The sequence below is a fragment of the Homalodisca vitripennis genome, chromosome 1 (assembly GCF_021130785.1).
Source record: "Homalodisca vitripennis isolate AUS2020 chromosome 1, UT_GWSS_2.1, whole genome shotgun sequence".
Taxonomy (NCBI): Eukaryota; Metazoa; Arthropoda; class Insecta; order Hemiptera; family Cicadellidae; genus Homalodisca; species Homalodisca vitripennis.
This window is the reverse complement of record NC_060207.1, coordinates 22,217,286-22,289,374: the sequence shown is the minus strand read 5'-3', so window position 1 is coordinate 22,289,374 and position 72,089 is coordinate 22,217,286. Positions and strand designations below refer to the sequence as shown.

Below are 72,089 nucleotides of genomic sequence, written 5' to 3'. Positions count from 1 at the left end.
CTCGTTAGAAATTAAAGAGTTGAATTTATTACGTTTTCATTAGTGGACGGTGAACTGCTTGATAATGCAATAAATAAACATATAGAGAATGATTAACCTATACAAAACGGTTATAACATTGTTGAGTATTAATACTTACACACGGCTGTATGAGTATAATACAGGTCTGTTGGTACTATATTTATTAGCTGCACACGATTAATTATTCATATGACATAAGAATATTATATTTTTATATTGTTTGGGAAAAATACATTTGCGTATCATCAGGACAATATTAGTTTGGACTATTTATGTTGAATTCAGATGTCGATGACGGCTAAATAAGCTCCTAGAAGCCGTCAACAGTGCTGATAAACTTTCAAGACTGAACTCTATTCTTATGGCTTCCCTAGGAGTCAACAAGTTTATTGTTCAGTTTAGTGCTCTCCATTTCTAGCAGTTTTCACACCAGAGCACGCTTCTGTGCCTTAGTTATTTATATTTCAATTACGTCACATGTTATTTATTAGGTAGTTTATATTATACATTATTTATATATAAGTTACTTAAGACACGTGAAAGGATAAAACTCTTGTATAACCCTTGGATATACCCCTTATATATAACCTTGATTATAATCGCTTGTAATCCTAAGCGATATGAGAAGGCGCAAAAAATACTAATGTAACCAAAAGTGCTTTTAATATAGTTCAATAAGACACGCATTTCCAATCATAAATCTTATATACAGGCATTGAAATGGGAGCCTGGGTGGTGACTTTGCTTTTCAAACTGACCCTTTTTAAATATCTCTAATTTGTAACTTTAGGGTAAATCACTTTGGGAGTCACATTACAGATATTGCAATGGAAGTTCAAACTCACAAGAACACTATGTAATAGACTCGGTGGTCTTCGAAAAATTTAAACAAGATGTTTAAATTAAATCCTAACACAGAAAATACCAATACGTTTATACGAGTTTACGAATGTCTATTTGAAAGATAAGCCAAAAGTTAGACAAACGATAGCTAAATTAAATTTTAAAGTATGAAATAAGTTAAATTGACTGAATTTTCCTAATGTATTATTTTATTGAAAACTTGAACGGTATTTTGATGTGTGTTGTACAGTTTTGACAAGCTAACTCTTTAAAATGGTTTACCTATTTAGAAACAAACCTGACAGAAGTGCACAATATTCCATTGCTCTAGGCTCTATCTCCATAAGTCAACTGGCTCCCCACAGTCTCCCGGGAAGTTGTCAACAATATCGACCTCTCAGCACAGTATTTGTCGCTCGTCCGCTAATATATTTAGTTGTTAAAATAAAACTGTTTAGAGATTAATAAATAGGTTATAAATCTACCTATAGTTTAAAACTGTAAATACCCAATATATACAGATGTTAATATTGGGGAAAGTATTCTATCAAATAACCCCTTTTGTTTAATCTTTTTATATTATAATTATATTAAAGAATATTTTTATGGACTTTGTAATAAATATAATTTACAAGAAATATTTATTGTGAGATGTCCCGGAATACATTACCTAGTAAAAACAAGTATTATATAGGTTTTTAATTTAATTGGGCTAAACTAAACTAAAGATAATTGTACTTATGATCAAAAGTAAGTACAATGCTGTTATCATTACTATCAGTATTTAAAATAATCTCTGATCGTAATATTATTGGGTGAATGTTTAGCAAAGTTCATCTCTGGAGTTTTATTTATAACAAAACTGTCCGTATGTACGATCAATCTCCAACATGCTTAGCTACCGAGTTGAAATTTGGGATGAAGCTCTGCACCTTCTATCCCTACATTGAGATTTAAATTCTTATATATCCGTTTATTAGGGAGTCTGGATTTTTTGCTGTTAAAAGTGACTCGCTACATTGGTCTTATGCCTAACTTGTAGGTAACGAAAAATTGTTTGAATACACCTAAGATAGTGGTTTGTGTCTACTTGTGTGCAGACTATGTATAAGATGTATGTATGTGCAGAAGATGTATAAGAAAAACTTTATTCGATCATTCATTGTGACCTAGATAAATGTATTCATATATTTAAAACTTGCCACTAGGAAGTTTAATTGGCTAAGCATTGAACCTTCCTATCAGTTGATGACGAAAGCAGATTCATGTATTGGTGTTTTTCGATCTGTATACATAATACTTTCGAATGAGTAAATCTAGTGGGTTGAAATTTATTTTAAAACTCCACCTCTACTACTACCTCTATATTACAATATAAAATGTAAACCACAGCCCATAGAGAGTTAATCGCATGCCAGGGCATTTTTCGCTGTGTTTGATACAAAGTATAACTTTTTAGCTGCAAACAATTTTTTGAATGTAATATATTAAATATTGCAATACGATTTTGTGAAGTATTAATTTTTATTCCACTATTGTATCCCATCACATCTCGAACACTTTATTTTATTTACACTGATAATCTGATACACTAATGTGATGCTTAATTATAAAATTATAATCTAAGCACAATAACTACTATCCAAAATTTACAACGCACTTAACTCAATAAACAAAAAAATATTGATTTAAGATACCATGCCATACAATTGCAATGACAGGCGTGAAGCTAGTTTAAAAAAGTCTGCTTATTACTTACGTAACATTTCGGAAACTTTCACTTGTTCATATCCTAAAATAAACTTTAATATTTCATGTTTCCCCATGATTATTCTGGCTCCACTGTTTAGATGTAAGTGTAGGAACTTGTACCTCACTTCAGCTAAACATACTGCTTGGCCTAATAGCTGGTGAAGTTCTGAATTGTGCTCTCTTCCTTCTTTTCAGAAATAAACATTTCAAACAGAATATCTTTGAATATTTGGTGCCTTAGACATGATATGCAGGTTTGTTCAAAACAAACTCCTTTTCGCCGCGTAAATCGACAATAGTCGACTCACCGTTTTTTTCCGTTCGCCGCGTAAATCGACTTTAGTCCACGGCAAGCAGAAAAACTTCTCCGTTGGCTGTGTAAGTCGACTATAGTCCCAAGTGAGTAAACGCCATATTCACTGCCTTCTGTAAAGTGCTACAGCCGCGCGGCAAATATTTGAACTAGACTAGTCACATGACGATGTTGGCAGTTGTTCGGGATCGCGTCTGCTGCTTTTGCCGTGTTTACTAACATTAAACATTGGTTATGTTTGGTTATTTGTTTTTGATTTATTGTAATTCTTATTGTTTAGTTTTTATTGCTTAATATTTTAATGCAAGTAAGTGTTTTAACATTAAAAAGTGTTGTGTTTACTGTAGTGAATATCTTACAACAAAAAGGCTGTGATGGTTAGGTATGTAGGCTAGTCCAGGGACAATAGTTTTTTACAAATTTCTAGCCCTGTTTGAGGTTATCCTGTTTAATAATGGAACAAATAACCGATGATGAGATTAATGAATATTTGAATCATGGTAATGAAGACTCAGATTTTGAAATAGGTGATAACAATGTAGACTATTCTTCTGAAAGTGATATAGATGATCCATTAGATGAAAATAGCCCTAGAGCATCTAGGCCTAAATCTCAACAAAACAATGCTACCTTGTGGGATGAAATTCAAATAGGTTTCTAACATAGTATTAGACAAAATACCTAAATTTACACTTTGTGATACACCTAAGGTCAAATTTGAAAACCTAACTCCAACTGAATCATTTCATAAATTCTTTCCTGAAGCAATCAATAAATATGTAGCTGAACAGACAAATATTTATTCTTTACAATGTTGTGATGTAACAACTGACATTCCCAAACGTTCTAGACTACAACCAACTAAAAGAAATCGATGAAGGGACATGAAAGCTTTTGTAGCAACGCAAATTTCAATGGGACTCATTCATAAGCCAAACGAAGAAATCATATTTTCAAGACGGCTTTTGGCTGACAAAAACTCCGGCATTTTCCAAAATATTTTCTAGAGACCAATATCAACTAATCAAGTCTTTTTTTGCATTTCAATGATAATAGCAAATCAGGTGTCAAAGGGTAATCCTGGATATGATCCACTGTTCAAAATAAGGCCCTTGATAGATTTTGTTTCTAAAACATATCTAGACAACTATGAGCCTGGGAGAGGCACTTTCTATAGATGAAAGTATGGTTAAATTTAAAGGTAGGCTATCCTTCAAACAATATCTCCCAAGCAAGCCATCAACAAAATGGGGAATCAAGGTATGGTCGCTCTGTGACTCTTCAAATGGATTTCTGTTTGAGATTCAAGGTGTATACTGGGAAAGAAACCGACAGTAAAGATGAGGGCCTGGGTAGTAGAGTTGTAAAAGATTTGTTACTAGGTTTTGAAATCTACTAACAGAATCATATACATGGACAATTTCTACTCTAGTGTTTGATTTATTCAACGACCTGAGGTTGAGTGGGTTGGGAGCATGTGGTACGGTGAGAGCAAACCGAAAAAATTTGCCTGCACAAATGAAAAATTTGAAGAAAAAGAAAGGTGACTTCCCCAACAACATGGATTAGAGAATCTAAGGATATGATAGCATGTTCCTGGCAAGATACAGGAAAAAGTAAACATGCTCTCCTACTGTAGTGACACTGGAGTAAAATTAATTGAAGTCAGATCAAAGACAGGCAGACGAGAAGTCACAAAGCCCAATATTCAAGTACTGTACAACAAAAATATGGGTGGAGTAGACTTATTTGACAAGTTTTGTTCTACGTATCCTTATGGCCATAAATCAATGAAATGGTACCACCCCCCTATGGCATTTTGTCATTGAAATTGCATTGATAAATGGCTGCATAGCTTATAATATGCAAAATGGTGTAAGATCTCTAACCCACAAAAAGTTTCGAGAACAGGTTATTGACGGGTTACTAAGTGCAATGGCAACCTAGAACTGCAATCCGACGTGGTCGAAAATTGAGCAACCCTCTTGATGACAGACTATCAGGGAAAATCCATTTTATCAGCCAATATGGAGATAAAAACCACAAACCCAACTGTGCTGTTTTGTAGTATCCTACCATCAAGCTGCACCAAAAAAGGGAAAGGCACGTGTAAAAGAAAGCAAACATCGTATTTTTGTAAAACTTGCCAGGATGAGCCACCCCTGTGCATAGTTCCTTGTTTTGAAATTTATCACTCTATAAAGATTTTATAAGAAAACTTGCAATTGCTAAAAACCAAGACAATCTTGTAAGGCTATAAGAGAATGTTTGCATTTTGGACAACATTTTTGCATTTTTTTATTTTTTATGTTTAGGCCTACTAACTTGTATTTATTGTGACTTATTACTTGAAACTATTAAAAAAGTAAATTGAAGAATGAATAGTTTTAACTTTGTGTAAATAATTCTAAATGTATAAAAGTGAGTGTTGTGAGACATGGACTCCCTGCTACTTCTGCGCCTCGTGCGAATCACCACATTTTCAGCTTTACTGGTAAATTTATATTATTATGTACAAATTACTTGTTACACAATATCATATATGGGTGTATGTACAATTAAATTATGATATAAAGTTCATTCAGACTGCACATCAACCGACGTATACAATTTAATATTTTTTTTACAAATTTTTTGATAAAAATAACTAAAAAAACATGTATTATTCACCATAAAAAAATTTTAATGTTGCGTTTTTCTTACTAAAACATATGTAATAACATCTCAAGGAACAAAAATAATAATGTTTAATAATTGTAGGAAAAAAAATTTTTTTTTGTCAAAAAATGTAAATCTTGGAACAGTGTTGGTTTATTAATTCGCGGCGAAAAGGTTAAAGTATTAGATAGAGACAAAACATTAACAACAATACCGTCTGTCAGGACATACGACAGAACAGTTTACCAGTAAGACTGAAGTATCATTTTGAAAGTGTGACTTCTGGGAAATATTTCTTTAGGCTAGCCTTTTCCGTAGGAAAGATTTCTTTTCGACCACATTTGTACTGTGGGAAATTTTTTAATTGATATTTTATTTTACTTTACTTTAATTTTACTTTATAATAATATGATAAACTTAAAACAGTGTAACCTTACTTCTAATCTCCTTTTATGTTGTTCTGTTCGATCTATTTTATAAGTATCGAAGTCAATGGTTTCTTTCAGTTTCATATAAACTGGCTTAAAAAATTTATTCATTTCTATTATTTTTATTTTTACTTTAATTAAAAATGCAATAAAATTATCATTGCTACTCGAAAAAACAGTTATATGAGTTTTATGTAAAGTGTCGTCGCAAAATTTCTATCCTTTTAACTTTGATTTCTTTTGTTGTGTTCTAAATCAATAGGTTCTCCACAGCCAAATCTGACAAAATATTTTATAAACTGTCTTCCAATAAATCTATGACTCTTTCCCAATGGATTGATACTGCGCTTCTAAATCAGAATATTTGTATTCATCAATTCTAAACATTATTATTCATAAAGTTTATTTATTTGTCAACCCATTATCTCGATGGTTATTTCTGGAATATTTAGGCTACACAAGTACTAAAAAATAAGTTATTTCTTATTGTTATTACCGTTGAAAAACAATATAATAACATATTGTTTTTCAACGATAATAACAGCATTATCCTGTTTTATTTATGCAATCTAGAACTCACATGTACGAGTCCGCTGATGATATACGGCTATTTTTTATAGTCAAAACCCCATTCTATCAGTACCCAGAAAAATAGCATAGTGTCAAAAGTTTTATGGCTACGCTTTTCAATTTATCGCCTTTATTTATCCAAATGTTCTCTTTTAAGATTTTGGTTAGGGGCGACACAATTGAATATGTTGGTATTGATTCATTGTTTCAATGTTTCAATTTGAATTAAATAAGCGTATGTAATTTATTCAAATTTAGATTTTTCCACACCTCTAGTGTAGTGTACCATTCATTCAGATTCACTCCCTTCTCCCAAAGCTTAGTCCTAGATCCGCTAATGTTACGCCAGAGATAAAGTTTCAATTCAATTTCAAAAAAAAAATTGAATTATCTTACACTTAAAATGTTCATATACAATAGCCCAAGATTCCAGGAAGCTAACTGATTGTTGTGAAAAGTTTCCCTTTTATTAATGAAACACTACGTATAATATTTACACTCCACTCACACTTTGTTACATTTCAAATTAAAATGTTTAATTTACTTTTAATAATGGTAGACGGAATATTACAGATCATGGATAACTTATTTAGAACGCCTATGCAAAATGTTTGAATTAAAATATCTCTTGTAACTTATAAGAACCTTTTCAATTAAGACTTATGTTTCAAAACCATAAAAAAACGTAATTTAACTGCAGAGAAATTCATTTGGATCGCTATTTGAGGGTGATAGAACTATACTTCATTAATATTAAACTACCGGAATTTAGTTCTAGCCTATTTCACCCGTACTTTTTAGCCGGGTTGAAGTAGATTAAAAATCATTTACGTTAAAATTAATACTTGTGAAAAAAATTAAAATTCAATGTTTGAATATAAAAATATAGAATGCGAATTATTGTGGCAAAATATTACAATCCATATACAATTCTCAAACTTTGTTTTATAACTTCGTACTTATTGTTCGATAATATTGATAACCTGTTTAGATAGGCAATACACATTTTTAGAATTAAGATATCTCTTGTAACTCATATGAACCCATTTTTATCTTTCACAATCATAAAAAACGTAGTTTAACTGCAGAAAATTTAATTTGGATTGCTATTCGAGCGTGACAACTATACTTCATATAGTAAGTACCGGAATTTAGTTCAAACCTCTATCACCCGTACTTCTGAGAAGGGTTTTACAGTGGGTGAAATATGATTAAAATAAAACTAATACTTCTGAAAAAATTGGAATCCACTGTTTTAATATAAAAAAAATTCAGAATGAGCATTACTGTGGTAAAACATTACTATCCATGGTATACAATTGTCAAACATTGACTTCTAACTGCGAACAATAAAATGCTCACACTGGAGTTTAACGAATTTAGACTTAATTTATATTGAATGTTCTGTACAGTCACGGTCCCTTACTAATAGTTCAGCTTGTGAAATACTACACTCCATCTAATTTGATTGAGGCATTGCATTAAAGCCCCCCCGCCCACTACACCGTTTAGGTAATTATAGTGCTCTGTGTTCATCAGTCTCTCTTGAATTACTTGTGAATGTGATGAAAAGGTAATTGAATACCGCAAATATACCAATCAGAAAAGTCTACTGTTTATATCGGTCTTGGTTTCAGTTTTATTATAAATTAAGTATCATAGCAATGAAAGTATGCACCACTAAGTTATTTTTAATTTATTTAACATTTTGTGTGCTTATTTTTGGCTGTATGCTTTTTTATTTACATATATGTTATAACGAAGAATAAATAACGAAAATTTACTAATGAGTATAGAATTGTATAAAAATTTTATTGTGTTTAGATTAGATTGTTTACTATTTTTATGTATACATACAAATAAGAATAAGTATAGCCAAATAGTAATGAAAATAGAAATAAATTTTATACAAAGGTTATCATACCTTTCTTAATAGTATACACTTTTACAATGACGTGAAGTTCAAGGACCAAACCGTTTTGATAATGTGGTAAGTACACTTATAGCGAAATATGTAATAGTGTATTAATACAAAATATTGATGATATTTACTTTAACAAAGAAGCTGGATGGTATAATGGAAGTAAATGAAAAATACAGAAGACATAGTGTTATGACCGGAATAGGACGACATTGCAATTACACAGTTTTAACTATGACGTCACGACGCAGCGGCTCGGCAGTTTAATGATATGGAACGATTGATTGCATAAATTTCCGGACAGAGCTGAAACTGCACACTGGACATGGAAATGGCGTTTAGCCCAGAAACATTAATAATAATCCAAATTGCACAGTCTGTGAGTCTGTGGTTTAGAAAACATATAGTATGTCCTGTAACTCTGATTTATTACCCGTTTTTTGGGTCTCACAGCTTTCCTATAGTCATGTATAAACTACAGCTACTATAATTCATTTCTGAAAGTATAGCTTTATTTTTCTTCTTATCTGTGTTTAAAAAAAAATCTGATGGTTCATAAAATAACCACGAATACAATACACATTATTGCGAATATGCGAATATACTAGAGTATTGATTATTAATATGAATAATTTTTATGTTTGAGTAATTTTGTAATTTTAATGTTATTTAAGTATAATTAAAAACCTCTATTACGGAGAGTTTATCAGGTACAACGAAAAAAACTTAACTGTGTTGTGTAAGTTTCTAAAAGGTTAGTTTCAAACTTTAAAATTTTCAAACTGGTGAGGTATCAGTTTGGACATCTATTAACACACATAAACCACACTTAATTTTCATTGTGAATACGAGTAACACTGCTGGATGACGTTTGCAAGGCTATAAGATCTCAATAATATAAAAAAACTATATCGTAACGAATAGGCTAGTCAATTCAAAACTCGTTTGGATATTTTTACCAGTCGTGTGCTTGAAAAAGTTATATTTGTCTGTGTATCTGTCAGCACTATATCTGGAAATGAACTAACCAAGAAAGACGAAATTTTGTTGGAAGCTTTATTTATAATAATGTCAGTACTCAGTATATTTATGATTCAAGTCAACTCCATAAGATTGACTGAGAGTAAATAGAATTTTATATCTGGCTTACGGATAACCACAATGGTAATGAGAAATATAGAACATAAATCAATTTGTTAACAAATTGAGTATAAGCATATGCAATTTTAACACTTGAAACATTAAGACATAAAGCCTATTTACCCCAACGCATACAAAATATTCTTTTGGTGACTTCGTGTGTAACATAAGGTGAAAAGAAAAGTAAAATTATGTATACTTTATTAATTAAAAACTGCTGTGAAACACTACTTAAAGAAAAAGTGGGTAGTTTTCATGTAGAAAGATATTTCTAGCCAATTGTTTTTGTAAACGTAAAGTTTTTCATCAAACTTAATTTCTAAGTAGAAAAGTATAACTTCTATTATAGTGCATGTACAACGAAGGGTTCATCGTAGCTCATTGAATCCTATCACTTAGTAGGCAGAAAAAATTTCGTTTTTTTTTATTTAGGGGGTGGGATGTACACATTTTTGTGTGTATAATTAGCTGAGTGTATACTTCTCCGCAGCAATTCTTAATAATCCAATCAGTTACAAATTTGACATTTGTATACAACCTCACTACATGACACTTAGTGTGGCATACTCTTACAGTAATTATAATTAGCTGAGTGTATATTTCTCCGCAGCACATCTTGATAATCCAATCAGTTACAAATTTGACATTTTGTATACAACCTCACTACATGACACTTAGTGTGGCATACTCTTACAGTAATTATAATTAGCTGAGTGTATATTTCTCCGCAGCACATCTTGATAATCCAATCAGTTACAAATTTGACATTTTGTATACAACCTCACTACATGACACTTAGTGTGGCATACTCTTACAGTAATTATAATTAGCTGAGTGTATATTTCTTCGCAGCACATCTTGATAATCCAATCAGTTACAAATTTGACATTTTGTATACAACCTCACTACATGACACTTAGTGTGGCATACTCATTACAGTAATTATAATTAGCTGAGTGTATATTTCTTCGCAGCACATCTTGATAATCCAATCAGTTACAACAAATTTGACATTTTGTATACAACCTCACTACATGACACTTAGTGTGGCATACTCTTACAGTAATTATAATTAGCTGAGTGTATATTTCTCCGCAGGACATCTTGATAATTTAAATCAGTTACAAATTTTTATTTTTAATGTACAATTTATAGCTAATGGTAATGGATTTGAATTTCGAGAGATTTAGAACCTCATTTTGACAAATAAATGAGGTATATAAATACAAGGTATAATACAGTATACATACTTTAGAAATTAAAATTACTGTGTATAATACAAAATCTGGTCTTCTAGAACAGTTCACAATGTTATTACAATGTTGTTTACTTAGCAGGGCTATATGAGAGAGAGTGTAAAGGGGGCTAAATAACGTTATTCATATTCACACAAAAACCGACTACTGCATACGCGTACAATAGCTCGCTAATTACACAATATTCAGTGCTAGAAGAGTTCTTGGAATCGCTGTATCGACCTTGTTTTACTTTGAAGCCCTAACCAGTTTTATAAATTGAATACGAAAACAATGGAACAGCTGAAAGTGCCGTTTAACACAACAATTGTTCCCGTTACGTTCCTCAACTAATAGGGCATCTCGACGATAGAACCCTTAGTGAAGTAGTTAATATTATAATATTAAATACAGCCGGCAGTATTTTTAAACATCAGCTTAGGCAAGGGAAGTTCATGGATGTTAGAATTTCTGCTTGTTAAAGAAAATCGTGGGAAAAAATAAATTTATGCTAATAAAAATTTCCAATCAGTTATAGAGCTTTTACCACAGTGTTTCCACTGTCACTATATACAATATTCTTGTAACGCCGGGCTACACTACTTATCTAAAATCTACCCTTTACTTAGTTCAAATAAATATTTAAGAGTGGCCTACTTATATTAATAAATTTTAAGTAGTTATGAACATTAAGAAATATGTGTATAACATCTCATATACTAATAGTTATGCCCTTAAAAAGTAATAGAACTATTGCAAAATATTTATTCGAGTGTTTTTTTAATGGCAATGGGTTTATTGATTCGGGACAATCTGCTTGATAACATACCCCAATCCTACTCATAACATTTCATATTCTTTGTAAGTTTTTCGGAGGAAATGAGATCACTGCAGGGAGTATAGAGTGGCCTTCCGGTAGGAAATGAAGTCCTGGCACAGACAGATTTAATTAATTCTGATTTTACACGGAATCCATGTTGATCGCATAACTGTATTTAGAAAGGGTTGTAAAATAAATATTTTGAAATTCAATTTCTTAAAGTAAAATTGTTAAAATAATTCCTTTACTTGGATGAAGACACAATAACATGTACATACATATTTATTCAACCCTGGCTGATATGACAACACAAGCTGGATATCCAGTCATTCTATAACAAATTTTACTGACGTCTGAAGCATTGAAGGAGTTTATGAGTTTAGAAAAAGTAAAGTAATGATAATACCAAGTATAAGTTGACGCTAGTTTTTAACGATTCACCCTTGATAATACAACTAACAGTAATTTAAAAATGTAAAGTTTTTATTATTTAGTCACGAAAATAACCACTTACAGTTATCATGCCCTTTATAATGAATGTTTGGCATATTCACAATTTCTACTACTTTATACTCTTATATATCGTAAAGATGATTTCATTTATAAAAGCAACATGACACATGTATCTGTTTTACACGCTAATTCCGTTTATTTCCATATGTGTCCGCATACGATACTGCAAAGTTAAATAGATCATTTAAGCCTTATACGAGATAAGCTATGTTTTAAAATAACATTAATATCCAAGAGAGGAAGATAAAAAATATGTGTGTTTCAAAGATTAATCAAAGATTAATGAATCCAAAGAAAGTAAAGATATTTAGTCGTTCTACGAATAAAAATAACCATATCTCATGTTCTAGACAAACCCTTTGACCTAATAAATTGTTGAATTGCTAATTGCGTTCTATTCTTTTAGAAGGTTATAGACGTTATACCTTGACGGAAATACCTTGTTTGATACATATTTTTCTAAGATAAGGTTTCTTTCTAGTGAATGTTTCAAAATAGAATTACCCATCATATCATATTCGTGCAATGTCTTGTACGTTTTTGTTGAAGAACATTTATAAAATGATATATTAGGTGAAGTTTGAAACAAGGGAAACGCACTGCAGAAAGCCAATAGTATTTTATTTCAGTCACTACTGCAATGAGATTAAAAGTCACTACTAAGCAACAGTCTGTGAAGGTGCCGACAGATTTTCTCAGTTTAAGTTTAGGAAGTTAAACAAAATTTAAAACGGTTTAATACAATTTCTCATCTTATATGAGGTATATTGTATGGGACACGTATTTATTTATAAAAAAAAATATATAAGACTAAAGAATAGATCGTCGTAAGGAAAGAAGTCTCGTTTGACAAATTGAAACAAACATCCTTTGAATGTAAGTGGATATGCACGTCCGCTCGGAAACCACTGCTAAATGAACAGGAGGTAACATATTTTTTCAACAATGGAAAATAAAATTGGCTGATATAAAAATTATTGGTACTCACCAATTACCATCGAAAGATTTGGTAGGGGCGTAGTCAGGCGAGCTGGCGAGGACGATTGGTACTTGGAGATGATTGGCAGTCTTCTCTAGATTAAATGAAAAAGGCAAACATTGGGTAAGTGAGAACAATTACTTTAGGCGAAAAATTGTTGTATTTTAGTGTCAAGTGAAAAGAAAATGTACGTTAAGAAAATTTGTATTTAGTTATAGGAACGTATCATTACCCAAAATCACAGTTTTAGTAACCGTCTTAATGTGTCTAAGTACATTTTCAAAGGTACCTGTACCTAAAGTGATTCATTAAACTATCATGCGTCGACATTGAAATATATGTTTATTAATTTTGTATAATTTATGTACATTTTCTTATTTTCGAAAAGTTACTCATACATTTTATCTACCTAAAATGTTACTAAATGTTTAGATATTAAAAAAAAACAGATTTTCCTACGGATAGTTTATGAATAAAAACCAAGTGTAACAAAATATGTTCGTGTGCAACTTTTAATATACAGGGTATTCAGTAAAAGCCTTCCATTATTTTGCGAGTAAAAGCGTTTCCATTCCGAAACGAGTAAAAGAATTGTTTAAATGTTTTATTTTCAAAAAGATCTACCAAAGCTTAATACAATTAAAAATGTAATAACACTATCTTAACTGGTTCAAAGTTAGAATTTTTAATTAATAACACATACATGCAGATAGACGGAAAACTAGGAGGTTTTAGGACATACCTACATACAAACCTTTTTGTTCATTTTTTGTGTGGAAAGTATTATAACACTTTTACTGAACAGACTATAGAATCCATATCAAATTTTATTCATGGTCAATAATAGAATTGTATGTGCTAAATATGTATCTATGTTGTGATTTTAAATTAACTCAAAATAAGTATTAAACAATTTTAAAAAAATCATCAATTCTGGCCCAAGCCTTAAAATGACATTGAAATAGATTTTTATGTGTCAACAACATAAATTTGTCTGTTTTCTATAAACTCTTTGGTATTGTAATACATTTAGATATTTTAGTAAACATTCCTAAAATCTTGGTACATATGATTTATTTTCTATATTTCTCATTACCATTGTGGCTATCCGTAAGAAAGATATAAAATTTCATTCACTCTCAGTCAATCTTACGGAGTTGTCTTAAATCATAAAAATACTGAGTGTTGACTTTATTAGAAATGAAGCTTCCAACAAAACTTCGTCTTTCATGGTTAGTTCATTTCCAGATATTATGCTGACAGATACACAGACAAATATAACTGTTTCCAGCACACGACTGGTAAAAATATCCAAACGAGTTTTGGAATGAGCAAAAGTTATCTCCAAAATCAATATTAAACTAAGTGTTTTTATGTCGTTCCTTTAAATGTTACTTACCTTTTCGATAATAATGTTTTAACTCTGCCCTATCAATATCGCTCGTTAATTCATCATTTACTTTTACATTTATTAAAAAAATAAAATTTGTCAAGAGTACCACAAAATTCATGTTTTTATAACAATTAATAAAGTAATACAAATTATTAATCAACTTCCTCATATTCACGATTGTTTTTTAATTTTACAATTTCAGCTACATTTTCAATAAAATTTGCATAGGATAATCTCTACAATCTACAATATTACTCCCATCAACCGAATCTTAAACTTATTCCAAAACTTCTGGTCTTAAATGTTAATAGTGGCAAATAACGGACATATAGTCCTTCAGATGACAATAGATGTTTTTCTTGAAAAATTCTATAGAAAGTTTTATGATATTTTGTAACTTTAAACCAATTTAACTTGTTAATGTGTAATCGCATCATATCTTCAAATAATTCATATTTTTTGAAATATCATCCCAATGCTATTTTTAAGTCTCTTTCGTGTTGCGCTGTAATGCAACATGCAGATCGAACGTACTGTAACGTCCCGCCATCTCTATTTATTAAGGAACAAGTTCAAAGCATTGTTCACAGTTTTTTACACTTCACACAATATAAGAGTTATTTTCATGTTCCATATCATGTCTCATGTTGTGGTTACGTTCCATATTCACGTTTATAGTTGAAAATGTATTATAATATTTGCCATTTTTAGGCTTTAAAGTTACATATTAATAATTAATATTGAGTTACAAATCCATAATATTCTTTTCAAATTGTACCACATAACTCATTAAATTGATCAAAACGCATACCTATCAGAACCAACATAATTATTATTAATTTTTTTCGAGTTGTGATAATCTTGCTTAAAAATACACAACATATTCAAGTTATTTCTTATAACTTGTTTATCAACTTTAGATACAATTTCTAAAATAATTTGTTTTATATTATTAATTTCCAAATGGGAAGGTTTTTACTATATGATGACTTTAGAAACACTGAACTAACACATGTCTTCTCCTTCTGATATGCAGCTACTAGACATTATAATTCAATTTTAAATTTGGGCAATATACTCAACTTTTAGACAGGTACCATTGGCTAATTAAAGTTTGTAATTCCATTCATAATAAACTTTCCACATATGTATAATTTATAAAATTTTAAACCGCTCTCTGTGGTAAAGATAACACTAAGAACATACAAGCTACAGAACACACAAGGACAAACGTGTTTTGCTCATAAAATTTGTAACCATATCATACAATCTAAAACATTAATCTGGGTGTAAACTGGAAGCGGTACATTTGCTTCACACAGTTTGCATCTTGGTTAAGCTTTTTTACAACTGAAAAATGTACCGCAATTTGCAATTTGCTCGTATGTAATATTTTCTTTCAATTTTAAACACACTGAGTTAAATGTTCCCTTATACATTTTTACTCTTCTTGGTCATTGTTTTTTTTAAACATTTTTAAGATATTAAGGAGACAGAGGTAATTATTATAATAAATTAACATTACACGTACAGTTAAAAATTTGATAGAAATGATAATTTGTTTGGAATTGAAACGTTATTTCATATTATGTGTTCATTTAATGTAAAATTTCTTCCTATATGGTTAATTTGACTCCCTCAGACAAATTATATTATTACTTTGCCCGACTAGTAATTAACAATAAATATGTAGTTTCAGTAATTAATTACTTTATTACTCTTTTTTTACTTAGTTACACGTTATTAACACAATATAATAGGATAACATCTCACCCATCAAACACAATAATATTATATTTGATAAGAAATAATTTCAAACGAAAATTCAGATACATTTAACACATTAAATATCAGAATCACTAAAACTAATACAGATTTACACTGTAATATCGCAACATAGTAGATAAGTCTCATGTCTTCTTATTGTGTACAAGCGAACATTTGACCAGCATTTGAAACAAAATCTTGATACTTAAAATAATTTTAATTTTAATACTTGTAAACTATATAAAAATGTAATAATATTTTAGAGAAGATACAGTATATAAGTAACACACCCACAGACACATTGAATATTGCTTATTTGGATTGAGTTTCAAATTGAATCATGATCACGAGGTAGGTAGTCACAGCAGCGGCTATCGAAGTTAAAGTTCTTTTATTGATCGGGAAAAATACTCCAGCAGTAAATTCAACATTTAAACTGGCTAACTGCAACAAAAACGACTTCAACTCTTCTCTCAGTCCTGAGCCCACGTTCTCATTGATCAGCTTGCGGATGAGCGGTGCAGTGTCGCCTGCCATCTCAGAGACACGAGAGCCACACAAAGCGATCAGCACCAGGAAAGTGGCGTTGTTAAAGATCCAAATACTGATAGTTACACTTCTTATTGCTTTTCCATGAATAATAAATAGGAAGAAGAAGTAGAGACATACAGTAATGATGATAAATGTACAAACGATGGTTGCCAACAATAGGTAACCATAGAAGACGTTGGCTTGATGTACCGCGTCACATAGCAGATGGTAGGCACTCAGGAGGGACTTGAACTTCTTACAGGATGTATAGTCCTGCCTACGATCAACGTATGGTGGGTTGCGGCGCAGGACAGACCGTCTGAGGCTCTCGTTCATCACTAGTAGTCTGATCCTGGCGTTCACGAGTCTGAATCTTTTTGCTATGCCAAAGGCAACTTGTTGGAAGTGGATTAACATAACAGTTTTTCCACAGAGCGCAGCCGTCACGGAAAAATACGCTATAATTATTCTTACCACAAATTCATGCTCTTCCTTCATGGACATGACATACTGCTTTGATCCTTCTAAAATTATTGGAGTTACTGTAGATATGACGATGATCGGAACATTCTCTTTAATCCAGTATTCTGGTGACTCCAGTTGTAGATCGTGGTCGAATTTTCCCAGAAAGGTGCAGATTTTCAAGAACTCAGGGTATTTTCTGGCGTAGCATGTGAACAAAACTACTCCCATCATCAAGTTACTACCGAAAATTATACTCATAGCAAAGAGGGCTGTTTCTGAGGCTGCTTCGTGGAATAGTACTGATGGATAGCTCATTAATTTCATACAACATTCAAAACATATACATCCAAACTGTATTAAAATTATTATAAATCCCCACCAGGATATACCTGGAGAAAATATGAGTCTGGATACTCCAGCAGAATCTGGCATATACTTTAGCGGAAATCCTGCGAAAACTTGACAAAAGAAAAGAGACATTTTGGAAAGAACAAACATTTTGGTAAAGTCCTTTTGTGATATAGCAGTCCTTGGATCTTACTTTAGCATCATAAAGTCATCTGCAACTTCTTGATATAAAGGCAATCCAAAATTTGCATTTATGAAGAGAAGGGTTCATAACTATTTCGAAAACATAATTCACTTACAAACATTCAGTGACAATGTATTACTGTAAAATCAAAATTACAATTGCTTCCTTTGTTTGTAGACATTACTTCTGCTAAGGAATACGTGTACATTGTTTTCTCTTCATGCTTTAAACATTTCGCAATCATCAAAAATAGTAAACCTCTATTATTAATAATTTCGCGAATATAATCATAGAATTATTCGAAGTGTCAGAACCAGAAAACCAGAACTCTTCTTTACACTGTTACTTTGATATTCAAGTAAACTACAAACAAATAATATTGAAAACTGTGTAAATATATTTAACCTAATGGCACATAACCACTGCATTATTTTTAGTGCAGAATGTTTGTCTAGGATACGAAATTGATTACTCTTTTGTAGAAGTTTTTAATCACAATGTTTTTAATAACAATTGAGTTTCTATTGTAAATCCCAATCTGATGCTTGTAATCTTTCTTTTCACAAAACTGTTGTTACAATAAGTCTCCAAAACAATAAATATTGATTGCTAACATTATTTAAATTAATTGATTCTCTCAAATGTACAGCCACAACACTGTTTAAGAGTTAAGGTTAATGATAAGTCTTTGTACTATTTGACTAAAAAAATAAACAGCTATTTTAAAATTGTAGGTTAATATGTTTACAATAAAACTCATAATATTATAGTACTTAAATTTAATGACTAAATTATGTAAGAACTTAATAAAACTGCAAGTGATAAGTAATTGTTTGTTTGAGGTTTGTTTTTGTCGATGAAAGGATTGTGAAGGAAACAGGACCTTTCCTGTAAAAGATATTAAACTTAATCTTTTAGTTGTTATGAATAAAATAATAAACAAACATGGAGTGTAGTCAAAAAGATTATTTTTTACTATTAAGTTGTCTTACGGAAGGAAATCAATTACAGATAATTATATATACTCTCTCACCGCCTATTGTTTGTCTTGTTTGTGAGTTTGTCTTGTTTAATGTATATATATATATCTATAAATATATATATATATATATATATATATATATATATATATATAGAGAGAGAGAGAGAGAGAGAGAGAGGGGGGGGGAGAGAGAGAGAGATCCACCAAATATAGAAGCGTTTTTTATATATATATATATATATTATATATATATATATATATATATATATATATATATCATTTTATCTATTTTCATCTATTGAAATGAGGTTAGTCATTATACATTTCAAAAATGTACATCGTTGTTAAAATTTTGGCTAGCAAAGGTTACGACAGTTAAGTACCTTTGTACTATATACCATGTGTGGATCTCTGCGAAAAAGCCGAATAAGGAGGAACATGTACACTGGATTTATCTGAGTAAACACTTTCTAAGAAGCTGCAATGGTGCTGCAATGCTAAACTTTATGAGCAAACTCCATTCCCACATTTTAAAGGTGAAGCTGAATTTTGTCTTCTCTTGTCTCCTTCGTTTTCAGAATACGAAATGCTTTTCTTTCTGTAAAAGATAAATAAATATACAACGGTAGGGTAATAATCAGTATGAATGATTTTTCCCTTAAGCAAACATCCTCAATATTTTAGTTTTAGTTCGGTTTCATAGAAATCTGCTTATTGCAATCGCCCTTGTGACGGAATGTTATTTATTTATTAAAGGTTCACCCATTTTTCAACAATGTATAACTAACAGTAAACATATCAAATACAACATTATTGGGAAATACAATGAGCTCAAGAGGCATACATCAACACAATTTTTAACAATAAACAAATTCAATAAAAATGAGGGAGGAGTCTTCACTCACGTACGATGCAAAAACGGGGTTCTCTACCTCCTCTTAAAAGTGATCACACTCATTTATTCAAAGTAAAATTTAGGGGATAGTTCATTGCTAAGGCGGTATGCCTATAATATTTTACCTCATTAGGGTCACCTGACAAATATTGGCACTACAAAACTTTTCTTGAGGACATTTTGAACTAACCTTTGCTGAGCATTTGATTGAAGCATCAGCAAAACATTTTTAGTTCTACATTATCAGTAGTAGTTGCCTTGAATACCATCTTACTTCGAATACTGGAAGATCTGTCCAAGTTTTTACTACAGCTCCAGAACACCGTTGGGTTTGTGTGACGAACATTCTCAACGTAATCCAAATATCTCATGTAACAGGAATCACTAAGCTCCCCACATCTTCGCCTCAAAGTTTGAAAGGTCAGGAGATGATATTCATCCTCAACATGTTTATCAAAGTTCAAGGCAGGTTTGTACAATGTATGGAACATTTCCTTCTCTATGATTACTCTTTTAAGATCACCATTAAACCAACTGGTAAAACAAGTGTTACCCAAACGTTTCATGGGCTTATGATCCCTGAATAGTCTGTCCAGGGTACTATAAAAATTCGCAAAATCCTCTTCAATACCGCAAAGCTAGAGCGGGAAGACAAGGTATTGTACATTGAATTGTCGAGAATATCGTGGAGAGCCGCATCCATCATGAGATAACATAATTTCATCCATAATGCCCCAGTAGAGCTTGTACTTTGAGGCAGGTGTAGAGGGTGGAGTATACACAACACTTGACATGGCGAACCTCAGGATAAAGCCTCAAGGAAATGAAAGGGACACTTAATGTAATAATAATGTAATGTAATGTAGCAAATCTATCCATTAGATATAATCTGTAATGGGAAAATCCATGTTCATTATTTAGTATTTAGATATATGGCGTTTTTAAATACAAGCTATAATGCAGATATCTTACTGAAATAAATATTCTTATGTATAATAAAATCCTACATTACTAGAACAGTGCTATTACAATGTGTTTAACTTAGCAAGGCTACAATATTGAGAGTAAAGAGGGATGATAACCAGACATCATAATCAGACAAAAACTGACAACGTCGTATACCAGTGGATAGTTCGTAATTATACAATATTAAGTGCAATATAGGTTCTTGGAAACGTTGCTCTGTTGCTTTGTCGTTTTTTACTTTATAACCCTTACCAGATTCATACATAGACCAGCAAAACACTAGTACTCAGAAAACTCTGCAATTTCCTACACCAGTTTTTCAATTCAATTCCTCAAAAAATTCCTTTCCTACAAGGCACCTCCAAAGTGTTATTTTTCTGGCTATTGCACAGTAGTTCTTTTATGCGATCTCAGCAAAGCTTTCGACGGAGTTCAAAATGCACCGAGTTCGTGGTTTCTTACTGAGGTTTTTGAATCTCACTTTAGGGGTGGTTACAATATGTTAACACCCAAAGTAATGTAAGACCATATGAGTCCGATTTGTTCATTTCTTGAAACAGATGAGTCTCGGCGTTTAATTCTGTGAACCCTGTAGTTTTTAATATATATATTAATGAATTACCCATTATTACAATGTCCCAAAATTGTAATGATTGAATTACCTTAACTTTTTACTAATGGCACCTGTGTGGTACTTGGTTATAATGATTTAGAATAGTAAGAGCAAGCCTTTTAACTCACTATCTGAAGACTTCTGTAATTGGTTTCAAGTAAATAAACTTTTCCAAGACACAGACAATTCAGTTGCACTCTCAAACTTAAAAACATTTGCCCTTTCCTTTTCTATGAATATCGTTATTGTTAATTCATTAAAACAATTTCCGTGGTATTCACCTTGACTTTTATCAGATTTTCTAACCACAATCACATGCTTGTTTAAGCAATGAAATTCAGCTGTAATTTCCTCAACGTTCTTTTCACAATTTGTCGCAAGGGAAGTTCTCACCTTCGTCTACTATTATACAATTCAATTTAGACTGAGCTCTATTATTGTTTTATGGGGGTTCTGTTGTGAGAGGCCTCTTTCAAAACAATTTTCATTTTGCAGAAGAGAGCCTTGAGGATTGTTCAAAACGCTGGTATAAAGGATAGTTGCAGGAAGCTCTTTCAGTCCAGTGACATCCTTAAAATTGCCAGTCTTCTTGTCTATCACACCATAGTCTTTGTGTTTAAGAATCAACATATGTTCCATTATGTTTAATCACTTTTATTATAAGATATAGACAAAATTTAGTCACCAAAAGCTTTAGACAAGACATAATTAAGAACAAAATCTGTCTATGGACCGAGAATGTATAATAACCTTTCCGTAAACCTGAAAATAACTAAAATATTAAATCGTTTTAGTTGAAATTAAAATGTCCCTTGGCTGAGAGGGATTTTTACTCTTCGATTTTACTCTTCGAGAGGTACTGAGTGAGGCATCTCTATGACTATTGTTAATTTGTTATTTCTGTATTTATAAATACAAATTTATTTGTTTGTATGTATTTTTATTTAATTTTACTGTATTTATAAGAGGTTAGACCTATTTAACATTTTATTTATTAAATTTTACTACATAATTGCGCGGAAACTTTATAATTTTCCATTGTCAATATATATCCAGTATATTGCCAGTATCATTATATACAGTATCCCTATAATTCCGTCATGATAATCCTGGCTAAAATACTGATCTAAATTCTAACCATTACTTATTTAAAATAAATACCTAATGGTAGCATAAGCAATTATGAACATAGAAATGTTTATTGGTGTTTCCTTTACTAATAGTTAGGCCCTTATAGGATGCTTCCTATATTATTTAACTATTTATAGGAATCTTTATATTTTTAATTAAGAGAATTTTAAACTTATATAATAATTGAATTGTAAGATTGTGATCCTTCCAGCAGTGCTGAATATCTTGTCGATTCGGGTTCGAGGAATGCTAGAAGCTTCCTTTTGTATCTAGGTATTGAGCATAGGTTACAGGTCTGGGTTGGATAGGTACCATCCAATTCAGACATTGTGTTTGCTCAAATTTGATTGGGCAATGTTAGGTTGATTAGTTGGTGGGAGGGACTTCTAGTTCCTTTCGGTGGATTCAACCACGTTTTCGGGGTATTCTTTTGCTGTGTGCTCAGAGAGAGAAGTACGTGTAGAAGTGATAGCCTACTCTTGCCGTATTGATTTTTCGGGAAAGAAGGTTGAGTTTAAGATTAGAATTTCTTTTCAAAATTTAAAGTCTCAAGTTTAAATTAATTAATCTATAATAGTCTTTTTGGTTACTTGGTGAAGTCTTCAGCAGATGTATGAGGTACTGTGAAAGTTAGAATTTAATATTGAAATAGAAAATTACTTGATGATATTTTCCTGTTCAATTTAGTTTAATCAGGAATAGCCTACTAAAAAAAGAAAATTCATTTAATGTTCTGAGATTCTATAGATATTTTAACAAGTTCCTAAATTTAACCTTCAAAGCCAAGCGGATAATTCTGGATAATTCAATAATTTGTAAATTGGAAATTTAGAGAAAATAAGTAGTTTGAAATTGATACAATTTTGAGTTTAACTGGTTGGACATTGTCTTTGTTCATATATTAAATATTAATATTATCTTAATTTGTTTGATTTTTATTTTGAGAAGAAGTACTATTTTATTATTTGTTTCATTTTATATTTGAAGAAGATTATTTTATTTTGAAGTTTAATGAAGATTTTTATTTTGAGTTTGTGTTAAAAAATTAGCACTGAGAACTTGAAGGACACAATTATTGAATGATTGATTGATTGTTAATTTTAAGACTGGACTTGTGAACTTTTGATGGGTTATAAATAAGATTTAATTGAGAATAAATTCAAAGTAAAAGAAAGATAGCTTGGCGTTGTTGTATTATTGATTTCATATTTTTATTAAAATTACAGTTAATTTTATACTGAGTTTAATTATTGAATTCCATTGGAACTTGTGCATTCTTAGAATAAAGGGTTATTAGTTCAGAACACAATTGATCGCTCTTATACTAAAACAAAAATAGTTGTAATTGGTTTATAGAAGATAACCCTACTATAGACACGTTACAGCCCTCAAATTATAGAATTATTAAACAAAATTTTAAAGTGTTTTTTGTATTGGCAAGAACAAATGGAGGTATTGATTTTACACTACCCTTTTGAAAACATAATTTAGATTCTACTTTGTATATTTGATATTGTTTGCAAGTTTCTCGGAGGAAATGAGATCACTGTAGGGAGCAGTGAGTAGCCTTGAGCACTCCAGTAGGAAATGAAGTCCCGGCACAGAGAGATTCAATTAGGTCTAATTTTACTGTATGAACTACACGGAATACTGTACGTGTTGATCGCATAACTGTATATGTAACGATTTGGAAAATAACACGTTTTGTTATTATTCGGTTTTCTTAAAGTAAAATGATTAAAAACAATTAATTTAAAGGCATGAAAACAAATGTACATATGCATGAAAACTTGGCTGATATGACAAAACAAGAGCAGATAGCAGCTGGAGATGCTCATTCATTCAATAATTTTTCTGATGTTTGAAACATCGAAGGATAATTTCAAAACGTGAAGCGTTATTATATTATGAATTTAAAAACACTGAAGTAATGCAAGTACCAAACACAAGGCGACATTAGTTTTGAACGATACGCCCTTTGCAATACAACTGACAGACATACAAAGTTTAAATTTCGACTACGTAGTGAACAAGAGTGTTATAATTCCCTTCATGCTACTTTTGGCATATATATAATTTTAATACTTTTATACAGTTATATATAGTAAAGATAACGGTGTTGGCAAACGCTGCACGTGACTGTTTCACTAGGTAGTTCCGTTCCATTGAATTCTGCTTACTTCCCAGCATATAATACTACAACAAATTTAAGTAATATTACATTCTAATAATTAAGGTATTTATAAATTTGGCATTAATATACATTGAGTTGATTTGTTTCAAAATTGTTAAATGGACCACAAGAAAGTAAAGGTATTTAGCAGTTTTCCAATAAATCTAATAAATATAGTAATGCTAATTTTCAATGACAGATATTGAACATTGCATTGATTACTGTATTGCACTGATTTTGAGACTCCTTGAGTTAACAGAGAAAGAAATGGTATGGGTAAGGTTAACTACAGAGCTCATAAATGTTTGCTTCACGAATGCCTTATACGATAACATGTATTCAAGAGTTAATCTTTTAATTTTAGAAGATGAAATAGGCAAATAATAGGCATCAGAGGCTATTTTATTTTTAATAGACCATTTGCATATATATATATGTATATATATATATATATATATATATATATATATATATATATATATATATATATATATATATACACACAAAACCAACTAATAGTGCTTTTTTTAAACATACATGCACACTTGCTTGCAGAACCAGAATTTATTTTCCTATTTCCATATGCAACTTAACGATCATTCGCTTATAAGCTGTTCCAAGCCCTTCAATACACGATTGCAGAATTATTAATAGTAAATGAATCTCTACCCAAACAATCTGGGTTTGCTCATCATCGTTGTAACCATGCCAGTAACCTGTGTGTAAACTGGACGCGCCGCATTTATTCCACACAGTTTGCAGCGTTGTTATTACCGTATGAAACACAGCATAGTTTGCTCATCATCGTTGTAACCATGCCAGTAACCTGTGTGTAAACTGGACGCGCCGCATTTATTCCACACAGTTTGCAGCGTTGTTATTACCGTATGAAACACAGCATAGTTTGCTCATCATCGTTGTAACCATGCCAGTAACCTGTGTGTAAACTGGACGCGCCGCATTTACTCCACACAGTTTGCAGCGTTGTTATTACCGTATGAAACACAGCATAGTTTGCTCATCATCGTTGTAACCATGCCAGTAACCTGTGTGTAAACTGGACGCGCCGCATTTATTCCACACAGTTTGCAGCGTTGTTATTACCGTATGAAACACAGCATAGTTTGCTCATCATCGTTGTAACCATGCCAGTAACCTGTGTGTAAACTGGACGCGCCGCATTTACTCCACACAGTTTGCAGCGTTGTTATTACCGTATGAAACACAGCATAGTTTGCTCATCATCGTTGTAACCATGCCAGTAACCTGTGTGTAAACTGGACGCGCCGCATTTATTCCACACAGTTTGCAGCGTTGTTATTACCGTATGAAACACAGCATAGTTTGCTCATCATCGTTGTAACCATGCCAGTAACCTGTGTGTAAACTGGACGCGCCGCATTTACTCCACACAGTTTGCAGCGTTGTTATTACCGTATGAAACACAGCATAGTTTGCTCATCATCGTTGTTACCATGCCAGTAACCTGTGTATAAACTGGACGCGCCGCATTTATTCCACACAGTTTGCAGCGTTGTTATTACCGTATGAAACACAGCATAGTTTGCTCATCATCGTTGTAACCATGCCAGTAACCTGTGTGTAAACTGGACGCGCCGCATTTATTCCACACAGTTTGCAGCGTTGTTATTACCGTATGAAACACAGCATAGTTTGCTCATCATCGTTGTAACCATGCCAGTAACCTGTGTGTAAACTGGACGCGCCGCATTTACTCCACACAGTTTGCAGCGTTGTTATTACCGTATGAAACACAGCATAGTTTGCTCATCATCGTTGTAACCATGCCAGTAACCTGTGTGTAAACTGGACGCGCCGAATTTACTCCACACAGTTTGCAGCGTTGTTATTACCGTATGAAACACAGCATAGTTTGCTCATCATCGTTGTAACCATGCCAGTAACCTGTGTGTAAACTGGACGCGCCGCATTTATTCCACACAGTTTGCAGCGTTGTTATTACCGTATGAAACACAGCATAGTTTGCTCATCATCGTTGTAACCATGCCAGTAACCTGTGTGTAAACTGGACGCGCCGCATTTATTCCACACAGTTTGCAGCGTTGTTATTACCGTATGAAACACAGCATAGTTTGCTCATCATCGTTGTAACCATGCCAGTAACCTGTGTGTAAACTGGACGCGCCGCATTTACTCCACACAGTTTGCAGCGTTGTTATTACCGTATGAAACACAGCATACTTTGCTTGTACCTAATATTTCCTTTCAAATTTACCAACAAATTTGCGTAAATGTTGTTATATATATATATATATATATATATACATATATATATATATATTGACACTGTTTAATAGTGATTGTTTTGTTATCATTAACAACCTTTTACTATTAGCAAATTAGAACATTTAATTTATAGTTTTCCACTTAAACTACAAATAAAATGCAGTCAAAATAAATTTTAGTAATGAACATCGTCATAGAAAAAACCTTGATTACTAGTTTTTATATTTGTTTTATTTTTGGATAAGAAACAAAAACGAGCAATATTGTTCTTGAACTATTGCATTAATTACCGTTTAGCTACAATAAATTTAGTTAAACTATTGTATAGTTAAAGTCTATCTATAACACTTGAGGTTAAAATAAAACACTATTTGTCGATAAAATGTTTACAAATTTACTAACATACACATGATGAACAGACTTTATTTCATCCAGTAGGAAAAAAGTTTAGAAAACCACTTACTATATTTAAGTTTGCATAATCTGTGCGGCTTTGGAAGTGACAGAATATTCAAGGATGGATAAAGATTAAGGATACCTTTCTGGAAGATCCTCTCAGACAGCTGTCATGCGGAGGCGCAGGTGAAGGAAAGGCCTCAAACAAGCAGTCAAAGCCGTTAGGGAAGGTTCTCTCTCATTATTAATATTTGCAAGAAGCTTTAGAATTAAGGAGCCTAATCCATACCAACTAACGTTTTCTTCGCAATAAACTTGACCTATCAAGCTATGTATTTACCCCAATATCTTAATGTTCGTGGGTAGTGATGCATTGTTCTTGGAGATCCATTTGATAGCCCAGATACTAAAACGGTACAGATCAGCCAGAAGGGAACCTTATGGTGAATGATCTATTTACAAGTCTATATTTTACAAGTTCTCTTCTTGTAACATTAAATTACATTCGAATAAATTATTATTATATTGTACGTATGCATAACCACTTTGGAGCTTTTCGAGGTCGCGGAATAGATATAATTTCATGTTTCTATGTAATATTCTGGTGACAAAGAAAGTTGTAGTACTGACGGATGAAATTTGTGTAGTATAATTAATTTGTATGATTTTATAATTCGAAATTCAAAATTAATCAAAGAATGCAACCAAATGTAAAAAAGGCCGGTTGATGAAAACGAGTAGCATTTTAAAATCTGTATCGGATGCATTCACAATCAAAGATAATCTACATATCACTTGACGTTGTCAATAACAAATTCAGAGGCTAATAATGAATGACTGACATCAAATCAAATCAAATCATTTCTCTATTGCTTTTAGACAATATATAACATTGTATAGCAGTCGTCATATATTCAAACAGCAAATACTCTACACAGTCAGACTTACATTTGACTCATTCACACTAATTCACACTATCTTTGGATCCAGATTTTAAATTTTGATAATTTAAGATATTTTTAATTATCCCAGCGACTCATCATAAACTCCTCTAGCGAATAAAATGCTTTTTACACCAACAGGCATTTGAGACGAGTTTTGAATTGGTTTTGATTAGTTGCATTTTTTACACTTTCAGGGAGCTTGTTGATTAAGCTGACGCCAACCTGATGCGGTAAATGCTGAGATACCGCCAGTCTATGACTATGGACTCTAAAGTTGTCCCTGGCTCTAGTTTCATACTGATGAAAGTCCCTGCCCCGGACTAAAGTGCACTTCGTTTGACAGTACAGGATCACATCAAACATATAGAGACAGGGCAATGCCAGCAAACCTAGCTCCCTAAAAGAGTCCCCACACGACTCTCTGTAATTCAACTTTGCAATAATTCTAATTGCCTTTTATGAAGCCTGAAAACGCGTTCCATCTTGTGTTTGGCACAGCCCCCCCCCCCACAGTCTTAAGCCATACGCAAAGTGCGGATATATGAGACCAAAATATGCCGTCATTAAGACTTCAGGGGAACAGTATTTCGCAAGTAATTCTAGCACATATATTGTTAACGTGGTCGTCCCAGGTCAGACCTTGATCAATGTACTTCCCCAGGAATTTTGTGGATCCCGTTTCCTCTAAAAGGACATCGTCCACAAATACAGCAGGTTGCCTAGCAAATTCCCTTGGTCTTAGGCAGAAATTGATAACATTTGATTTTGATTGGTTCGTTTTCAAATTCCTGTCAGTAAAATACTGAATGCATGAAGTCAGTTCCACAAATGATGTGATTTCCAAATCTTGTGTAGTTTTTCCTTTGAAGCAAAGAGTCGTGTCGTCGGCATACTGAATCAGATCACCATGCTGGATCACTGAGTTAAGTCTACAGACGTAAACTAAAAAAATAATAGGCCCAAGAATAGAACCCTGAGGGACACCGTGGGCTATTTTAATTTTACTAGAGATGACATTCGAAATCTGCACGCATTGATCTCGATTCTTAAGATAAGAAGCAAGCCACGCGTTTGGCAGACCCCGAACGCCACATTTTTGTAACTGGTGCAACAGTGTTTCATGATGCACACAGTCAAATGCTTTGGATAGGTCAAGAAATATGCTGACCGCATACTGACATAAATAAGTATCTGTCAAATAGAAAACTTAATCCCAGCTTTTTCAATCAATCACGAGATCGTTCTCGAGCAATTGATCCGTTCATACAAACGGATCAATTGCTCGAGAACGATCTCGTGATTGATATATGTGTGTGTGTGTTTATTATGGTTGAAAATAAGTAAAAGTTGTAAATGTTAACTTCAAGGGATTGTTCTTTAATATAAAAACAAAAAAGCTAAAACTTTTCGCATTTTTTATGAAATTTTATTCTTATATTTGAATATTTCCCAAGAAAAAAAACTTAATAGTTTGAAATAAGCAGAAACTTACCTTTTTATCATGAATCAAATCTATTGAATTCAATCGGTTGAACTCTTTCTAAGAAGTCGCAAACTGTGTTGCAATAATAAACTTTCATTACAGAAAGGAAGTTCAAGAATAAACTTTAATCATATGTAGGGAAGCGAAAAGTGATCAACTTTATCCTCTTGCTTTAGAGAAAATTTTACGGTTGAAAAAGTTTTGCCGTAGTCTATATTTAGTATCCAAATTTATTTTTATCCTTAAATAAGGAATTTAGTACAACTACTAAATGTATTTAAATCCAAGGTTTTTTATTTTGGAATGTAATTTGCAATACATCTTTAACTATACGAAGTTTGATTAAAAAATATAGTAATAATAAAGTTATTAAAATAAGATGTGCATCGTGTAAAGCCAGTATGTCAATACGAGTCGCTTCAACTTGTTCTACTTCAAAGTGTTCTTAATATATTAAACCTTTATTTCAATTTAACAACTTATAAATACACGGCTACGGGAAAGAATTTTATGGCTGGAATATTTCAACTGACCCGATAAATTTCACTTATTTGTAGCTGGATCAGTAAATACTTTCAACAGGCATGCAAGTTCAATTGGCGAGTATCCAATAAGCTCAAACTAAATATAGTGGAAATAGTTTATACATTTTATTGTTTCGGCATCACTAGTTCCATCTCATAAACTAACATATAGAAACCCCCTCGAAGATAGAACTGATAAATAGAATAGACTTTATATATTCAAACCAAATTACTTTCACTGCAAAATATTAACAAATCTGGTTGATTTCCTCAACATAATCTAATTATATTTTAACCTATGTTTACGCTTCAAGAGTAAAGTATTATTGCAAATTATGTAATGACATACGTTTATTTGACAAGAGAGTGTGAATTACGTATAAAAGAAAACGTGAAATACAAATGGTCTATCACAAGTTAGATGTAGACACTCTAAATGTCACAATGTATATCACTCAGCACAGAAGCTCTAGCCACATTGTTACATTACGTATAAACTATGCTGTATATAAAACAAACTAGTGAACGTGTTCAAGAGAGAGAAACAAAACAAAACACTAAATTCCAAAGCGATGAACATACTTGGCAGGCTCCCTAATGTCGCTCGGGAAGTGTCAACAATATCGACCATTTAGCACAGACGCTCTAGTCACATTATTGCATTTTGCGTCAAAACTATCCTGTGTATTTGTATATAAAAATAGTGGAATGTTCAAGTGAGAGAAAAAATACAATGCACTAAATTCCATTGCATACTCAGCCAGCTCCCCACTGACGCTTGGAAAGATATAACAATATCAATCACTCAACACAGAAGCTCTAGCCTCATTGTACATTTTACGTACAAACTATGCAGTATATCTGTATATAAAACAAACTAGTGAACGTTTTCAAGAGACAGTAACAAAACAAAACACTAAATTCTAGGTCGATGAACATACTTGGCAGGCTCCTTAAAGTCGCTCGGGAAGTGTGAAGAATATCGACCATTTAGCACAGATGCTCTAGCCACATTATTATATTTTACATCCGAACTATATTGTATATAAAAGAAATAGTGGAATGTTCAAGTGAGAGTAAAAATACAAAGCAGTAAATTCCATCGCATACTCAGCCAGCTCCCCACTGACGCTCGGAAAGATATAACAATATCAAACACTCAGCACAGAAGCTCCAGCCTCATTGTTACATTTTACATTTAAACTATGCTGTATATTTGTATATTATAAAGTAGTGGAATGTTCAAGTGAGAGGATCAATACAAAGCACTAAATTCCAGAACGATGAACATACTTGGCAGGCTCCCTAAAGTCGCTCGGGAAGTGTCAACAATATCGACCATTTAGCACAGTCGCTCTAGCCATATTGTTACATTTTACATCCAAACCATGCTGCATATAAAAAACTAGTGAAATTCTCAAGTGAGAGGAACAATACAAAGCACTAAATTTCATTGCACAAAGTACCTAGCCGACTTCAATCTGACGCTTGGGAAGTGTCAACAATATCGACCACCCAGCACATAAGCTCTAGGCACATTATTACATTTTACATCCCAACTATGCTGTATATAAAACACAACTAGTGAACGTGTTCAAGAGAGAGAGAGTAACAAAACAAAGCACTAAATTCCATCACATACTCAGGCGGCTGCCTACTGACGCTCGGGAAGTTATCAACAATATCGATTTCTCAACACAGAATATCTGGCGGATACTGTTCATTTCTCTTTCTAAAATATGCCGCATATGTTTATATACAATACTAAATAAACATATGTAAGTAAAATTACGAGATCATGAACAATATTTTATTTGTCTTAGATGTCATCTTATTTGTCATACGTTTTCTGTATGTTCAGGCGGCTCTCCTTACTCATTTAAAAAGACATTAACCATATCCAGTAACAGATGTTTAAAACATACTGCTTATTTTCAAAGATTATTATATCCTGTGTGATGTAATTAGATTATAATTGTATGTATGACAATAATTAAAAATGAAGTAGTAAAGCAGTAGTAACACTTGTAGATTTAACATAGAAATGTAAAATATTTCATTGCTCTCAGTTCCATGTCTGGACACTCAAACAGCTCCCTACAGTTGCCTACGAATATTCCAACAATATCGACTTCTTATCGTAGTAAAATTAACGTTAATTTTTAGGTCCTAATTTACGTAAAATATGTTTATACATTTCTGCTGTATTTTTATATTGAATATTCCATTAGATGAGATTTTCTGACGTTTCTTTACTAGCACATACAGATCACCAGCAACAATAAACGTGCAATTTAAGTAGATATTGCGTTAATACTAATGATTAGAAATGTATTAAATTTGATTCAAGTACTGCTATCAAAAACAATATTCTTGCAGAGCTGAATTATGACAAGAAAGACAATATAATTTGAACGTTAACGTGTTATCATATAAAGAACTGTGGTTAAGCATTGATTTGTGATACTTTTATTCCACTTCTACGTCCCATCACCTCTCCTCTGCATTCTATGTCTAAAAAAATCTTTTACTATTCAACGCTACGTGGATTACAATGAATAATTTTTAATTTTTCTTATAATGAACATCTTAGACAAAGATGCAGAAGTGCCAGGTATATAATCGATCCTTAAATTGAGATGAAATCTCAAAATTTTAACCTCTTGCTACTCCGTTAAACGGTATATGATAAAACATATAACAGAAAATATCAAATTTCAAATATATTTCATTAAATAAAGTATCCAAATTACTAATTTATAGGAGACCCCAACATACCATCATAAGGTATGTTGAATGATAATTAATGAAAAGATAGTTATCATTTCTTTTAATATCTAAAAAATAGCCTATTAGTCTTCTAAAAATGACTATTGTTAAAAAATATTAACAATTTGATCTACATTTTTAATTTTTTCACTGAATATGTCAATTATGTTTCAGTGTAGATTTCGAAATCTGTGTAGACACAACTTCAAGATAAGTTCCAAGAACTATTAATAACCACAACAATTTCTTTACCTGCCTTTGTGATAATTTGGTAAAGTAAAGAATAACATTTATATTATACCCGTCGATACAGTTGGTGACGTCAGAATAATAGATAGTTTTATAATGAGTGAGAAAGTACTTAATAAAAAGTACTTGAATAAAAAGTTTAAACAAGAAATCGCATATGAAAAAGATTAGTCCTCTTCTATCTCAATGCCATTTGGCAGTTCATTCCTCGGATAATATCAATGGTTCCGATAAGATTTCTAGTTGCCTAGTTCAAACTATAATTTTAAAACGTAAGAAACTGTTTTGAAATGCGTTTTCATTGCAAATTACACATTTATATGACGTTTGTCCCATAATTATCAAAGAACCATTTGTGTATATTAAACTAACTGTATTCAATCTCACTTTCTTCTATAACTTGGGAACTCTCACTAAAAGGAATAACTTGTGTATAACGATTTTACAAAATATGTTAACCGTTAAGATACTACTAGTGCCTATTTAAATTGTAAGACGTCATATACGCGTATTTTGGTAGGCAAGTAAAACTATTAAGGACGTGAGAGTGCCACCTTTATATTTTGTTGTTATCCGTCCGTCTGCCCGACTGTCCGACTCGCTCGATAAGGACGTGACAGTGCCATCTTGATATTTTGTTGTTATCCGTCCGTCTGCCCGACTGTCCGACTCGCTCGATAAGGACGTGACAGTGCCATCTTGATATTTTGTTGTTATCCGTCCGTCTGCCCGACTGTCCGACTCGCTCGATAAGGACGTGACAGTGCCATGTTGATATTTTGTTGTTATCCGTCCGTCTGCCCGACTGTCCGACTCGCTCGATAAGGACGTGACAGTGACATCTTGATATTTTGTTGTTATCCGTCCGTCTGCCCTACTGTCCGACTCGCTCAATAAGGACGTGACAGTGACATCTTGATATTTTGTTGTTATCCGTCCGTCTGCCCGACTGTCCGACTCGCTCGATAAGGACGTGACAGTGACATCTTGATATTTTGTTGTTATCCGTCCGTCTGCCCGACTGTCCGACTCGCTCGATAAGGACGTGACAGTGCCATGTTGATATTTTGTTGTTATCCGTCCGTCTGCCCGACTGTCCGACTCGCTCGATAAGGACGTGACAGTGACATCTTGATATTTTGTTGTTATCCGTCTTATGTGATAAATCTAAATAGAGAGGTTCTAGAGAATTAAATATAGGTTTCTTTGGTACAAGAAAGAATCCTACTGATTACAGGAGTTCAAGCGGGAGTCGGTTAGTCTGTCTGTCCGTCTGTACGTTAAGTCTTGAAAGGCATAGTAACTTGAAAATTGGTATGTAGTATAATCTTGGCCTAAGAAAAAACTCTATTGATTTTATTATCTAAATGTCGAATGGAATTCCGTACACCTGTCTATGCAATAACTAATCGGTTTTTTGTGTTGTATTTTACCAAGAATATTTATTTCGTTTTCATAAAATATACAGTTCGGTTAAATAGTATTTTCGTTAGTTTTTTATTATAGATTAGAGAAAAGAGCGTTCTATTTGTTCAATTGTAAAAATATAAAAGTACCAAATAGGCCTGTTTAGTGTTGGCGTGTTTAGGAGAACCCTAAGTGAGGGTTCAGGAATTATTTAAAGAGGTAAATACTCCATACTGAATTAATGTAGTAACTATTGCGATTACTTGGTCTACCAATACTAATTTCAAGTAACGAAATGAAGAATTGCATAATTAATCAAACTTTATCACAATAAACTATTCCACTATTAAAATATGGTTATTATTTGTCACACTTTGACTTCCAACATTAAAGTAGTACAGTCATCTTACTGAAACGTGGTAAATTGAGAATTCATTTGAAATGCATATTATGTTAAGATAATAACCCCTTTCCAAACCCCGACCCCTTACCAATAACTTATAGTTACCTAATAACTTCTCTATAGTTCAGTTCATGAAAGCCAACACACAGTATAATTGATTGAGTCTTTAATTTGAAGCCCTTCCGTTAACTTCATCGCGAGCTCTGTAATCATCATGCTCTCTCCAATTAATTGTAATTTGATGAAATTGCTAATAAAGACCACAACCTCCAGGCCAGCTTAAGTAATGCTGACATTGTACGATAGATAAATATTTACATCAGAGTAAAACTGCACTAAACAATAATTTATATCTAGTTTAGATTGTACAAAAGATTTTTAGTAGAAAAACAATGGATAAGTGAAGCGAACAAAATATCTTGAAAATAAAAAAAACACAATTCACAAAGCTCGTGACTTCCTAACATATCTACTTTTTATTTTGTTTGAAATTTAATGTCTAATTAATTACAAAGATAATGCAAGTTCAGAGGTTTCTAATATATAGAAGTTCCATTATGTAAATGTTTTTTCCCATATAATTTAACATTGGTACGAAGTGTGTGATCACAGTGATACTGAACTTTTGTATCACCGAAGCAACAGGATGGTACAATTACTCTGTTTCAACAGTGACGTCACTACGCAGCGGCAGTTTAATGACATGGAACGATTGATCGCACACACATCCTGGCAAAGCTGAAACTGCACATTGGACATGGAAATGCTGTTTGGCTTAGCCACAATCACGGCCCACGCTGCATTGAAACTGTGGCCCACATCACAGATAGTAAATGTTTTAATTATTCTTTAATGTTTTACCCCCACAATTGTCCCCATTCATGGTATTATTGCAATGTAATTCTGAACTATAATTCTTGCTTCAATAATTCCAAATATATAGTTTAATTTTCTTAATTATATTATAGTTTTCACATGTTTTAGTATAGTTGGGTATATTAAACAAAAGAATCTGTTTGAGGTATCAATACTTACATTAAAATGTATTAAACTAATCTTTCATGACTGTTCTGTTAAAAGAAATATTTTGGAATCAAAGAAAGTGACATGTCAATAATTGTCTGAACTTTAGCGAGGCCTATCACTCGTGGAGCTGTAAAAATTGAAATTACGTCAGTTTGTCTGTCTTCACGATATCACAAAATCAAACTAACTTATAGCCTTGAAATTGTGTATGAAGGTTTATTTATATATAAGGAACATTAAGTTCGATGATGGTCAATGTCATTCCACGGGATTTGGATATGGTTTGGTGTATACACTATATTTATATTGGTATTATGAGTAACCATGATGCTAACTAGAAAACAGCAGAATAAATACGTGTGTACTCAAACTTAATACACTCATAAGATATTCATACATATGATAATACTAACACGTGTAGCCTAACTATCTCAACTCATAAAACATCATTCTATGGCGACTTGGTGTGTAGACTTTTATAACACTTACTTGAAACTCAATGCCGTTAACAAAAATCTGAATTCATCGTATAGAAAGAAATTGCAACAGAGATTTCAACTGCAGACTTGAAATTTTGTATGAAACTTCATTAGGAGGTTATGGATGTTACAAACATTAGTCCCGGTTATACTAAAGATTTACTACCTATTACTCGTTAATGGTTACATTATTTTTCTCCAGTGTTCTTGGAACTAACCACTTGTCGGAATTATAACCTAATTGAGACGCTTAGTAATTTTTTCTTTGAACTTTGTAGCCGAATGCCAGCTCAACGTTTATTATCTCACGCGCCTTGTCCGTAAGCAAAATTAACATTTTTCGTGTTATAAATTAGCCCTTGAAAAACCCAGATTGATATAGGTGCAAATCGGAGTGAGTTCCTTCTGACCTATAATTTGTCTCGATAATCCTGTAGCAATTTTTAGGTGAATTAATTCTGGTACTTCAAGTACTACTCTTTATGTTCTATTCTTCTAATCTTCCTTTTTGCTACTATAGCTGCATTGTCAAGCCAAGATGCTGACGCTGCGGTGTGTGAGTCGACATCAACGCGAAGGAAAGTAAATTTAAAAGTTTCTTTAAGTGGTTAAGTTCGTAGGTAAAATTCCAAAGAACACTTGAACCACTAGGCGCACTACCAGATATCATTTTGGTTTAGCTATTACTTTATTTTGGTAGCGTCATGGACAAAGTCATATTTCTACTTAACATTTAGGTTCTTGTAAGTTTTATTTACCACAATTAAACATATAATTAAACTTTACGATATCAAGTATTTATTACTACGATTTCAGAGATCTTCGTCCCATTTATTTCGTCCATTCGTTAAAACAACTTATATTATTCAAACAAACAAATTTCATATAAATAAGAATACGATATTTGGAAAATTTGTTTATTTTATCTTCTTCTTAATTTGTTTGTAAATTCTTCTGAGGGGTAGTATTGCACTGCACTAGGAAATAAAATCCGGAATAAACAGATTCAATTAGTTCTGATTTACCTCTTTAAACCCTCGGGGCTTCCATGTTCAACACGTATCTACATGGAAAGAATTGGAAAGCTACATATATTTTGGGATTTGGTTTACATAGATTGAAATAACCGGCTATGGGTAGTTTAATAATCACATATAACGTAATATAGAGGGAAGGGTTGACCTTTCTTTTAGTGAAAAGTTTGGAATCTAACGCTGTCTCAGGCTTGAATCCGGATTCTTTAGAGTCATGTTCTTCTAGAGAGATCCATCAAGACAAAAATGTCGGTGACGAAGAAGGTCTAAATGAATTATAGATTCCAGAATTCAAGTCTCTGACAGCTTTCTATTCCATTTGCTACACCAAGGGGAAGTGGAACTGGGGCTAAACTCAACGTTCACATTAATAATAGAATTTTACTGGTAGGTACTGAATTTGGGTAAACGTTAAGAAGTAAATGTTAATGCAAACAAAATGTCAAATTGATATTCGCATATAATATTGGTCAGATGGCAATAGAGCATTAAATAAAAGCTGGACATCTAATCAGTTCATAAAACATTTAACTAAGGTTCACAATTTCATAACGTGAAGCCGTATTATATTTCAGTTTAGAAACGCCAAAATTAACATTACGTGGCAATAGATGCGAGTTTAATTTAGTGTTGAGTGGAACTAGATCTATTTTTTCGTCATAATGACGTTTGGGCAAAGCTATTTCTCGTCTAATTCGTTAAAATGGTCTGTCCTAGAGATAGATTCGACGATAAAAGGTATGAGATAAACTTTTCTCAGTTTCACATTTCAATCACAGTTCGATGAGTTAATTTCCCAGCCTTTGGCACATTAGAATATTTTACATATTTAGTATCACGTAAAAAAGCTTCATTTACAAGTGATATAAAAGTCTAGTTAAAGTATGTAACGATTCATTTTACAATTTACAGCCAATTACAAGAATCTCTCTACAAAGTTTAGTATTTCCTTTAATTAAAGTTAGTTTACCTCTAAAATATACAACTAGCTAAATACGTCAATGAGTTGGAAATTATTACTCGATCTTTAAGACTTGTTACAGAAAATACAGTTTTGTGCATATACAGTAACTATTTATAAATTACTATGAATTCTCCAAATTTTCGTATGATGGCATGAATTCCAGAGAATAGAGTAGGAAAGGTGTTCCAGACTGAAGTTTTTAGATAATTTCATGAAACAGGAAATCGGTGGATAAGTCGTTTAAAAGATTACCATGTGTACATGGTATACATGGTTGAGTGCTTAATATTTTCAATACTTCACGCCACTTGCAAGAACTTTAACTGTATGAATGTTTGAGATAAATATGCTTGTAAAATGACAATCGTATACATTACATGTTTAAATACGTTAAAAAAATAAAAACTGAGTAAATTTCTTGTTCTGTTCACAAAAGTTTATCTCCACCACTCCGTTCTCTTAACTATTGTATGCCATTTACGGCACGATGCTATAGCTAACATTAAAGCAACAAAATGGTTCAGTACGCCAACCTGCTTGTGTCACATCAGTTTGTGACCGTACAATCTCAAACATTAACCTGGTTATAAACTGGACGTGGCGCATTCGCTTCACAAATTTGTATCTCTTTTACTACCGTAAAATACAACGGTTTGCTTGGTTTACTTCTATCTGATTAACAACAATTGCATGGACTCACAATTACAAATTCTCTTGTTTATTAATACATCTCATAGTCATAATTAGTAAGAATATTTAAAGTTGTCGGGGATCAAGGGTTAATTTTTAGTATTTTGTCTTATGGTTAAAAATTGCTATATTTTTTATTTTAATTTCAATGTCTATAACTTAAAATTAGGCCTATAATTAAAACTAAAACTAAAATTAAAATTAAAATTTAATTTTATATATGATATTTTTTTAAATATCTTTTTATGCTAATGAGTGCTTGAATGGCACATTATGTAAATGTATTATGTGTAAATGGAACGTTATAAATGCGTAACAAACATTAATTTTATCAATAAATTAATTCCTGGTTTGAAATACACTACACGCGGTTAAAGCTACGTTAGTGATTATATATTAATGATTATGTATGATATATGGTAATGAGTATAGTTTATACAATTATACATTTTTATAAAATGGTACATTACGTTTGTCATAATTATGGTACTATAACTGAATAGGACAGCAACATATTCTATATTTAGTCAGTATAACCAAAGAACCAGTTATGTAATCGTTAAAATATTATATCGTAGTGTATAACTGATAGTTTTGTTTACGTGTTTTTCTACCAGATAGTAAGCAACTGTGAATTCGTGGTAGAATTGAGATTAACGATAGAAAATAAAAACTCAATTGACTGATATCATATTCGCATTAATTATATACTACAAGAAGTTGGATTTTAGATGGTTACATTTATTAGACGTGTTTTATACACGAAATATATATTGTACAACACATTTGTTAGATAGTATTGGAAAGATTTGGAGTAACTATTCTTATGATCCACCTGGTTCATCTGGTTCTTATATAATAAGCTAAGAATAATTTTGATATTTTTCAATAGGCTAATGTATAACATAGGAGTAATACAGTGATGAAATATGTGGTGGTTATAATTATGATGTCAATCAGTATTATTGAAGTATGTAAGAACAAAAAACTCAATTAGATGATCATTGAACACTTTGTAAGAGGAACCGAATCAAGGGGAACTTATAACCTGGATTCAACCGACTAAACTTTCAAAAGAGCCGCAAACGGTGCAAGACGATAAACTTTCGTGAGGTAACTCTATTTCTGTTCGGAGAAGTGAGCAAGGTTACAATTTAAACTTTTCTTCTTTTGTTTTCAGCGATTAGCGCAAAATAATATGCATTGACGTTCTCTGAAAGTGTAAAAGATAAAAAAGCTTAGGAAGATAATTTATTATAGTCTTAGTATGAATTGAACTTTTTATTGGCAATACATAATTATGTTGGGTTTACAATACGTGTATCGTATTCTTAATCATACCGTATGTGCAGTAAAGTTTAAATCTATGAAATAGTTGTACAGTTTGTTTGTCACTAGATTGAATTCAATAAATGAGACACCTGATATTTCTGTATTAAAAAAAACCCCTTACTCACTCCTTCACTCGTCAATAATTCTCAAAATTCCCAAAATCCCAGAAAGTTGGCATACATTAGGCTTGTGGCTAAAATAGAACTAAACCATTTTCATAAAGATCAAATATCCGTAGGGGTTGAAAAGGGGTTGTAACTCATAGAAAAACTATATTTTGCCTTCTAAACTTTTCGATGTCCTAGAAAGTTGAAAATTGGAATGTGTTCTTGTACTTTCACCATAAAAATATGAGTAAAAAAATTGTTCATGAAGATCATTTAGCCCTAGGGATTTACAAGGAGTTGTTATCCCTAAAGCAACTATATTTATGTTTGTAAAACATATTCCTTATATGCTACGACTGTGTACTTAAAATTTATACTTCATATTCGAAATAATATAACAACGTGAGTGCTTTCACTGATATTTCTAAGAAATGTGTATTCCTTCACTCTTGCCTATAGTAGTTCAAGTGTCTCTGACATTATTGAAGCTTTCGATTCAAATATTGCATATATGTTGCAGATAAATGTGTGCATTCCATTGGTACTTATAAACAGTGTGTCACTCTCCCACTTTAAATCCAATCCATTTAAAAAATATGCCTATGAAGTGTTGATTATTCAACAAGGGAATCGCTAGCAAAGCTTCGAGTAACTGCTAGCCTATTTCGTTATCGTTATTTTAAACTTAAGCTAAAACACATTTTCAGAGAATATGTTTTGTATTGAAAATACAATTCTATCACTTATTAAATTAAAATAAAACCACCTGGTTCATTTAAACTTTTTAAATTTAAAAATAAAACCTAAAATCTTAATTTTAAAACGTAAAATTGTGCAGTCCTTTGAATAAAAAAGTGTTGAACTTGAAAATTAAATACTTTCGATATATTCTGTTTGAAAATAAAACCATTACGAATGCTTCGAACCGTCCCTAATATCATAAAAAAGTTATTATGGGGTTTTATGCAGTGATATTATTTTACAATAAATAAACCGGATTATTATCATCACTTTCATGAAGATTCTACATAACTACATTCAAGGTATCGTACTTTAGCTGCATTAGAACAATTAATGTGCCTGTATATTACAACTTCTAATGCTTCCAAAATTATTGTTACTAATTTAAATATCGATAATATTTTATAAAAATAGTTCTGTGTTTAAACTATTTAAAATATAATAGGGGGAAAAACATTCAATATACATTGAACAAGTCGCTGAAAATAACATTTGAGGTAACAAAAAGCATATATTATTACACGTTTAATAAAATAATAATTTCCAATTAATTAAACATTACAGAGAGACATTTATTGGAAAGCCTCGGTAACTTAGTAATTAACTGCTACGTTAAATTTCTCTTATTTGTGAGCGGATGCGATAACGTTAACCCTCTGGCAACTTTCTGCTGCTTCAGCTAATTAAAATAAAGTTTATTCATACTACATTTTGTATAACCATTTAGATTAAATATTTTATTAGACAGCATCTATACATAACTGGTACAGATGCATTAGTGGCAAATTGCAGACGCTGTAGTAAGCAGATGATGAATGGAGCTCAACTCAATATTCCCATTGAATAAACCCTGCCTCTACGCTATACATGTGTAGAGAACCGTTTGAATAGGCGTGCTTTAGTGTCCTGTCTAAAATATTGTATTGCACTCAAATGAGCACATGATGAGAGAATGAGAACACCTCTACACAAGATAGCTGCTGGATAATCCAGATTGAGCTCCTTTGTACAAGCGGCACAAGGAGCTCATCTTGAACTCCTTATGGATCTCTTCAGACTGACATGGACTCCAGATTTCAAAAGTCAATCTATACCAGTGTCAGATTTCAGACGCTGTACTAAGTGGAAGGTGAAGGAGCTAAACTCAACATTCACAACCTGTATCTACTCAAGTAAAAGCAATTAAAAAATGCTGAATTTATTAATAACAAATTATTGTCACTATTGTGTACATCATCGTATTCTGATGCGGCAGGCGGCGTTTCACTCTACTAACCAATGTGTTTTCACTGACTTTTTTAATTAGCAAATTGTGTCATAAATTTATAACACAATAAATAACACTAAAAACATTGTTATTTATTATGTTATAAATTTATGACATAATTTGCTAATTAAAAAAGGTCAGTGAAAACACATTGGTTAGTAGAGTGAAACGCCGCCTACCGCATCAGAATACGACGATCCAGTCAGAAATGGCAGCGCATAATGTACTTCACAATGTGTACCTAAAACAAGCCGCCATTTCTGATTGGATAAACTTTTTGAGATGCGGTTTGAGGCATTCAACTCTACTAAGTGAGCTCTTTCAAATGAGGTATCACTCGACCCATGCTTCAATTTAAGATTTCCATGTTTTCCTCTGTGGGCCGTCCCACCATGGTTGGCATGTCATGGTAATAGCAAGGGAAAATAGTTTACATAGCCATATGACACTGCGCAAAGTTTATAGATGTTATCTCCTATGGTTTTTAAAATATTAAGCCGTACCCATACTTTTCAAACACCCTGTATATCAATTATAATTAAAATTAACCATTTCGATTAAAGTCTAACATAAATCTCTTTAATACAACAGGCAACTAATAAAACTATCCTATCCTAATCAGCTTTCATTCCCCATCCACGCAACTTACATACAGTTACCCCAAGTGTGACCTCAAGAACCGCCAACCGTCACTCCCGCCGAGTCCGCAGCGGAAAGGCCCTAACCTCCGCCCAAAGCGATCGCGCTTGTCAATACTTCTGATGTTGTCTGGGAGAGCGTTCCACAATCGACATGCGGAAACAGTGAAAGATTTATTATATAAGGTTGTCCTATGAATTGGAATTGATAATAAAGATGCACCCCTACGAGTTCTAATATCAGACATAAAAACGAAACTTTGGGCCAAATAACTTGGACAACCATTTTGGATTAGTGCGTGCAACAGACTAACTACATGAAGATCTCTAAGTCCTTTGGATTTTAATAGGGATAATTGCTAAAAATAAGGAGATACGTGATCGTCTCGACGTACATGTAAACAATATCAAGATCTTAAAAGAGATTGTATGATCAAATTGTTAAATTCCAGGTATTAATTTATGCGGAGAGAAAAATTGTATAACAGTTTCCAAAGATTAGTGCGTGACAATGACAAAGGTTCGTGCTGTACTTCATCAATACAGGTTCTAGTACGTGTGTGTACTCAGCCACCACTCTATAGTTACATGGGTACATGTAAACAATATCAAGCTCTCAACACAGATTTTATAATCAAATTGTTGCATTCCAGTTCTTAATTTATGCGGCGAGAAAAGTTTTGTAAGATTACCCAAAATTTAATGCGTGATAGTGACAAAGATTCGTGCTTTACTTCATCATTCCAGGTTCTAGTACGTCTGTATGCTTAGCCAGCTCTCTACAGTCACTTGGGTACAACACAATACCACGCTCTCAGTATTGTCTAATCGAAACTGTTACTTTTGAAGTCTTAATAGGCATTAACAAAACTGTGCGCAACATTTTATAGCTCCAGGCTCTATATCTCCACGCTCAGCCGGCTTGCCAGGGACGTAGTCGTGTTTGTTTGTTATATATGTAGCCATATTGTAGCATTGCTACAAGGCCTTGAAGGTACGTTTCTTCTCCAAACCGAATATAATGAATAAATCCACGATAACTAACTTTGAAACGCAATACAGTATATAATAATGATCAACCATATTATTAGCATACTTTTAAATTAATTTACTTAGGTGCATATGTTTTCAACTCTCCTAAAATAGACCACATTATACTATTAGTCCTAATAAGTTTACATAGAACTGTTTCATTGTGCGTTATACCTCTAAGTTAACTTTAAAATTAAATTAATCTTTAAATGCTAACCAAACCTCTGCAAAGTTAATCAGATATTAAATGCGATAACTGTCATTATTGAGTTAAGTTACACTAAAGGTTTGTTTTATATTATTGCGTGATTAGATTGTCAAACAGCCAATAAAATGTATTGTACATTATGTTATTTTAACTAATACTAATAAACTGAAAACTATTGAGTCAAACTATAATAGCCCTATAAACTCAATAACAATATAAAAATGCATCTTTAATAAGAAAATACAATTAACTTTTACGCTCAGGTTTGATTGTAATATAAGGATAATTGAATTCATAAAGGCTAATCTAAATCAAATATTTGTTTCACCCATCTTGAACTTATTGGCTGGTCTAATAAAAATATTTCCAACAATAATCTCATTTGTATGAATATTGAGATGAGAATATATATTACATAAGCAATTCAGAACTCTCCAAGTATCAATTGTAAGAAACTACTTTCAAGAAACATGGCATTATTACCCTCGTCGACGAGGAAGAGCCTTTCACAAAACACGCTCAAGCACTTTATCCTTTGATCCAGAGATACTGAGATGTATCTCGTACTTATAAAACACGCATATAGAGATGTGAAATCCTGAAACATAACTTGTTACGATTTAAAAAATGCTTTTCTTAGCATTGAACGAATTCGTGATAAAATAATAAATATCTGAAAGGATTTTTAGTTTTTTCCAGTTTTTGTTTAATGTTTACTTGAGAATCTGTACATTTTAAAAAAGAGGGTTCTTTCTATGCCAATGGCGTTTCATGTTATAATATAAAAGGTTTTAAGGGCAAACAACCCAAACTTATTTACAAATATGACATTAACCTCCCCGTGAACTATGGGTTATAGAGCCGCAGCCTACCGATACGATGAAGGTCAAAATTGAAACTCTCTAATTAGATGTAATTAAGTGGGAAATCCAGAAAAAACGGCCCAACCTTATTTATGAATACGTATTAACCTCCCCGTGAACTATCGGTTATTAAGCCGCAGCCTTCCGATACGATGAAGGATAAAATGGAAACTCTCTAATTAGATGTAATTAAGTAGGAAATTCAGAATAGCCAAATATACTCTAATTTGGTAAAATACGATTAGGTGCATACCAATGCACGTTTTTCGTAAATAAGGTAATATAAAAATAATTTAATTTATATTTTCTTTTTTAATAAATTAAAAGTCATATTACGTATATTGAAGCAACCAACCACTGGCCAGGCAACGTGTTACCATTTTCTTAAAATTTAGAGTAATGAAATAATATACGGAATTTTAATGAACTTCTATAATTTAAAATAATATATCTTGGCCCACTAAGCATTTAGGAATATCTTCTATTTTTTATACATGGAATTCAACACAAGGTTCTTGAAAATGTGTTTTTTACACCTACTCTGAAATATTTATAATAATTCAAAATAATGACTAATCTATCTTGGTCCACTAAACAGTTAGGTTTATCCTTGAGTTACTAAACATGGTAACAATTTTAATTTAACAGTGCTATTCTTGAAAATATGTCTTATTACTATGAAATATAATCGTACTTAGGAATAATTTAGAGAACATGATTATTAAAATTTAGAGCTTGGTGGATGGATATTACGGTAAATAGCTGTGGAAAGGAATTACCATAAATCGTGTAATTAAATACTTTTAGACACAAATATTAACATTTGGATATTTTATAAGACGGTATTACTGCAGTTTATAATGTTTTAAAGGGTATATTATATTATTTATTTTAATATGAAATTCATCGGAAGCATTTTTGATCCTAGGTACTGTACAGAAATAGGAACTCTTAGCACAAAGGCAAATTATTATAAGATGTCATTTAATTTTATACTTATTGAGACTGGGTAAACTGTATGGGCTAGATAAGCTATCAAAGACAGTTTAAATAACATATAAAATTGGCTACCCTTAGTCCATAAATAAAGGTCAAAGGTTAAAATAGAAAAAACCTAAAAAACTATATTATACCTTCATGTCAATATGTTATGTGCCGGGATTGTTGGAAAAAATGTTCTTGTAATAGGAAATACATGCTAGAGGAAAGGTTTCAAACGCTAACTTATTGAGACTGTATACATAAAATTCGAAGACCAGCCGCTAAGTAAATCTTCGTATGAGTTAGGCCACTTTGGGTACCAATACAAAAAAAAGGGAACCTAAAAAGTTTTTACTGCTCAAAACAACATCAACGAGCAAAATTCATACACACACCACTATATTAAGATCTATGATCAAAACATTCGGCCGGAGATGCTTGCCTTTACCCTTCTTCTTCCTCCGACCATCACCTTTATGTATCATTGTTTAAGCTAACAAGCCGCTACACGACAGGAAATATCAACATCGATTTTCTTGTTAGAGTCACACTTCTACCTGTGCTTCTGTCACGTATGTTCCTGCTATTCTATGCACTGAAATAGTTTCTCCTATTTGAACTTCAAGTAGTGTTTTGGTATTATTGTCTTTTCTTTTTTAATAGGTATATAGTTTTAGTTTAATGCTGCACGTTGTAGGTTTATATATACATTTATATGCATTTATTGACTTCACAACTGACAAAAAGAATAGGTTTATATTCTCTGAATTATATTCTATATTCATATTTTATATTCTATTAAATTATATACAGGGTGTCAATTAAGTCTGGAACCTCTTTTTTAATTTTTAAACCACAATATAAAAAAATACCAAAGTTCACACGTGCTTACTGGTGATAGTACCGCACATATCTGCCCAATTACCGACCCGATAATCCCTTTGGGGGACGGTCCACAAGGAGTCAGACAAAATTCTTAAATAGCAGCATAGGTCAAATTAAAGGTCTTACTTAGCAAAGTACAAGGCTGCAAACCGGACTTAAAAAGGTGGATTCATTCAGTAGTTATAGCTATTTGAATTTTAAAACGATTGAACAATGTAAATTATTAAGTATTACAAGTAAACACCAATTTTTAAGTACCTGTGATCAAAGTAAGTGTTCAAAATGTTCCCCTACCATCGTCTGGCAATGTCCTAGGCGGTTGTAAAAGCCATCCACTCCATTTTGAAGGTAGACACGAGGAATATCTTGAGCTTTTTGGACTATGAGATTTCTTAGGTGCGCCAAATCTCGAGGCTTAGTACGATAAACTTTATCTTTGAGGTATCCCCCCCCCCCCCCAAAAAAAAATCCAGGGGAACGAGCAGGCCACTCTACTGCACCACGTCTTCCAATCCATCTGTGAAGGAATATTGTATCCGAGTATTCTCTAACAAAGAGAGCAAAGTGTGGTGGCGCACCATCTTGTTGGAAATAAATTATTTGAAATTGTCGACCAAGAGCAGCAGGAATGTAGTGCAGGAATTATTTCATTTTGGAGCATTGCTAGATACGAGTCACCATTTAAATTACCATTGATAAATAATGGGCCCATAATTTGATTTCCTATAATACCTGCCCAAACGTAAAATTTCTGTGGATGCTGTGTATGACTCAATCTGCCACTTTCACATTCTAACAGTAGTTGTGTTATTGGTAATAATTATTAATTCCTGGCTTCGATTACTACATTGTCAGATGATGGGAGGGGAACATTTTGAACACTTACTTTGATCACAGGTACTTAAAAATTGGTGTTTATTTGTAATACTTAATAATTTACATTGTTCAATTGTTTTAAAATTCAAATAGCTATAACTACTGAATGAATCCACCTTTTGAAGTCCGGTTTGCGGCATTGTACTCTGCTAAGTAAGATCTTTAATTTGATTCCAAACTTGACTGACTATGCTGCTATTTAAGAATTTTGTCTGACTCCTTGTGGACCGTCCCCCAAAGGGATTATCCGGTCGGTAATTGGGCAGATGTGTGCGTTACTATCACCAGTAAGCACGTGTGAACTTTGGTATTTCTTTCTATTATGGTTCAAAAATTAAAAAAGAGGTTCCAGACTTAATTGACACCCTGTATATTCTGTATTATATTATAATATAATTATATTATATTCTATTTATAGTTTATATTCTATTTAAAGATGGTGTTTTAAATAAGATTATTAACTAAAATTTAACAGACGCTAGGGGTGCGTTTTTAACTTGCTCCAAATGGAAATATTTTTTTAAAGTTGCTCCCTTCGGAGTAAAGCCTAGCGTCTACATGACGCTGCCTGATGTTGATTTCCTTAAAAAACACCCCAAATAATACCTGAAAATTCGTGGTATTAATCTCCGAGTCCCGCTTGTACTCATCCGGAGAACCTTTTCTTTCATTAACGTAGTTCCAGAGAATACTCCTACAATAGTGACTTGGACTTCACTGAACGCTTCACTATCTTCTCCACCTATGACTTTAATGACAAATGGTTTTTAGTATAAGCCACTTGTCTTATAGTAAATATTTCCTTTGTGCTTTCCATCCATTGCGTTCTGGCGCATATACATTTTCATGTTACATTATTGCTTTGTAGTTTTCTTTCAGATATGTGTTCGTATATTTACCATTTTTTTATATCTATTACTCTTGTTGTGTATTGCATTTCTTATGTAGTATCTGTAGGCCACTTATTACTATGCTTTTCACCCTACCAATTAAAATTAAGTATTACTAGCAGTTAACCTCAATTTCGTACGCGATTTTCCATTGCACAATAGGTAAGTCCAAGGCATATCCTTTTTAAGTGCATAACGAATACTCCTGAAAATGATTGTCACTGGAAGACATTTCATTCTTCTGATACAGACTGTATAGAATAACTTATTTAAGTTTAAAGATCAATGTTTTGAGGGACTCTGTAGTCGGAGAGTGAAACAATTTTTTATAAGTGCCAATGAAAGGCAAAATATTTCAGAAAAATGTTACAACATTTCCATGAATAGCTCCAACAATTTCAGTAACCTTTCAAATATGCAAGACCAGAGTGAAGGAATACACAGACCGTAGCACTCTTAGGGGAAGCACGTGTGATAGACTCTTATAATAATGTTGAATTGCAGGTAGACATGTTCATGGTATGCATTATTTTATTTCTCATTGCTGGCAGGTTCAAAAGATAAAAACAGTTTTTCTTGATCTCATTTAAGGTTTAACGTGTAAAGAAATATTTCTGGTTTGAATCAATAATACAATACGCGCGCCATAGTAAAGTTTTCCTTGTTTCCACGATCAAAAATATATATCGTACATACCCGGTCTGAGAAGTCTACTTTAGTCAAACATTGTCCACTTCCGGCCATAGTAATTTTCTCCTGGTGTAAGTTTCTGGCACCCTAGTAACGTCTGTATTGTTGCCCCGATAAAGAATATATATGTTAGTTTGAAAAGTCTACTTTTGTCAAAAAGTATTTGCTTTCGGTCAATGAAATGTACTTCCAGACGAATGTATGCATCAGTTAATGAGAAACGTGTATGTAAAATTTCATAGAACATTGAGAAGTTCAGAAGCGAAATATAGTTGTTCAGTCAATTGCAACCCCATTTCAACCCCTCTAGATATTGATCTTTATGAAAATGCTTTGGGTTTTCTTTTTCAGCCGTGACATACGTGTGCAAAATTATAATTTTTTGAATATCCGGACGTTGGGAATTTGTGATGAGGGACTGAGTGAGGGCTCTGCCTTTTATACGTAGAGATTATAAAGTGGTGTGGTAGAACAAACAAAATAAAGTAAAAAAGTATACTTTAGGAGCTAGTAACACGTTGGAGTTGGAAATTCAGCTCTCTTTGATTTCTTGCATCCAGATGAAGTTGAGTTATTGTGTTGTGGTTATTATTAAAGAACTAAACTAACTGTTTGTTTCCAGTATATAATGAGTGAGTAACACGAATAAGAGTAGCTGCACAGATATTTGGGGTTGCTCCTGAGGTCCCTTCGCCACCCCTAACTAGACACAAGGCCTCCTTAGTCAGTGAGAGTAGCTGCACAGATTATTGGGGTTACTCCTCATTTCCCATCGCCACCCCTGATTAGACGCAAGGCCTCCTCAGTCAATGAGAGTAGCTGCACAGATTATTGGGGTTGCTCCTCAGGTCCCATCGCCACCCCTGACTAGACGCAAGGCCTCCTTAGTCAGTGTGAGTAGCTACACAGATTATTGGGGTTGCTCCTGAGGTCCCATCACCACCCCTGACTAGACGCAAGGCCTCCTTAGTCAGTGAGAGTAGCTGCACAGATTATTGGGGTTGCTCCCGAGGTCCCATCGCCACCCCTGACTAGACGCAAGGCCTCCTTAGTTAGTGAGAGTAGCTGCACTGATTATTGGGGTTGCTCCTCAGGTCCCATCGCCACTCCTGACTAGACTCAAGGCCTCCTTAGTCAGTGAGAGTAGCTGCACTGATTATTGGGGTTGCTCCTCAGGTCCCATCGCCACCCCTGACTAGACGTAATGTCTCCTTAGTCAGTGAGAGTAGTAAGGATAATGTATCTAAATGGATACATGCTGTGTAAAGGATTAAAAAAACAGGGTTTCCCTGTCTAAAACAACGCTAATTCCATAACATTAATGGTTCTGGAACTTTTTAAAATCTTGAGCTTAGTGTTGGTTTTGGATTAAAGCATTAAAAATCTCTTAAAAGTGCTCACAACAATATGCAAGTAAATCGTTATGACGGCCATCGTTAATTAAAAACGAACCGTCTATTTGATATTGCATATACCAAGTAGTAAAATCTATCTATAAAGTCATATGGACGTATGACAGTAGTTTATTAAGACCCATTTGGTAACTACTAAAATGACGATTAATATACACGAAAAAGCTGCTATATCGTTACTCAAGTTACAAGCAAGTTACCATGTTGGATAATGTAACTTGCTGTAGAGATTCTGGTACAATAAATTATTCACCTCTGTAACACTTATATTTTTTTAGTTGTGACTCTTGCCCACAAATATCATAGAATGGAAAAATGCATTTATCAGTTTTCTATTTGAATTGAAAACTATTCAAGGTAGGTAGAGTTTCAAATTCATAAAAATATCGAGATTTTTTATTCTTTAGGAACAAAATAACAAAAAAATACATATTTGAAAATATACAAATATATTTAAAAATTTCTCTGGTTTAATCATAATTTAATACCTACAATAAACCTTTCAAGCTCATGAAGTTTGAATAAAGAAAAGAAACTACACTTTAGAAATTTGTAAATTTACACTTTTAAATTTAAAAATTTGTATGTAACATTACTATGGACATAAAGTTTACGATATGCTTATTTCTTGAATATAACAAATATAATATAGAAGCAACTACCACATTAATTAAATATTTAATCTAATTGAACCTTTTCTAGTTAATAAACTAAGCCTTGACATGAGAACATGTTGAGGTACGATATAAAAGGTATTTATTCTTTTATGTCTTTATTTTATACGTTTGAACTTTTAAAACCGAATTTCTTACAAAACAATACTTCATGGACTCTCATCTCAAGAACAGGAGGAGATGATACTAGTTGGTTGCATGGCTTTTCCAAATACACCTGCAAGTGAAGAAGTATGGTAGCTTATATTGCTGTATTAAGTGGCGTAAACACAATAAGTGGGTTTGTGTAGAGCTGGGGAGGTCGGGTGCTCAGTAATAACCCACTCCCCTTCGATGGGTGGCTGGGGGGGAGGAGATAAGGCTGAGGAGGGGATACAGCTCAGTACTCTGTAAGGAAGGGCGGGAAACACATGGCGTCCCGACCTTCGCTGTAGTCGGACTCGACACAAGGTACAGCTACAATATTTCTCAACAATTACTATTTTATAAAATAATTATAATTTTTTCCTTCAAGTTGAAATTCTCTTTATTAAACAAAATTCAACTGCATAATACTTTTCTCCCAATGCGCTATTAGCACGTGGGGAGCACAATTGATTGGACAGTCTTTTATAGTACGTTAGCTCGGTCCATTTTCTATATATATTAGCACATTATACAACACATATGTGTATCAGTGATAAATATATACTCTAATCACAACCATTATTATACATGATATGCCAAGTTAAATACAGTACATTTATACCAGCTATACTACTGACAAAGTGACATTGAGCTAAATAATAAATAATAATTAAATAAACACCCATGAAGCACTAAGCGATGCAGACTCTAAGAATTTCGAACACATACTTATTATAGCAATTCTAAATGTATTAATTTACTTAATAAGCCTTATAAACTTCCATACAGGCCTAAGATTAGTGAATACTATAAATTAGCATCATACTTAACATAAACAATACATAATTTGGTAATATTAATGTTATAAGGTTTGTTATAAAAATTGTGTCAACTTGTGTATATTTAAGAAATTCAAGTCCCTATAATCTTACTTTTGGTTTTTTATCTAAAACAGTACTTTGACCACAATGTAATAAATATAAATGTAAAATAAATATAAATATAATATAATTTAGGTACGAATTAACAAAACTGCTATTGATTTAACTCTTTGGTTAAGAAGGTTAATTACGTGTTTTTATGTAATTTGCATCCATTAATTATTGTCATTATTTAAATAAAACAATGGTTCAAGAATTGGCTACATACTATTAAACTATGTACACATTTTTAAAATATAAAAGTGTTTTTAAATCGGTATTGAACATATACAACTGTTCACAAACTTATGTCATAAGAAAAGCTGCATTAATATTTAATTCCGATATTACGAAAAAGAACAAAAAGAAATCTGTTTTAAGAAACAAAATAAAATGAATAGAATGTGTTTAAAGCTTTAAAGTGGGTTTATACAGTTCATATTACACAAACAGCTGGTAAGTGTTCTACTGCAAGAAATGCGAAAATCAAACGATCAAAATTATTGATACTGTTATGCATGTTGTTCACTTATTGTGAATATACATGCTGTATAAAATGTTCGTTTATGCAATATTACAAATATTGTGTATTTCGATAGTTGTGTTAACATTCTTTTCTTAAATGCTCACAGATATTAAAATATTTTGACAGTTACAATAACTATCACATTAAGAAAGAAGTAAAAAGGAACCAGGACATTTTGTCTTAATGACAAACTACCTACTCTTCTAATATGCATCTGCTTTTGATAGTAAAATAAAACTGAAATACCGTAAATATCCACATTGAAAAAAGTAGCGATGAGAAACTCTGGAACACATAACTCAGTGAATAGGTTGAAAATATCGAAATTAACATTCGGAACATATGCATAATTGGTTATTGATTGACAGTGAGTAATAAACAGTTCTGATATTAAAAAATATCGTATTTAGCGTAATGAACAACGATATGAAAAAAATAAAATTAGCTACCACAGTAAATTCTACAGAATTACATAGTTCAAAAACAAAAATATATTTTTAATAGATTACAGCCACATATTGATATTAAATTATGGATAAACAATTAAGTGTGATCAAGGTGTAGGAGAATATAGGTTGCTAGTGTACTCAATTTGAAATCATAAATATTTACCGATAAGCATTAACAAGGCAATCATCCCTAATCCTGAGGATTTTCCATTCGATGCGTTATAATTTACAATGTTTTCTATCATTCGTAAGTTTTTATGATAAATTTATTCGAACGTTATGGTAAAGCTAGTTAAAAATAATATGCAAAAATGAAGTAATTTATGGGATTATTTATACATGGGTATGGTATTAAAATTACGACAAAATATTAATTTGATTTAAATACATTATCAAAATAAAATGTCACTACTAATTTGTGGGATCAGTATTAATATCGAGTATTAATATTATAACTTATTTATAAAAAATGGGATACGATTCACTTCGAGTCACGTAATAGGCTTCGCTGAGTTTGTATCAAAATTTCAAGTTTATAGCTAAATGTTTTACTGTAAAATTTTAAAATATCATCTGATTGTCTAGTTTTTTCAAATTTCCTGTCAGGAATTGTCTTGTTGCCATCGTGGTTACCCATAAGACCAATAAAAAAAATACTAACGCTTAACCAAACCAAATGGAGTAACAGGACGAATTATCTTCATAAAGTCTGTAGGTCATTTATTTTCGAAATATCATGCGAAGAGACAGACCAAAATGAAAGTTATCTAGGCAAACGAGTAATATGCTTCGCTAAAGCTCAGCCAATTTACAATATTTTTAATTTTCCAAATTAGAACTACTAAACGAACCCTTACTGTTTTAAGAGAGATTATACTGAGGTGGGACGTTATTAGATGATAATTAATGTTTATAAATAATGTTTCCCACACTCTAGAAGATCGTGATTATTAGCAATAGAAATTGATAGAGAGTACTGTTAACAGATTCCAATTGATTCCATAAGCATTTTGTAAAAGTAAGTTACATAATAAATTAAATTATATTAATTACCATCAAACATGATGTTAAGGTGAATACTGTGATACGGTTGTACAATGATAAACATTGAACTTCGGTTCAATATTACAACCAACATATGTTAATTTGTGTGAATTATTTCTAGCATTATTAGTGTTCCTGTACGGCTTACGAATGTGTCTGTTTGTTAGTAATATACTGTATGTTGTACCATATAAAACTTTTGTATCATACCTAGAGCTGTCTATTCTAGGAATGAACGTATATTTTGCAATTATGAGAAAATATAGACACCAATTATTAGAAATGAAACAATATTTAAATATATATTATATATTATATGTTTAGTGACTGTTGTCATAGAACATTTAGCTCCGTGTTGTTTATTGTCTAGATTTTTAAAGGTCCTGGTTCAAATCCTAGCCTAGTTTAATAGAATGTAAGATAAGTTCACATATTCCACATCACCATACCCAGCGTTTCCTAAAAATGTAACTAAGTATATAGGTTAATTCGTTTTCAATGTTTTGTGCGGACAGATAGACAGACAGATATGAAATTTTTTCTGGCCCACAAGATGATGGGCTTCGCTATGATGCTCTGTCATAATTATTTATTTTGATACTTCTGAAATGATAAGTCAACCAATAAAAAGCTAGCTTAAATTATACAAATCTAAATATAGTTTTTAGATGTTTTAGAATGTTTTTACATTCATGTTGACGTAGATAAAGTCAGAAGCATCAAAATAAATAATTATATATATATATATATTATATAAAACTATTGTGTATATATATATATTCAGATTATATAAATATACTATATAATATATACATAGTAAACATATACATAGTAAATATATACATAGATAGTATATACATATACAAGCTAAACATTTTACTTACTACTTTTACAAAGCTAGAGGTTTGGTTAATTATTTAGTAGCTAGTATAATCTAAATTAAATATATAACATTGATAAATTATTTTGAGTTCAAAATTGATTGCCTTTATTAAATGCTGAAAATACTGTAAATAATTCCATTATAATTAATTTAAAATTACAATTTTCCTTTAACATAGTCTTGGATTATGGGTTGGGTATTATTTTATATCAACAATCTTGCTATATAAGAGCTTTAAAATTGATAGAAGTGTTCAGGTTTGAAATAAATACGGCTAAAATAGCAGTGGAAAATAATCTGAACATTTATAAAAGTGTAGTTTAGTATTTCACAGTTTTCCATGACCATGTGAAGTTAATAACCAATATGCTGTCATCACACTGTATCAACACCTGTAGCTCCGAAGTTATTAGTTGATAATTAAATTGCTCCCCTATATGAACTGGATTGTTCAGCTTTATTATAACCTTGCCGACCAGCAGGAAATTACTTTATTTAACCCTTTGTATTTTCGTCCTTACTAGAATCATTACTGTTATTTAAATATTCTACTGCAATTTACTACGCACAAGTCCTGATATTACTGAATGTGGAACATAAAGAATCATATCTTTGTAAACGGTTTCCTTTATATTTCAGTACTTTTTAAGTTATATATTATAGGCTGAACCTTATCGAAGCCTATCACCCTGGGAGTAGATAAATTTCACTTTTGTATACACCTCTGTCTGTTCACACGGTATCTTGAAAACCACTCACAGGTATATACTGGAAATTTCGCATACTTCATTTTTTTATAAAAACCAACACTAAGCTCAACGGATGTGAATGTTCTTCAATGAGATTTGGCTGAGGGGTAGAAAAACATTCTGATAACACTCAGAGGGCCGGCAAAATTCTTATCCTGTCTGTCTCCTGAAGGTCCTGAAGGAGTCTGAAAATGCCTAAAGTTTCCAGGAGTACTAAGAATTATAAATATTTTCGATATATCAATAGAAAGAATGTATACCCTGAGTAAAAATATGGAGGAAAAATAAAGGTAAAAATATAAGATTGAAGGAGACTTAGATAGATAATGTTAATGTTGTTTGACATAAATTGGAACTGTTAATGTATTGAACTGAATAATCTCATCCTGGTTTCATTGAAAGACTTTGATCTCCTAATGTTAATTTCCGTATCGTACTTTTTTAAGTTGAGGATGATTTAATCCGTAATTGACAATATATAGTTAGTGTGTCACATAGTAGAGAGTAATGTATCTTAGCCAGGGTAATGTATCTAAATTGATACATGATGTGTAAAGAGTTAAACAGTTACTATACTAGCTAGTTTAACGTAATGATATCCTTAGTTTTTATCAAATTAAATTCAATCACAATTTACTTTACTTAAATTTAAATTCTTGTAAATTTTTTTAATTACGTGTTGTCTAGATAGGTGTTGAGGTTTTGATTAAAATATTTTCACTTTATAACAGAATATTCTGTTTTAAATACTAATTAATAAAAATGTTTAAAAATCGGGAAGTAAATTCAATATATCCTATTATGTTAATAATAGTTTAGGAAAACTAACGTATAGGAAAGAAAAAGAATAAATAAATAACTTATATTACTGCATTACAACAACAGAGAAAATTATTAGGTCTACCCTCTTTAAGGAATATAAAACGATTATCACAACGCTGTTATCCGAAGCAACAATTTGATTGCCACGAACCTTCTCATCCACCTCACTTATTGCGAAGTCTTCAGAGATTTGAAGTGAATTGTAGCCTGAGCAATCAACCGATCATTAAATCAACCTTTTTAAGTGCATTTTAACAACGACGACTGACATTAACAAGCCAATTTATTCATATACGTAAATAAGTTTGAAGTAAATTACAAAAGCAAACAATTTTCAATAATTTATTACTTAAAAAGCAATAAACACAACTGTTGTATGTTTTTAATAGATAAAAAACATACCATTCTCTCAAATATCGCACAGCCACATGGATATTGAAGGTATTGAAGGGGTTAGAGCGAAGGAACATAAGCTATTTCGGTAAATCCACGTGACAAAGGCGATGTGATGAACACGTTGCTTGGTGTGGCCCTGAAGACTAGATTGCATTGTGCTTTATTGAGTTAAAAATATTTAAATTTTAAAATATATAAAATACAATTATAGTGTTTTTGCCTTTTTCATTTGAATTACTCTGATCTGAAATAACACATCAATAAATATAATTACTAATATAAAAGAAATGTATGGATTATTTGATTTTTTTCAATAATAATTCTTCTAATAGAAAAATGAACAAGTAAAGTTTTCTTATAGTAAAAATAAATAATAAATATTATATAATTCAAAATAACTACTTATTTAGGTTTTTTATTAGATAACATAAAACAAAGATTCTACAAGACTTTTTGTTCAGGATCTCAAAGAACATGATTGGAAAAAGAAATTTAATAGTTTAGCTTGAAATCATTTTCTTCCTAATTGTAGACCTTTTGTGTTTAGTTTTCATTATCAAATAAATTTTTAAACATTTAATTCATATTTTCCTGCATTAAACATTTAGTTTATAAACATGTTGTACTCATATATACGTGTGTGAACGATCTACGATTCTCAAGGAACACATAGATGAATGCAAAACATGTATTTTATCACAGAGAATTTGATCATCGCTAAACTATTAACGAGTAATAATTGCCTCATAAGATAAAATTCGAGTTAGAGATCAAGGAAGTGTATTAGGGAAGTAAATTTTGTTTCAAGGTCAGGAATTGTTGGTCTCTCTGTTCTTCACCGTGTTTTAATGAATAATAAATCGTTCTCCTGTGTGAGATTGGAGTTCTTTACTTTATTTACGGTTTGTGTTACATTGTTTTGTGTGTTTAAAGCTCTGTACGTACCAATATATAAGAACATTCCTTTGTGGCATAACTTCTCGCGCAATCCAAATAAGATGTAACTGATTAGTGATTAATTATTTTATAAATTTGTGTATAATACCAACATGTCATTTAGGTTGCATAGTTACAAACATTAGTTCCAACCTATTAATGTAATTTTATTAATTTTTAATATGAATATTGTCACACATTTTTAAGCGGAAATTTCCCGATGCCGGGTGATTCTAATGGCTGAAACTTCCCCAAATCTTCAAACTGCCAGTGGTTGTTACTTGCCAGGCGACGGAAAATTTTAGAGGCTAGAAGTACATAAACCGGATATTGAAAGAAAACGGGAGGTCATAAAGGCTGAACGGTACTAGTAGCCAGGGGCTGTCGGAAAGCGAGGATAGGCAGAATCTGGTAAAGTCCAGAACCCGGGGATACTCTAAGACCTAGACCTCTTAGACGTTGAAAGTTGTTTTCAGCCGGGAGATGGCGAAGACCGGGACGGTCAAGAAGTCTTTGAGACCAGAAAATACCGGACGACATCGAGAACTTAAGATAAAACTGGAGCCTGAAACTTCCAAATGTCAGATGCTACCAGAAACCTGGAGATCTTAAAGTTCCTGGAAGAACAGCAGGCCGGAAGCTCCTATTCAATGATGCCACAAGATGGCAGGTAGGAGAGGTCGAAAATTCCAATAGTTTTAATGCTCCCAGACTGAGAGTTCTCGGAGTCTGAGAAGCCTCAAAAACAGTGACCTAACAGATCAAAATGTCTGAAGCACAAAGAATCTATTTACTCGTATATATGTCAAACAACAAGTGCATAGAGCAGGGGGCATTCCATCCGACCACATCTGTCACTGAAGACACAGTGGGTCAACACGTCCGTCTAGTGTCTCTCAAGAACAACACAGCCTTGCGGGGGTTTTGGGGTCGCAACACGCCCATCCAGCTCCATGCCTTGCCAGCTCCATGATTGTAATGAGGTGGTGAGGGGATTTCTTGCACGGTTGGGATCGCAAGCAGTACGGCAGAAGTTGTCTTGTCACTCATCTATTTAAAACCTTTTATCTATACTATAGTATGTTTTAGAATACATTAGTAGTATGTTTTATTATTTGTTGGATCCTAGATATACACAACCCAGTATCGACGTAGGAACCTTGAACATTGCATTACAGATCGAATGAACAAGTAAAACATAAAAAAGACGTTTCAATAAAAAAGAACTATAAAAAGGTATATTTATTTTCGTGCAAAAAGCTTAAATACCACGCAATAAGGAATAACTATTCCGTGGAGATTAAAGTTAAGGTAATAATTCATTACTAAATCTTCTAACAGTTTGAATGAGTTTAACCTGAGATAACAATTTCAATGTATAACTATCTTGAGTAAAGATTAAAACAATTATAGTTACATGAATTCAGGGATACTTTAAGACCATGCGAGTTAATATTCAAGTACAGTAAACTTCCTACCCATGGAGAGGAAATTCTATGTACCCTCAACGGATTAGAATGGAATTTGAAATTCATATTATAATTATGGGCTTATATAAATACTAGGGGATTTTCTTGCTAACTTCGTGGGACAACTTCCACTCGCAGGGCTCACGTATTCCTCGGCTTCCAACCTCGTCCACAGGATATTCCATAGCTGAAGTTATGTTACATAACAACACGTATTCTTCAAACATTTCTACTAATAACGAAAGTTACCTAAATGTTATACCCAGTATAAGTATGCTCTTGAATACCTAATACTTATTCAAATTGGAACACATTTTGCTATTACGTACGTTGTATTATGTAACCCAAAAAGTAATTCAATATTTCCTTCTTAATTGGGTAGTTTTTTAGTTGTTACAGTCTCAAAACCTATTTCACATGTTTTGACATAGTGATCACATATTATGGGGTTTTTTTTAATACTTTAGTATGTTTTGATTCACGATGAAAACTATTTTATCGTGCTGCACCAATCGATTATACTGGCATAATATTTAACATTTAAACATTTTCACATTGTTAAATTTTTTACCCTCACGACCTACAACTCTTTAAATCACGATATTTTAAAATTTTTATTCATTTTTGTTATTTATCATTTTTACGTTTATTCCGTATGGAATCATATAAAAGAGAGCGCAGTATACGCGGATGTATTCATTCAGAGGGAATAGAGAGGCAAAAGCAAATTTAAGCGTGCAAAAGCCATAATATACCTTCCTAATCTGTGTGTTCGGTATTATATACCACTTTTACAACGTTCAGTCCACTTTTTTGCAAAGTTTGACCCTTATAAAGTGTCATCAATATCAAGAATGTTGACATGCACTCTAGTAAAAAAAAAAACAAACAAAAAATCTGGTAAATAACAATCTGGAAATCAAATAGTTAGTCAGATTAAAGTATCCCTAGTAAGTAAAATTATAAGCTTATATCCAGTCAAAGAAAGAGCAAGATTTGCTCGATTAAATAATATATTATACGTTATATGAAAATATAACCTTCGATACGATAGGGAAACATGACAGCATGAAACATTTAGTTCATACAATTGTAACTGAGAATATACCTACTTCTAATCATTCACTACTTAAATATGCTATAATCTTAACTTGAGTTAATACCTTACTATTTAAGTTTCGAATGCAATAAAGTTAATAATCATATAATATTTTATATTTTACTCAATATAATAATTTCCCTCGGGCTCGTATTCAAATATTTTGTTAATTAAGGTATGTTATCATTTTTATTTTGCAGGAAATTGGCACACCCTGAATTCGATTTATTTTACATTTAAATAATATGAAAAATAACCATAACTTTTATTTACCATTCATATCTACATATTTGGGATTATTACCTATTAATAATATGTTATTTGTTACAGTATTTACTTATAAAATTTGGAGAAGAAACAATTTCTTACATATCAGATAATGCAAAGTAAAATAATTTTCTGCAAAATACTACCTTATTAAGTTTAATGATAAACTCTGTACAATACATTTTTCGATAGATAAATTAGATGAATGTTTAATTGTAACTACTTTTTACTAAACGGACTATTTTTTCAAAATTCTTGGAGCTAAATACAGCTTAGCATCATATGAACTTATTACTTCCTCCTAATACGTATACATAACTTATAGAGTATTGCTATGCAAGCATAATTAAATTCATCTTAAAATTGAGTACCTAGGCCTAATAGTTTTAAAAGTATTAAATAAATTAATACATTCGTAGTTGTGTTCATTTTTTCCGTTGAGGAGAAAAAGGAGGAATACAGGCTTATAAGAAAACAGTGAAAACATTTTGTATTTGCATTTAGAACACTTGTTCGTTCGTAACTCGACGTTGGTAAGACTGCTTTAATAGTATGGTAATTTTCCATGAATTTGAACATTTAAAGTAAAACAATAACAATAGTAATTTGATTTTTTAAATTGTTATACTTAGATTTAATCTTAAAATGGAATATTTTATTATTAGGATATTACTCGTATGAAATTACTATAGAAGAAGTTATTCATTATTAGGACTTGATTTTATTAAAATTGAATCTTTGGTAAATTATCTTCAATCGCTTGGAAAGTCAGCATATACTGGCTTCTCAAACATATTATTTAAAAATTTAGCCTAATATTTATGATCGCCATGTTGCCTAAACACTCACCACATAGGCTTTCAAGTAAGTGACCTCCAGTGAAGTCCCTTCGTGTTTTAAGGGCCTACATTTTACGTATGAAGGCCTTAAGCATTCATGGCATGATTCATTATAATGTTAGGAATTTAAATTTTTTTACTTATTGCTGCTTCACTTTAAATGGTCCAAAATTATGAAGTTCGTAAGAGAACGCCTACACTGTTGGATAAATCACCTAATGTATGATTCAAACCAATGTGGTTACTCGAAGGAATCAGCTCACACGCTGTCCAACAGTTTTCTAAACGTCCTTTAGAACTGACCACAAAAAGTGTGCCAACATTTGTGATTGCACACTTTCCTTTAAGGAGTAAATTTGCAAACCCGCGTGGTGAGTAGTTATGATTGTCATAAATATCACCATAAATACCGAAATCACGTTGTTTTTCATATAACCGCGAGTTATAAAAAGGTCTGTGTGCCATTACAATGTGTGATGAATTTGTAGGTTTTATCCAGTTAAGTGGCATTTTAATTATCGAAGAGTAAAACTACTCAAATCTATTAGCTAATTTGTATGAGGAAACATCGAAACTTGTAAAAGCTGTTCTCTGTAATCTTTTAAGTTTTAAATTACCAAATGGTATTGACAATAATCTAGTTGTATTTAAATTGTTTACAGATAATTAACTGGCCACTTTCACAATTAAAGCCGCACTTCTGAAACGATTCCACCACTCTTCGCCAATTAAGTTCAAAACGTTTTGAACATGTCCCGGTTGACTAATTGGTCCACCACTACACGTTAGCGCAATTACTGGCAACAGGGTACTTCAAATTCATTTACCTTGAACTAGACGATATAAATAAACTAAATTAGACGATTGATGTACAATATGACTTGTGAAATAATAACAATGAAAGCGTGTTCTCTTATAAATTTATTATGTTTGATTAAAGTTACTTACCCCTTAATAATTGTTCGTTGGAATTTTACGTCATCATTAGACATCTTAATTTACACAATCAGATTCTTCTATTTAGAATTGTTATTTGGATCTAAAACCTAAAAGTTCCATCTTGCAGACTACAACACATAATTAGGAGTAGAGATCTATTGATGCGTGTCCAAAAATAACCGTCTCCGAACATTTGTCGTTTTTGTTCCATCAAAACGCCGAGTCTTGTGTTCTCAAGTAGCAACAACTTTAGGAGCTAAGCCAATATTGAGGTGACAGATATTCCCTGTTGTAACTAGCATAGTCACAGAACACTCTGTCTGTATACAGATGAAGCCCCATCGGAGGAGTCATGAAAACTGCTTGTCTGAATGGGTTCATGGTCGTTAGGTCGTTTATTAGCAAACATCATGACCTGGTATTTGATTATTTGTTGTTGGTATTATCTTAAGATATGGTATAAGATTATTGGTCTTACATATGAACATTAGCTGGCATTCTTATAATACAATAGTAAAAGAGGGCATTTATTTTGGCCTTATACACATGGCTACACGTAAATCCCGTGTGTTTGATCAGGAAAGTTGTGCTCTTGCATTTTATTAACGGTTTACAAGAGAACATTAACTACTTTAATATTTAACTATAAATCAATAGTATAAGTCAAAAGGAATAACCATCGAGTATTATTACCAGGCTGATGACATAGGTGAATACAAGGTTAGAAAAACAAGGATTTACATTGTATGGTATCAGGTTTACAGAGAGCTCATGCAAACGTTCTTAGAACAAAATAAGATAATGCAAACGAAATGGGGAGCCTAATTCTCAGAACTAGATAAGAAATAATGCTATTCTTATATATTGTACATTTAACGGCGAATATTTTGCCTCCTCAAATACAATATACTATGCATGGTTGTGTTAAAAATGGCATGACCATAGCTTAAACACTTAAAGAATATGTAAGTTCTAAATATAACGTTAAATAAGTATGTATGATTACGATTACAATTAGCACAATTATTAGACAGCATGGTGTGGAATCTCAAACCTGTTTTTATACTATTTTAAACATATGTATGCGTATTAGTTGTGAATTATCAAATCATTTCTTTGGAATTTATAAAAAAGAAAATTTTCGAAAGCATAGTTCATATTTAAAACTAAGACTATATCGAACTAAGTTAAACAATACTTGTATAAACTGAAATATTTCATTTTAACCCACAATATTGAATCCTATAAAAAGAAAACTTTGTCTTATAGAGTGTTAAATATTTGATCAGAATCTGTTAACCGTACGATCTTTTGTATCAATAGTTTTGAATCATATAGACATGATAATAAATAGTAACTAAAGTGTACTTTATTCTTTTCATTTTTGTATATATGTCTTCAAATGGTATAATGTACCACTTTCTAATATTGTTCTTTATTTCTAATACATATCTGTAGGCAGATCATCAGAAGCTTGACCTTTTTATATGGAGACGAATTTGGATTTTTTTATAGCTTGAATTTGTTCAAACGTCCTCATACAGTTAGAAAATACGTTTTATTTATTTTAATGTAAACATTAATGTGAGAGATTATGTTTATATTTTTCAAACTATAAATTCATATTAGTGCAAATATACAGTTGAAGAAGTTCAGTTTTATATACAGTGGTAATAGGATTGTACTTTATTAAAAGGTTTTTTAAAAAGTTAAAAAAATGAAATAATGTAAAGTCTTAGAAGATAACGTTATTACTCATATGCTATATTACATATATTAATATTTGTACTGTATACACTATCTAAAAGTCTATTATTCGGGAATGGAATCCTCAAATGTTATGTAAAACTCTAAATGGACAGTTAATGATGAAAATTTAGAGTGCTCTACATTAAAAGCTATGTAAATAACAGACGGAAAGCAAACATGTTCAGTTTTAATCCAATTTCACTTGTAGAACAACCGCACATTGACATTGCATTAGCATTGCAGGCCACCAGTGTAGAGTAAAAATCAATGTGCACGGTGAACACTTCAGCTGTGGACGTGACATGATTCCACATCCTCACTTTGAAGCTGAAATGACGTTTTCGTCATAATAAATTTCTAAGACTGACCGTAGCTTTAAGTTTTCAATAAATGGTTATTAACATAAGTAAGAGATTATTTTAATAATTACGTTTATGTTTCTGGTGTTACAAGAGACAGATTTGTACGTAAAACACACACTAATATACATATTCAACGAAAAATCAAGCAGACCGACCATATATAGATAAATTATTTTAAATACAAAGACAAAAGACTACAAGGCAGGAGTACGCCACACCAAGCCACCAAAAGATAGAGTAATTAGGCTGCCTATTATTATGTCAAATTTTAAAATGCAACACGATTATGCTCAGTTTGTTTAAACATATTTATTATGCGATATTTTCTTTGCCATCATGGTTACCCATAATACCAAGGAAAATATGTTACGTTCGAGTCGTTTGAAAGATGTAAACTTGTATTAAGGTGTAGGTGATATTGAATTACTAGGCTAGAGTTTAGGGTTGTTAGGACAAACGATATTTGGTTGGTAAATTTATTAAATATATTTTAATGACAATCTAAATAAAAACCTTTCCTGTTGACAAGAAAAATAAAAATGTTTTGTAGGACTTTTAGGTAGTATTTAAAACTCTTATAAAAATATCAGAATATGACTTTATAAAAATACACTGGAAGATGTTTTGAGACAGTTTCATATTTTCATTTTTAACACAGTTTAATTTATTTAAGCAATGAAAAATTAAAACATAATTATTTTATCGTATATTTAATTACAAACAGTCATGCATGATTTAATGGCACTCCCTTTAGTTACAGCTCGTTTACGGGTATATACGGTAAAATCATTCTTATTTTTATCTTAAGCCTTTTTAGCCTAATTACAAAACTGTCCCAAAAGTTTTATTTGAGTATATATAATTCTTTGTTGTGTGATTCAATTTTCTAACATTTTTGTCTTTACTAATTTATTTTAAAGGCCTCTGACTGTTACTGCCTGCAGCCAAAAATACATTATCTCACTTAAAACGTTTTTGTAAAACCGATATATCTGAGGTTTCAATGGGTTAAAGCCACAGAACATGAATTACCACTCAGGTATCTTCTAAGGATTATCATCCAAATATTACATTTATGAGTATTTTTCCTCCTTATATCCCAGCACTTAATTCAAGAAAACGACATTGTAAAAGTATTTTCTTATAAGAAAAAAGGAAAACAATTTGAGAACGCTGATTTGTCAATATTAGTGAAGCCTATCATAGAAATTTATGAAAAAACTGTTGATAATACATTATCAATGCTACTGATTTATTCTATCTATTTTATTTATTTAAGAAAGGTATCAGATTAACTTTCAATTTTTTAGTAGTTCAAAGAGAAATCACTTTGTTTATTTAAAACCTTTGTGATCTAATATTTTAGGGATAAAAAGGTGGATACGCCCTGTTCTGACAGGCGGTGTCAACATCACACCCAGGATGTGTTACCAGATGTGTCCACACTAAAATTGGAGAGGTTGGTGGGCGATTCCCGGAGGGTTTCCCTGATGCCCTCCGGGTAAAGATTCCTGTAACTGACTCCACATTTATAATATTTTAGTTACACCTATTGAGTTTCCATTCAGAGTTCTAAAGACCATTGCCTTATTAATTCTTAAAATCTATATGAGGATTTATTTATAGACATATACAAATCCACAATACCTACCTGATATTTTGTGTTGCAGGAATGGTCAGCCAGTAACCAAGATGCCTGTAGGAGGTCGTGGAGGCAAGGTCGGGGGTATACAGAGTTACGGTGTCAGAAATGGTAAGCGCCGGTGTGTTGTATATATCCATTATGAAAAAAGTGTTAAAATACTATAAATTAGTTGTTTCACAATTATTTTAGAGCAACTTTATTTACAAGTATTCAGAAGTACATTCATGCACCTCATATAAGATTAGATAATTTAACCCCTTATTGCAGGGCAAAACATCTCCGGGATCAACGAGGAGATCGTGTGGATGTCCATAGGGTTGGCTGTGACGATCGCTATCCTGATCACGATGGCACTGTGTTACCTGCTACACGAGAACTGCAAGAAGCGGCACGAGCACGGGTGGCACGCGTGACACAGGCCCCTGCCTCCCCCACGGGAGTACTACATCACCGTCTAGCGTCGGGCCAGGGGCTGCGGCCTGCTGGCTCACCAGAACCCCGGGAGTCCGCAGAACCCTCCTGTAACGTCTCAACACTCAAGAGTCTGGACCACTCATACAATTTAGAGAAAAATTTAAAGAAACAGAGAAGCTAAGAATTTGGTCTTTTTACCTAAGTATTTGTTACGTTATTGGAAACCAAGTTGAGTAGTGTATACTTTTGTTGTTTATTTTATTAGGAAAGTATTAGTTATTTATAATAAGTACATATATCCACCGTAAAGATTATGATAGTTAAACTTGATATTCCAATTTTGTTATCAAACCTAGACAAATAATTAATTATACAATAACTAAAAAAACTTATTTCTATTTTTTTTTTTTTTTTAATTCTACCATGACATATCTATTTAATTTAATATTACTTAAATGCTAAATAAATTATGTGTCTGGTTGTAATAAATTATACTTAGTGGTTGATCATTTTATAACGCTGTATTATAGTAGCAAAAATTCCTCCACAAAGCTAGAAGGCTAAATTTATTTACGATATCAACAGGTCAATTTTCCTCCAGCTTATTCTTCAAAATATTCCTGGAATACTTTGGCCATTTCCACTACTGCCAATTAAATATAATATTCTTACAGCCTTTCTGTCAGCCTTGAAGTACTATATGGATTTCACTATTTTACTCAGAACTATTGCTTTACCAGTCTTATAGCATTTATCAGCTTCATATCGGCATTGATTGAGAATATCAGTTTTAAACTATCTCATAACTCAATTACAGTAGCTTCGGTATTGTATCAGAAACACGTAGCATTTGCCGGGAATCGTATCTGGCAAACTTCTAGGCGGCAGCGGCACTCGCTATCTTCTCCCTGAACTCTGCTACACCTTCTGGGGATTATACTGGAAACCTCATAACTTACTGCCAAGTCCATCTCACCAAACTCACGTTGGAACAGTGTTATATTTTCTCAATCCACGATAACCAACACATTTATATATTCAGACGAAACGTAATTTATTGTGGCAATAATTTTATTCTTTTCAATTACATTCCAAATTTATAATCCTGAGTTAGGTGTAAGTGTAGGGAAATCATCTGTATAAGTGTAAGTATAAAGGCATATTAAAAGACCTATCAGTGTTTTATTTTTGTTAATAGCAATTATAAGTTTCACTGATTTCTCATTGACTATTACGTGGATTTAATACAGGGTACTGATGGTAGAAAAATATTTATTTTGTTCTAACTTTGGATTGTGTCAAATTTTACCACTATAAATAAAACCGTTGAAATACTAAGCAATCATAACACATTTTAGTAGCACATTCCACAGCTTTGTTTATATGATTGCATTTTGAAATTATGTTTAAAATTTACTATTTTAAGAGATTTCAACTAAGTAGTAGGGATGAGGTAAAGCCCTCTGCATAGCATTTGATGTTTTGAATGCCAAGCTAATAAGGCATATTTTCTTACTACTTTGATAGACATACTCTGAAAAATATGGTTTGTATTATTTATGATTTTTATGAAGAGGCTTAAAAAGAACAACGAATATAATTAATATTATTAATACATTTAACAAATTCTACCTCAAACACTTTTTTTAAAATTATGATAAAATGTGCGTATGTAAAATACGATAGCAACAGTTATATTTCGGATAAGTTATATTTTTAGATTGTTTATTATTGTAAAAATTGTTTATTCTCAACTTAACCATTAATATTTGTAACTTCCTCATGTTTGTCAGGTATAAAAATATATTCATATTGCATAATTCATAGCCTATATATTTCATTTATTCTTAAAATCTAAATAGGTTGTATAAATTTTACTTACATTTTTAACGTAATCATCATTTTCCGTTTTTCTCTTAATAATCGCCTTTAAAGAAGCATAAGCTACATAATACAGCTTGAAAGTCAAATTCTGCGATATATCTTAGGGTAGGATACGATAAGCGGACCCGGTTTTTTATATTCAAGAATGTAGTCTTTGATACCTAATATTCACATCTCAAATCCTAGGCTATCAATCGATATAAAAGTATATACAGTATAGTCCTCAATAACAATCATATGTTTTAAATTTAAATATGAATTTAATATTTACAGTGATAAAACAAATTATTATAACAAAAATTAGGAAAACTGAAGACGACCACATTTGCTCCTCTCACAGTTACAGTTGTTTCTTTCCCACAAATTTCACATATTAGGATATGTGATTTTTGTTAATGGGGTTTTCGGTACGAGTCCAACATGTTGAAGCCACAAAAACAATATAATTTATTTATGTCTTATCATCTTTCAAAGCAATGTCGTGTAGTTTTCCAAAATTGACTGCCATTTTTAATAATTTAAATTACTTATGTAAAATTGAAATATTACCCTACGTGTATTATTTTAAAGTATTTACAGCTGTTGATATAGAATATTTAAGTTAATAATTCAAAATAATTAATCATTATCGATTGATTATATAGATGGTTATGATTAAGTACTGTAATATCGTTTGCCAGTTTCGATATAAAAAACCGGGTCCGCTTATCGTAGGCCTACCCTACCCAATATAAACATTTTATTTATATATACCCTACAATTTATATAAACATTTAATTTATATCATTGAATATATTATATTAAAACATATTGACAAAATACTCTGCTATTTATATAATCAAAGTAGTAAAAAGGATAGTTTTAGAATGATATACTATATTTTTTAGATATAAACAATGTATATAACATTTGTAATGTTAACAGTTTTTACAGTAAAAGTAATTTTTAATTTAAACTGCTGTAGTAAATAACTTTGATATTAGTATACATCGGTTTATCTATAATGTATTCTCTTATTGTATTAATAATACATAATCCACTGAAGTAAGTTTTGATAAATATCTTGCTGCTATGTAGATATTTAGTGAGTTCATAAAACCTGTAGATGAGAATTCTTTAAATTGCATTTATCTTAGCATTAATGAAATAGATTAATATCTATCGCAAAACGGATGGAAGATTTTAATGAAATATGTAGTTTCTAAGGTTAGTGAAATTGTATAATAGGTATGACTTTATTAGGTACACAGGGGATAAGTCAACCATATGAATTTGGTATGTACTGAAATCCGGGAAATAAGTTTCTGTTAGTTTCTTCGAGAATAATTACTATGAGAATACTTTCTGATAAAGTTACTTTGGCCTATCACTCCATAGAGGGCATTCGGAGTGCACACTTTTTTTCCGTGCCTCAATTTATTGTGTGGGATAAGTTATCGCTTGTGTAGCTTAACTAATACGATCAACGATAATAGGTAGAATGATTCCAGCCAGGCTAAAACTAGCATAACAAATCTTCGGATGATCGAGGCGATCTTACTTTTGAAGTCGACTAAAATAGGTTCATTGTAATCTATAAGACAGAAATTGTTGCGGTTTTGAGGCGAGTCAATGAACACCCCCTCATGTAAAAAAAAGTAAAGTAAAGAATGTCTTATTTTACCAGGCGAAGTTAGGGCCAAGAAGCCCTCTCTAACACTTAACCTGGGACCAACGGCTTAAAGGTGACTTCCGAACCACCACCAATGGCCGGGCACAAGTCAGGACCGCTTGCAAGGACAGGATCGCTCAGCGGTCACCTGTCCAAGCAGCAGCCACGCTCGGCGTTGCTTGATCTGGTTATCTTGCAATAACCGCCGTACCCACGCGAAAACAAAGTAATTTCTATTTTTCTAGAATGAGAATGTATTATTGGTATAAAACACTAATGTTGTTTCTTACTTAACTGCATAAGCCAAAGATGAAAATACAAAAATAATTTATGTACAAAGCTCTGTGAATATCTGTAATCAGTGTATACATGTTTCAAGAAGTTAAAATTTTATGTCACCATATTTGAACATACAGTATTAGTATTAGGATGATTTATTGAAAAATCATATAAACTAATTTATAGTTTCTGCGAGCTGGCATTGTGAATATCATTACAATTTGTTCAAAATAACCACTGTTAACAAACATGTGTACTGTCACGATTAAAGTAATGTAAGATTTCGTAAGTTAAAATCAAATTGTGAAAACAAGGTGAGTGTAAGTATAAATCGATAATTAATTGCCACACTCATTTATTGTAATCGATTCTATATTATAAGCGTTCCCCAATACATTAAATAATACACACCGATGCTATTGTGTACTGTACATTATACATTTACCAACGTATTGAAAACACCAAATTAAGTTTTACTCAATGTCAATTTGAAACCTTTTCCACTTTTTAAACATGTTGGGACCATGTAGCTATATAACACTTGTCATCCATGTATTAACAAATTTCATTATAAACAACCAAGGCAACGTTGAATTTAATCGACTCTGGTTGTTTTATCTGGTTGAAAGTTTAGTTTATTTTTCATACTATTCATAACATAAAGGCTGGTTGAGTAAATGAAGTCATGGTATTTAATAAAGGCTGGTGCCAGAATATTCCAATCCTCTATGATTTCCAACAGTCGAAAAATTCACGTGATTTTGATTT

At 32.1% G+C, this 72,089-nt stretch overlaps 3 protein-coding genes across 3 annotated transcripts; 1 reads left to right on the top strand and 2 right to left on the bottom strand.

Annotated features, from left to right (window-relative positions):
• Positions 1-16,665: 16,665 nt before the first annotated feature.
• Positions 16,666-17,577, bottom strand: LOC124355128 (putative gustatory receptor 28b). The gene has a single exon (XM_046806132.1). It carries the CDS (start codon positions 17,575-17,577, stop codon positions 16,666-16,668), a length of 912 nt encoding a protein of 303 aa, XP_046662088.1.
• Positions 17,578-33,772: 16,195 nt separating this feature from the next.
• On the bottom strand, positions 33,773-49,841 carry LOC124355062 (suppressor protein SRP40-like). The gene is made up of 2 exons (XM_046806020.1): positions 49,794-49,841; positions 33,773-34,441 (listed from the first exon to the last, which is right to left on the bottom strand). The coding sequence occupies exons 1-2, from the start codon at positions 49,839-49,841 to the stop codon at positions 33,773-33,775; spliced, it is 717 nt and encodes a 238-aa protein (XP_046661976.1).
• Positions 49,842-50,596: 755 nt separating this feature from the next.
• On the top strand, positions 50,597-69,236 carry LOC124354997. The gene is made up of 5 exons (XM_046805896.1): positions 50,597-50,680; positions 50,964-51,015; positions 52,268-52,323; positions 67,119-67,201; positions 67,361-69,236. Exons 1-5 carry the CDS (start codon positions 50,597-50,599, stop codon positions 67,686-67,688), a joined length of 603 nt encoding a protein of 200 aa, XP_046661852.1. The 3' UTR covers positions 67,689-69,236.
• The last annotated feature ends 2,853 nt before the right edge of the window (positions 69,237-72,089 follow it).

Excerpts from the sequence above, each read along its gene's own strand:
- LOC124355128 (XM_046806132.1), bottom strand. The coding sequence starts at position 17,577 with ATGGGAGTAGTTTTGTTCACATGCTACGCCAGAAAATACCCTGAGTTC.
- LOC124355062 (XM_046806020.1), bottom strand. The coding sequence starts at position 49,841 with ATGGCCGGAAGTGGACAATGTTTGACTAAAGTAGACTTCTCAGACCGG. Across the intron at positions 34,442-49,793 it reads AAGTAGACTTCTCAGACCGG|ATTTATCACATAAGACGGAT; the intron begins GTATGTACGATA and ends CTCTCTATTTAG.
- LOC124354997 (XM_046805896.1), top strand. The coding sequence starts at position 50,597 with ATGAGAGTAGCTGCACAGATTATTGGGGTTGCTCCTCAGGTCCCATCG. Across the intron at positions 51,016-52,267 it reads CTCCTTAGTCAGTGAGAGTA|GAAGGGCGGGAAACACATGG; the intron begins GTAAGGATAATG and ends GTACTCTGTAAG. Across the intron at positions 67,202-67,360 it reads GAGTTACGGTGTCAGAAATG|GGCAAAACATCTCCGGGATC; the intron begins GTAAGCGCCGGT and ends CCCTTATTGCAG.